Raw genomic sequence first — 72089 nt, 5'->3', positions numbered from 1 at the left:
CTTTTCGCCTGTCGATTCACCCGCTCCACAACCTTCTCCCTCAAACCCTCCGCTTTACACAGTCCATCCAAATACCTCCAATCCCCAACAAACTAACCAACAACAATCCACTTCCCAACAATCGAATCCACAACAGGCCATTCCACACCAGATCCACCCGCAACCCACCATCCCGCAACCAACTGTCCAACAGCAAACCATCCCGCAGCACGCCAACATACAACAAACTACTTCACAACCAAATGACCAGCAACAAGCCAACCTCCAGCAAATTAACTTCCAACAAACCAATTCACAACCTTTCGCTCCTCAACCTGCAGTTACCCAAATTAACCCACATACCCAAAACTACCAAGCAGTTCACCATACAGCGTTGGCGCATATTGCCAGCCATAACACACAGTATGCGGCAGAAGCTCATCCTTTCACTACCCAGGCACTGGCCTTGCAACATCCAGAAGTTGACCCCTATGAAGAGTTGGAAAGGGAAGCTAGAGCAAGAGCGGACGAAGATGTGGCAAAAGAGCTTCGCAGTCTGAGGGAAGCAGTCAGGAACATCCAAACCAACAGGGGATGTGAAGGACTTGAATATGAAGATCTGTGCATTCACCCGGACATTGAGTTACCTGCTGGATATAAGGTGCCGAAGTTTGACATGTTCGACGGGAAGGGAAACCCTCGGGCTCATTTGAGATCATATTGCGATAAGCTTGTCGGAGTGGGTAAAAATCAAGCTATCAGAATGAAACTGTTTATAAGGAGCTTAACTGGAGAGACACTCGATTGGTACACATACCAAGACCCGCAGAGGTGGCACAGTTGGGGAGATATGGCCCAGGAATTCATGGACAGATTCAGGTTCAACACTGAGACTATCCCGGATCGGTTTTATTTGATGAAGCTGGAGAGAAAATCAACAGAAACTTTCCGGGAATACGCTATGCGCTGGAGAGCAGAAGCGGCAAAAGTCCAGCCTCCAATGGCACAGAGTGAAATGACGATGCTTTTCGTACAATCTCTAAAGGACCCCACATATTATGAGAGAATGTTAAGTGTCATTGGGCAGAAGTTTGCTGAAGTCATCAGGATGGGGGACTTCATAGAAGAAGGGATAAAAACAGGAAGAGTTACAAATCTTGCGGCCTTGCAGGCCACAAGTAAGGCCATTCAGGCGGACCCTGCTAAGAATAAGAGAGACGGAGTATCCCCGGTCATGGCCATCCAAGATCAAAGACCCACCCCAAAATCAACCCGCCAATATTCTTCACCCCAGCCCTCGCACTACAGCCAGTACACCCAAATACCTCAGCCTTATTACCAACCCCCACCTACCCCCCTTCCGGTCTATCATACTCAACCAACATACTACTCACCCCGGTCACCTTCCTACCAAAACCCACCACAACACCGTCCAACCTACGCAACGCAACCCCAGTACCATTCACCAAACCGCCCACAAAACACCCTTAGACCACGCCCAAATGTCGAAAGAAGACCAACCAAAAATTACACACCATTAGCCGAACCTTTAGCCCAACTGTACGAGAGGCTGAAAATAGCAGGGATACTCCAACTGATTCAAGGAAGAACTCCTGATCCCATCCCGGGATGGTATGACGGGACTAAACATTGTGCATATCATTCAGGAATTGCAGGGCATGATACCAGAAGCTGCTTTGCTCTCAAGGATAGAGTTGAGACGTTGATCAAGGAAGGGGTCATACAACTTAAGGAAGCTCCCCCGAACATAAACAACAATCCGCTGCCGAATCACGGCGATGCAAATGTGCACATGATCACCCTTGATGAAGATTGCAATCTGGAGGGGACTACCGTGCCAATTAAAGAAAGGGAGGAGGTTGAATCGTCGGCTTGTGTTGTTCCAATAATCACGGTTCAAAAGAGGGCCCCATTCGAAGTGCTCACCCCAAGGCCCAGGATCACAGCTTTTGTTGCCCCAACACCTTCTCGCAACACCAAAGCAGTCCCCTGGGATTATCAATCTGGTGAAAGAGACAAAGGGAAAGGAAGAGTAGTCGTGGAAGCCGTTGCCACCGGAATGACTAGGTCTGGACGGTGCTATGCCCCCGAAGAGATAGCACGAGGGGCGTCAAGCAAGGAAAATGGTCCGAAGAAGGTCGTTACAGAAGCTGAAGTCGAAGAATTCTGGAGAAAAATGCCAACGAAGGAATATTCTGTTGTAGAACAATTGAAGAAAACGCCAGCTCATATTTCCTTATTCGCATTATTGATGAGTTCTGAAGCTCATAGGAGTGCTCTAGTGAAAATACTGAACGAAGCCTACGTTCCGGCCGAGACTTCCAGTGAGAAATTATCGGCTATGGTAGGGGAGATCCTTGAGGCCCACCGGGTCTCTTTTCATAACGACGAGTTGCCACCTGAAGGTTTGGGGCATAACAAAGCATTGAACATCACCATCAAATGCAGGGATAAGTTCATCTCCAAAGTATTGGTCGACGGAGGCTCTGCTGTGAATATATGTCATGTTGCCACTGTACGAGCATTAGGGATAGACGTCGAGAAACTCCGTGACAGTCAAGTCAGTGTCAAAGGATTTGACGGAGCCCAAAGAGATGTTGTTGGAGAGATCGATTTGTTTCTGAAGATTGGGCCTGTGGAGTTCATTGTGAAGTTCCAAGTGATGGACATATCTACTTGTTACAACCTGCTGATCGGGAGACCATGGATCCACATGGCTGGCGCGGTTCCTTCCACTTTGCATCAGAGCCTGAAGTTTGTGTGGAATCACCAAGAAATAGTGATCCATGGAGAAGGCAACAATTCTTTATACCCGGAATGTTCAATTCCTCCTATTCAAAGTGTGGAAAGGCTAGACGGATCGGTTTTTCATATTAAGGAGAATGTGTGCACTGCTCAAGCGAAGAGAATGGAATTGCCACAAGTACTTATGATGGTGGCGTGGGAGATGCTGAAGAATGGCTTCCGACCCGGTCAAGGCCTTGGTCCGAACTTGAATGGAATTGTGGAACCAATTCAACTGCCCGAGCACAAGCATACTTTCGGTCTCGGATATGAGCCCACCCCCGAAGAGATTGCTTCGGCTAGTCTCAAAAGAAGAAGTGACATTCCCTTGCCAAAGCCTGTTCCTTGCCTGAATCATTCATTTCTTAAGGCTTCCGCTGCCCAAGCACCAGAGGAAACGCTTGAAGACAACCTCCTGGAAAGTTTTAAACACTTATTCATCACCGAAGAAGAAACTGAATGCAGTATGGTTTCGGATGGGTATTCTGAAGACCCGACTATCCGGGATGCAGAGCCAGGATGTCGTTTGAACAATTGGATTTGTAACCCGCCCCCGTTCCTCCGGGAGTCTTGGTAGACTAATTGTATTCAGCATTTGATGAAACAGACACGATTTGAAATTGAGGCCTGAATCGTGTCTATGCTTTTGTTATTTTTGCCTCTAAACTTTGAAGTTCAAATGCAATTTTCAAGCCATGCTTTTATTTATATTTTTTCCGTCTTTGCTTAATTAATTTTCTTTTATTTTTCAGCAATCAAATTAACAAATCTGCCGATACTGTGAATGTGACACATAATGAAACAAGCAAGCCCGTAGGAAATGCCGAGCAAGATTCTGAAGAATATGAAAGAGATATGCAACCCGAGGGATTAACTAAGGATTTTGAATATTTTGAAAATAAGCCGAAACCAAATTTGGATGAAACGGAAATTATAAATTTGAGTAATTCAAAAATCATGATGGAAGTGAGAATCAGTGTCCATTTGACCCCGTCGCAGAGAGAAGAATTGATCAAACTCCTGAAGGAATATATAGATGTGTTCGCTTGGTCTTACGATGATATGCCCGGATTGAGCACTGACGTTGTTTCACATAAGTTGTCTCTTGATCCATCCTGTCCTCCGATAAAGCAAAAGAAAAGAAACATTAAATCAGACTTGAGCTTAAAAATCAAGGAAGAGATCTCCAAGCAGTTTGATGCCAAGGTCATTCGAACTACGATGTACCCCACTTGGCTAGCCAATATCGTTCCCGTGCCAAAGAAGGATGGCAAGGTTAGGGTATGCGTAGATTATCGGGATCTCAACAGAGCCAGTCCGAAAGATGACTTTCCCCTTCCAAATATCCATATGCTCATTGATAATTGTGCAAAGCATGAGTTGCAGTCTTTTGTTGACTGCTACGCGGGATATCACCAAATCCTGATGGACGAGGAAGATGCAGAGAAAACAGCATTCATCACACCTTGGGGGGTGTATTATTATCGGGTGATGCCTTTCGGGCTCAAAAACGCAGGGGCCACGTACATGAGAGCCATGACCACCATTTTTCATGATATGATCCATAAAGAGATTGAAGTCTATGTGGATGATATCATCATCAAGTCGCAAAAGAGCTCAGACCATCTGACGGATTTGAGAAAGTTCTTTGACAGGTTGAGGCGATACAATCTGAAGTTGAACCCCGCAAAATGTGCATTCGGTGTTCCTACAGGGAAGTTGTTGGGTTTTATTGTGAGCAGGAGAGGCATAGAGTTAGACCCCTCGAAGATAAAGGCCATTCAGGAGTTGCCTGCCCCAAAAAGTCGGAAAGATGTGATGAGTTTCCTCGGGCGTCTCAACTACATCAGTCGATTTATAGCGCAATCAACGGTGATATGCGAACCAATAATTAAGTTGTTGAGGAAGGACGCTCCTACCAAATGGACTGAAGATTGCCAAAGAGCCTTTGACAAAATCAAAGAATATTTGTCTAGCCCGCCTGTTTTGGTGCCTCCAGAAGCTGGAAGACCTTTGCTATTGTATTTGTCTGTATCGGAGAACGCGTTTGGATGTGTATTAGGTCAACATGACGAAACAAGAAGGAAAGAGCGAGCAATATATTACTTGAGCAAAAAGCTCACACCTTACGAGGCACGGTATACGTTATTGGAACGCACCTGTTGTGCTTTGACTTGGGTTGCACAGAAGTTGAGACATTATTTGTCTGCATATACTACTTACCTCATCTCAAGGATGGACCCACTCAAGTACATCTTCCAGAAGCCTATGCCTACGGGGAAGCTAGCTAAGTGGCAAATGTTGTTGAGCGAGTTTGATATTGTGTATGTTACTCAAAAGGCTGTCAAAGGGCAGGCGATAGCTGATCATCTTGCAGAAAATCCTGTGGGCGAGGAATACATACCCCTTAAAACCTATTTCCCGGATGAAGAAGTGTTGTTCATCGGGGGAGATATCGCAGAAGAGTACCCAGGGTGGAGACTGTTTTTCGATGGGGCGGCAAATGCTAAAGGGGTCGGCATTGGAGCAGTTTTGATTTCAGAGTCAGGCCAGCACTATCCCATTTCAGCCAAAATCAAGTTCCCGTGTACCAATAATATGGCAGAATATGAGGCTTGTATTCTTGGCCTCAGAATGGCCGCTGATATGCATATACAGGAACTTTTGGTTATAGGCGATTCAGACTTACTGGTTCATCAAGTACGAGGCGAATGGACCACTAAGAACGGGAAGATACTTCCGTACTTGCGCTGCGTGAAAGATTTGTGTAAGAGATTCATCAGGGTGGAATTCAAACACGTTCCAAGAACACAGAACGAGTTCGCTGATGCTTTGGCCACTCTGTCTTCTATGATTCAGCACCCGGACAAGAATCGCATAGATCCTATCAAGATAAATGTGCACGATCAACAGGCACATTGCTTCTATGTGGATGAGGAGCCTGATGGAGAACCTTGGTACTACGACATTAACAAATATCTTAAGACAGGAGACTATCCGGAAGGCATAACTAGTGTTCAGAAGAAAACACTTCGGAGATTAGCAAACCATTTTTTCCTAAGTGGAGAAATCCTGTATAGGAGGACTCCAGATTTAGGATTATTAAGATGTGTTGATGCTAAAGAAGCGGCTCGGTTGATTGAAGAAGTGCATGGCGGTACATGTGGGCCTCATATGAATGGCTTTACTCTGGCCAAGAAAATCCTTCGCGCAGGCTATTTCTGGATGACTATGGAATCAGATTGTATCCGTTTTGTGCAGAAATGTCATCGATGTCAGATTCATGGTGATTTGATTCGGGTTCCGCCAAATGAATTAAATGTGACAAGTTCTCCGTGGCCTTTCGCAGCTTGGGGTATGGATGTCATTGGTCCTATCGAGCCAGCCGCGTCTAATGGACACAGGTTCATTTTGGTAGCCATAGATTATTTCACAAAGTGGGTGGAAGCATCTTCGCACAAGTCGGTAACAAAGAAAGTGGTAGCAGATTTCGTTCGGAGCAACATTATTTGCCGATTCGGAATCCCAGAGTCAATTATAACAGATAATGGAGCTAATCTTAACAGTGATCTAATGCGGGAGATTTGCGAGACATTTAAGATTACTCATCGCAATTCCACTCCTTATCGCCCTCAGATGAATGGGGCAGTCGAAGCAGCCAACAAAAATATCAAAAGAATACTGAGGAAGATGATCGATAATTACAGGCATTGGCACGAAAAACTGCCGTTAGCTCTCCTCGGTTATCGCACTACTGTGAGAACTTCAACGGGGGCAGCACCTTATCTTTTGGTCTATGGGACAGAGGCGGTGTTACCTGCTGAGGTAGAAATACCATCTTTGAGAATCATCCAAGAAGCTGAGTTAAGTGACGCTAAGTGGATGCAGAATCGATACGAACAATTGATGCTCATTGACGGAAAGAGATTGAATGCCGTTTGTCATGGACAGCTTTATCAGAACAGAATGGCCAAAGCTTTCAACAAGAAGGTAAGACCGAGGCAATTCAAAACAGGGCAATTGGTACTGAAACGCATATTCCCATGTCAAGATGAAGCCAAAGAAAAATTTGCACCTAACTGGCAGGGACCTTATATGGTTCATCGGGTATTGACTGGAGGAGCATTAATCCTAGCAGAAATGGATGGCGAAATTTGGCCGAAAGCTATCAACGCAGATGCCGTCAAGAGATATTATATTTAGAAACCTTCTTTTATTTGCATGAAATATTCTTCAACACGTTTCCATGTAATAGCACTACTCTCCCGTAGCGGGACGCATGACAAACCTATATCGGGTTAGGTCTTTAAGATAGAATTTCTCTCAAATATTTTTTCCGCTTGTAATATGAACTACGCCTGACCTGATTCCCATGGGGGATACGTAGGCGGCCCGCATAGGCCTCGGTCACATTCTCACAAAACCTCAATATCCTTTTTGCAATATGAACTACGCCTGACCTGATTCCCATGGGGGATACGTAGGCGGGCCCGCACAGGCCTCGGTCACATCATTTTATTCTCTCCAATTGCATTTCCGCTTGTAATTTGAACTACGCTCGACCTGATTCCTCTAGTGCGATACGTAGGCAGCCTATGTAGGCTCGGTCTCACCATTTTGAAAAGATCAACATCCTTTGCACCAGAAACTGGGACAATTTTTTTAAAAAGGGATCGTCGCAAGATAACATCGACTAGACTCGGGAGAATATTGTTCAACAGAGTCGTCGGGCAGAAGAAAACTTCGGAAAAAGGGCATTCGCTTTGTTTCACAATGTGTCACAGTTCCGAGTTCAGCAGAAATTATTTATCACCATACGTACGTTTTACTATGTCTAGTTTCGAAATAATGCGATTCTAATCAGACTGTTTACTAGTCGGCCAAGACCCAGAATGAGCGGGGATTACAAGTTCAGACGGAGTTGAAGGCATAAAGCGCCAAGGGCCAGATCCCCAAGTCAACGCGAATCAACCCCCTCCCCAAACTTACAAAATTTTCTTTGGATGCAGGTTGCCAAGTTGCAGGAGCGAAATAGGCACGACCTTGTAATGATGGCGCGTCAAACGGTTTGAGCATTCTTCTATCAATTATGCCTTCAAATATCAATAACTTTCGGCGATCACAATAAGCTAATCTTGCAAATTATTTTCTTCGAATATATATCAACACAGAAATATTTTCTATTGCCTTCGAATACATTGCTTTATTTTTAAATGCCACTGCGTATGCTCGCGGCCGCATTGCACTGCACCTGCATTACTCACCGCCTTTCATATGATGCATGGGCTGCGCACCGCCCTTTGCATCGCTTTCATGTTGCCTGGGCCATGCACCGCCCTTTTAAATTTCTGCATAAGGCCATGCACTGCCTTTCGTATGATGCCTGAGCTGCGCACCGCTCTTCGCATCGCTTTCATATATTGCCTGGGCCATGCACCGCCCTTTTAAATTTCTGCATAAGGCCATGCACCGCCTTTCATATGATGCATGGGCTGCGCACCGCCCTTTGTATCGCTTTCATATTTACTGGGCCATGCACCGCCCTTTTAAATTTCTGCATAAGGCCATGCACCGCCTTTCATATGATGCATGAGCTGCGCACCGCTCTTCGCATCGCTTTCATATTGTCTGGGCCATGCACCGCCCTTTTAAATTTCTGCATAAGGCCATGCACCGCCTTTCATATGATGCATGAGCTGCGCACCGCTCTTCGCATCGCTTTCATATTGCCTGGGCCATGCACCGCCCTTTTAAATTTCTGCATAAGGCCATGCACCGCCTTTCATATGATGCATGAGCTGCGCACCGCTCTTCGTATCGCTTTCATATTGCCTGGGCCATGCACCGCCCTTTTAAATTTCTGCATAAGGCCATGCACCGCCTTTCATATGATGCATGGGTTGCGCACCGCCCTTTGCATCGCTTTCATATTTACTGGGCCATGCACCGCCCTTTTAAATTTCTGCATAAGGCCATGCACCGCCTTTCATATGATGCATGAGCTGCGCACCGCTCTTCGCATCGCTTTCATATTGCCTGGGCCATGCACCGCCCTTTTAAATTTCTACATAAGGCCATGCACCGCCTTTCATACATTACATGGGCCATGCACCGCCCTTTTAAATTTCCGCATGGGCTGTGCACCGCCCTTTGCATCGCTTTCATATATTACATGGGCCATGCACCGCCCTTTGTAAATTTCTGCATAAGGCTGAGCACCGCCTTTCATACATTACATGGGCCATGCACCGCCCTTTTAAATTTCAGCATGGGCTGCGCACCGCCCTTTGCATCGCTTTCATCTATTACATGGGCCACGCACCGCCCTTTGTAAATTTCTGCATGGGCTGCGCACCGCCCTTAGCACCGCCTTTCATACATTATATGGGCCATGCACCGCCCTTTTAAATTTCCGCATAAGGACATTGCACCGCATTTGCGTCGCTATATTTCAATATTTATTCTTACTGACTATTTTCATCTAGTTTTTAGTTTCGCAGGAGCTTTAGCGCAACGTGGAACTATTTCTTCGGCAGCGAACTGGGGCAATACGTCGGGAAGGACAAGCAGACTTCTCGACAAGGGTCAAAGATCTACCTCGAACACTCGGCTCCAAATTCAAATTTCCCGTTCACATTCCAGCACAATCAATTTTCAGGGTCCTATCACAATACCCAGTGTCATCATAATTCGACACTGGGACAATATTTTTGCGAAGATTCGCATCAAATCGTGAGTTGCCAATCATAGGTGTCGTAGTCTTCCCAGAACTACACACGGCCTGATTCTCGTGCAACCCGAGATATGTAAGCGATTCAAAGACCAGAGTTCAGCCGTAATTTTCTTTACCCTTAGTCCTCCACAATCCTTTAGCCGGGACAAAATAGGCTACTAAGTCAACGTCTTTGCCCGAAAATTCTTTCATCATTACCAGGCAAAGAGGGACAAGTTGTTGACACCCAATTTTGTCCCGCCTCTCCTCCGAAATACCTATTTATACTTCTGGTGTTTTGAGAAACTGAAAAAATATGCATTTAGGTTTTACTATTAACACCCCACGTTTTATTATCCGACTGCAATTATTATTATTATTATTATTATTATTATTAATTATTGTTACTATTCTTAAATTATTATTATTGCTAATTATCATTAATTATTTTTTATTCTGGTTATTTCCATTATTATTATTATTACTATTATTATTATTAATTAGTATTATCAGTGTTATTTTGTTATTAATTATTAATCATCATTATCATCGTTGTTTTATTATTGTCATTTTTTTTTATCAACAATCGTTATTTATTATTGTTGTTATCATTATTATCTTATTATTATTATTATCATTATTATTTTATCATTATTATTGATTATTACTATAATTATTAACTTATTATACTTTTGTTATCAATAATTGTTATCTTTGCTATTATTATTCTCATCAATTTATCGTCATTTTACTGTTATTTTTTTTATCGATAATTGTTATTTATTATTATTATCATTATTTTTTTTTATTTACTAATTATCATTATTATTATTATTATTAATTATAATTATTATTATTGTTATTTTGTTATTAATTATCAATATTTGTTATCTATTTTTTTTGCCATTATTATTATTATTATTATTATTATTATTATTATTATTATTATTATTATTATTGTTATTACCACCACAATCATTTATTGTGGGCATCAATATTCGTCGTCATTTATCATTATCATTGCTATTAATTATTAGTATTATTACCGCTAGTTATTCGTTACAGTTATTTAGTATTATTGAAACTTGCATTTCTCGCCATTTTATCAACTCCCGCATACGCATCACATTTTATTTTTCGCACATTTAAAATGATAGCTTTATTTATTTTTAAAATATTATTGTGCGGTCATTGCAACATGATATAACTTTATTATCCGGGTCTTTTACAATTACACATTTTTCGTACCAGGTGATATTCTGGCACCCTTAGCACATCGTTAATCAAAATGTGTCTCTTATTCAAATTTAGAAGCCAAACTATTTCTTGCACTCAGTCCGTATTTTTGACTTACCGGACCCCAAATCAAAGTCCGATTAACTCCTAATATTTTTCGAACTAGACCATGTTTTTATCTCAATTTTTTAGACCAGTACATGTTTTAATTCACTAGTCCATCCTTTTAGAACCCAGTCTAAAATTGACCCGGTCCACAAATGGACCGGGTCCGATATATATTTTCATCAAAATAAGGGAAACCCTAAAAAGGGTTCCCCTCATTTCTTCTTCCACTTCGTCCGCCGCCCCTGCTCCTTTCTCTCCCTTCTCTTCTCCTTTTCCCTCCTCTGTCTTCTCCACTGCTACCCCCATCGCCACCCCACTGCTTCTCTCTCCCACGTTACCTTTCTGACACCCCACTCCCCTCTGCCGCCTCCACTATGCCCTGTTCCCCCACGCCCACTGTCATCTCTCACGCCTTTGTTCCCCGCTTCTCTTCTCCCTCGATTCCCTTTATCATTTTCTTTTCAACCCAAAACCCCTATAAAATCGGGTTGAATCGTCTCAGAAGAGGAGGTCTTTTTCGATTCATGAAATTACCCCTAGAACCTGAGAGGATCTTTTGACTCAGAAAATCCCCTCAAAAACTGAAGCTTTCGAATCGGTGAAACCCCCAAAAGAACAGGACCCTTTTGATTCAGAAAACTCCCTCAAGAATCGAAGCTTGTTTTTTAATCGAAAGTCTCTCCCGAAAATACAAGTTCTTGAGCCACCCAAAATTCCCTCAAATATTAGTTTTTCCAGTGTTTGTGATAATTCAAAATATCGAATCGAAATATTTAAATCATATATTTTTTGTTTATTTCATCTGCTCTGTTGTTGTTGCAAATCCGAGCCTCGCAAGTTCGGATTCGATAATCTTCGAGGTTGACTGGAAACCCCGTGCCCCACTTCGTTGCACCAGAAAAAGGTCGGTAATCTTCCTTTAGTTGTTTCTCCTCCTGTTTTAGTCTTAATTGTTAATTTTCTGTCATGCCGTAGTTGTTGTATGTTTGGCTGCTGTTTGATTTAATTTCCAGTTAATAATAGTTTTAAGCATAATTAATGAGCATTAATTGTTATTTCTAGTTATCTTCTGTTAGCAACGATTTAGGTACGATTGACAGACACTAGTTATTGTCATTAATGGACTTATGAATGTTAGTAGTCCAGCATTAGCAAGTATTTTAGCTACTGGTTTCTTTTAGGGTTAGTTACTTGTTGATATTAATATCGTCCAGTTTGATATGTTGTTCATATAATTCCTAGCCTATTACCTGTCGCAGTTTGCTATATTAGACCTAAATTGGTTGTTGGTCGAGCATGTTAGATTAGCTTCATGTTTATTGTTGTTCTTTGGAAGCAGCCTCACATTCAGATAACGCTTTTGTCTTTGACTTACAAGAATGATTCCCCTGTGGTGTGTTCCTTGAGTCAAGTATTGTTCTCAAAATGTGTTATTGGTGGTAAAATGGAACCCTTATGTCTACTGGACTTGAAATAGTATCCATTGAAGCTAGAAATGACAGTTACTTGACTTAATAGAGGAATCAGACCATCTGTATGCTCACTTAATGAATTCTGTTCCAAATATGAGGTTTGTGTCATTTGGTTTGTCGTGTATCACAAGTCTAAAAATGTGTTTTAAAGGGATCAAAAGGATTTTAGATTTAACTTCAGCATCTGTGAACCTGTACCAATGCTCTATTGAGTCTTGTAACGATGTTTGAAGTCCCTTGTTGACAAAAACTTTCCAATTATATGCTATGTGATCATTTCTTATTAAATGTAAACCTGATTAGGCTCACTTAAGAAGATCCTAGATTTAGATGGGTACATGCCTTAGTATGATGTTTGCTGGGATTTGTAAGGATGTTGAGATTACTATGTCTAGCTAATATGTTAAAAAGGAAAATGCCGAAGGCCTGTTCACATGATCAAATTCTATGCTTGCTGTCTGTTTGGTTTACACTTATTGCTCCAAATGCTCATGTCTGTTAGCTAGGATACTGCATATTGTGTCCCCTCCATGTATGGTTTTCCATTGCAAGTACAATGTGTGATCATGTATATACTGTATATGACCAGTATATCTTAGCTAATACGTTTAGGGGGAGATTAGTGGGTCATTATGGATTAAGCTTGAACCCTCCCTGGGATTCATGAAATCCCTTGGAACTTGTGCAACATCGAGAAGACGAGGGCAAAAGTTTTTTCAAATATTAACCTTCTAAGTATCCTTATGAATGTTTATACACTGAATATACTCAAATATACATAGTATATACATAATCCACTTGTCTTCTTTGAATTTACATTATACATGTTTAGTCGTATTTATTGGTTACGTACTAATCCTTTTCTCTCGTTTTTTTATGCATGAACGTTGTATCCGGGTTTGAGGGGACTCACCTCCTTCCGCATTTAGCGTTAGGCCGAAATCCCAACGCATATTATCGAGTTTCCTTCATGTCCAGCCCATCCGCAACAATGCATAAAATCTCCGCTGGGTCGAGGCCCAACAGCAGCAAACAGATCCGCAGCAGCGCATAAATCTGCTGGGCTTCAGCCCAGCAGTGGCCCAATAGCAAACAGCAACAACACGAAAATGGGCCTGAGCCCATTTAAATCATTTTACTTTTTTTATGTGCATTTAATTTATAATTACCTGATTAACATTTTACTTGTTTTATTTGTGTAGATTAGGCGAACCTTAGTAAACTAGTGGGTTAGATTAGTGCAATGGGTAGTTAAATATAAAAAAAACTGATAATCAATTCCATAAGTCTCATTTTCTTTCTTTTATATTAACGTTATTTTATAATATCTATAATACTTATTTTTAGAATAATTATTTTTTCAATAGCTTAAATTCCTATTTTTGGGTTAAAGGAATCATGTTCTACTCTTATTATCTTGAAAATTTTAAACGCCACTAACATGCAAATAGCAATTAAAGAATATTTTGTAAACACCTTTAAGGTTATCTAAATTATACATACTTCTAGCCGAATTAATAAAAACATAATTTCGTTTATACTTCTAAAAAACGCAAAGTCAATTAATACCTCATCGTTTAGTTTGTTTCAAATATTTATTAAGACATTGCACTAACTCGCATTTTCTTCTATTCATATACCAATTATCATATTTCGTAAATCTAATCTTGCATAGCATTATTCTACTTCCATTTAAACTATTAGCAATGTTCATAAACTTTATCTCAAATAGTATTCTAAAATCTCTTTTATGCAGATTATTGATCTAATTTTAAATAGCATTATTATTTGAAGTCATTTATAAGTCTTATCATAAAATAGCATTTAAATTCTTCTTTTATGCAGATTATTATACTTTTTTTTACAAGTCTTATTTTAAAAATAGCATTATTATTCTCATTCAAATTTTAACAGCATTCATAAAATCATATTTTTCATCTCCTTATACAAAACGCTTTATTTCTCTACAAGTTAGTTCAAATAGTATTATTATATTTTCTTTAAAACTTTAACAATATGTACAAGCTATTTTCTTAAAATATAAGCACTTCATTTAATTTTGATTAATCAACCTAAGTTTGGTCGGATAACCGTAAGTTAACGGATTCTAAAGGATGCCTAATCCCTTCCTTTAGGATAATATAGAGCCCTTACCTGGAATCACACTGGTTAAGCAGACTATTAATTAAGGTTTAGTTTTAACTTTGCCTTAGCTAAACTCTAGGTGTCCTAATTCACCGTTAAACTAATTAGGTGGTGACTCCTTAAAACAAATAAACAGGAATTACCAATACGTCATACCCCCTAAATCAAACCCGGTTAAAATGAGGTGTGACACTGTGATAAGCTTGTTGGAGTGGGAAAAGATCAAGCTATCAGGATGAAGCTGTTTATAAGAAGTTTGACAGGAGAAGCCCTTGACTGGTACACATGCCAAGACCCACATAAATGGCACAGTTGGGGGGAAATGGCCCAAGAATTCATGGACAGGTTTAGGTTTAACACTGAGACTGTCCCAGATAGATTTTACTTGATGAAGCTGGAAAGGAAGTCAACAAAAACTTTACGAGAGTATGCTATGCGCTGGAGAGCGGAAGCAGCAAAAGTCCAGCCCCCGATAGCGGAGATTGAGATGACGACACTTTTTGTACAGTATTTAAAAGATGCCACATACTATGAAAGACTGTTAAGTGTCATCGGACAAAAGTTTTCTAAAGTCACCAGAATGGGAGATTTCATAGAAGAAGGAATCAAGACAGGAAGAGTTACGAATCTTGCAGCCTTGCAAGCAACAAGTAAGGCAATTCAGTCAGATTCAGCTAAGAAGAAGAGGAACGGAGAGTCCGCGGTCATGACCATCCAGGAACGAAGATCGAACCAAATATTAACCTATCAATACCCTTCATCTCAACCTTCATACTATAGCCAATACACCCAAGTCCCTCAGCCTTATTACCAACCTCCACCCACTCCTCATCCTGTCTACCATACCCAACCAGCATATCACTCAACGCGAGCACCTGCCCATCAAAGCCCATCACAATACCAGCCAACCTACTTACCTCAACCAAATACCAATCACCAAACCGTCCAAAAAATGCACCCATACCTCGCCCAAACTTCGAAAGAAATCCAACCAAAACCTACACACTGTTAGCCGAACCCTTAGCCCAATTGTATGAATGATTGAGAACCGCAGGGATACTCCAACCGATTCAGGGAAGAGTTCCTAATCCCCTTCCCAGATGGTATGGCGGGACTAAACGTTGTGCGTATCACTCAGGAGTTACTGGACATGATACCAAAAATTGCCTTACTCTCAAGGATAAAATCGAAGCATTGATCAAAGAAGGGGTCATCCAGCTCAAAGGATCACCCCCAAATATAAACAACAATCCGCTTCCCGATCATGGTGACGCAAATGTAAACATGATTACCATTGATGAGGACTGTGACTTGGAAGGGATTATTGTGCCAGTCAGAAAATAGGAAAAGGTTGAATCATCATCCTTTGTTGCTCCAATAATCACGGTCCAAATGAGGGCCCCATTTGAAGTAGAAGTGCTCACTCCAAGGCCTAGAATCACGGCCTTAGTTGCTCAAGCACCTTCTTGAAACACCAAAGCAGTTCCCTGGAATTATCAGTCTGATGAAAGGGACAAAGCGAAAGAAAAATTGGTTGTGAAAACTGTTGCGGCCGGAATGACTAGATATGGGCCGTGTTATGCCCCCGAAGAGGTAGCGCGAGGAGCGCCAAGCAAAGAAAATGGCCAAAAGAAAGCTGTGACTAAGGCTAAAGTTGAAGAATTCTGGAGAAAAATGCCAACCAAAGAATATTCTGTTGTAGAACAACTAAAGAAAACACCAGCCCAGATTTCTTTATTGGCATTGTTGATGAGTTCTGAAGCTCATAGGAACACTTTAGCAAAAGTACTGAATGAAGCTTATGTTCTGCTTGAGACTTCCAGTGAGAAAATTTCAGCCATGGTTGGAGAAGTCCTTGAAGCCCACAGAGTTTCTTTTCATAATGATGAATCGCCACCTGAAGGTTTGGGGCATAACAAAGCACTGAACATCACAGTCAAATGTAGGGACAAGTTTATTTCCAAGCTGTTGATTGATGGGGGTTCAGCTGTGAACATATGTCCTGTCACTACTCTTCGAGCCTTAGGAATTGATATCTAGAAACTTCGCGACAGTCAGGTGAGAGTCAAAGGTTTTGATGGAGCCCAGAGAGGTGTCGTGGGAGAGATTGACTTAGCCTTGGAAATCGGACCTGTGGAGTTTACGGTGGAATTCCAAGTAATGGATATATCCGCTAGCTACAATCTGCTGATATGAAGGCCATGAATCCACATGGCTGGTACAGTCCCCTCTACCCTGCATCAAAGTTTGAAATTTGTCTGGAACCAGCAAGAAATTGTAATCCATGGAGAAGGAAGGAATTCAATCTATCCCGAAAGCTATATTTCGGTTATCGAAAGTGTAGAAAGGCTGGATGTGTCTGTCTTCCATATCAAGGAAACTATGTATGCTGCTCAAACGGAAAGGGTAAAATTGTCACAGGTGCTTATGATGGTGGCATGGGAAATGTTGAAGAATGGTTTCCAACCTGGTAGAGGTCTCGGGTTGAACTTGGATGGCATCGTGGAACCGATTCAGTTACCCGGGCAGAAGGATACTTTCGGTCTTGGATACGAGCCGACTCCTGAAGAAATTTCACTCGCTAGTCTCAAAATAAGAAGTGACATTCCCTTGCCAAAGCCTGTTCCTCTCCTGAATCAGTCATTTCTCAAAGCATCCGCTACCCAAGCATCAGAAGAAGAACCTGAAGACAGCCTCGTGGAAGTTTCAAGAATTTATTCATTGCCGAGGAGGAAGCTGAATGCAACGTGGTTCTGGATGAATGCTCTGAAACCCCGACTATCTGGGATGCTGAGCCTGGATATATTTTGAACAATTGGACTTGTACCCCGCTCCCGGTTCTCCGGGAGTCTTGGTAGACAATTTGTATTAAGTATTTGATAAAACAACACGATTCAAAACTGAGGCCTAAATCGTGTTTATGCTTTTGTTGTTTTGCCTCCAAACTTTTGAAAGCTCAAATGCCAAATTCAAGCTATGCTTTTATATATTATGTCGTTTTTATTTAATTAATTTTTCTTTTATTTTTTCAGTAATCAAATTAATAAATCTGCCGATACTTTGAATGTGACACGTAATGAAACAAGCGAGCCCATAGCAAATGCCGAGCAAGACTCTGAAGAATATGAAGAGGATATGCAACCTGAAGAGTTAACTAAGGATTTTGAACATTTTGAGAATAAGTCGAAACCAAATTTGGATGAAACAGAAACCATAAATTTGGGAGATTCAGAAACCGTAAAGGAAACAAGAATTAGCGTCTATTTAACCCCGCCACAAAGGGAAGAATTGATCAACCTGTTGAGACAGTATATAGACGTGTTCGCATGGTCATATGATGATATGCCGGGTCTAAGCACACACATTGTGTCGCATAAGTTTCCTATTGATCCTTCTTGTTCTCCGGTAAAACAAAAGAAGAGAAACATTAAACCGAATTTGATTTTAAAAATCAAGGAAGAAGTCTCCAAACAATTTGATGCAAAGGTCATTCGAGCTGCAAGGTAACCCACTTGGCTAGCCAATATCGTGCCTGTACCAAAGAAGGATGGCAAAGTCAGGGTGTGCGTGGATTATCGGGATCTCAACAGGGCTAGTCCGAAAGATGACTTTCTCCTCCCGAAAATCCACATACTTATTGATAACTGCGCAAAACATGAGTTGCAGTCATCCATTGATTGCTACTCAGGATATCACCAAATTCTAATGGATGAAGAAGATGCTGAGAAAACGGCATTCATCACACCTTGGGGAGTATACTGTTATCGGGTGATGCCTTTTGGGCTCAAGAACGCAGGTGCCACCTATATGAGAGCCATGACCACTATTTTTCATGATATGATCCATAAGGAGATTGAAGTCTATGTGGACGATATCATCATCAAGTCACGGAAGAGTTCAGATCACCTGACGGATTTGAAGAAGTTCATCGACAAGTTGAGACGATACAATTTGAAGTTAAATCCCGCAAAGTGTGCATTTGGTGTTCCTGCTAGGAAGCTGTTGGGTTATATTGTGAGCAGGAGGGGCATAGAATTGGATCTTTCGAAGATAAAGGTCATTCAAGAATTGTCTGCCCCAAAGAGTCAAAAGGAAGTGATGAGTTGTTGAGGAAAGGTGATGCTACCAAATGGACAGAAGATTGCCAAAAGGCTTTCGATAGAATCAAAGAGTATCTGTCTAATCCGCATGTCCTGGTGCCGCCAGAAGCCGGAAGACCTTTGTTATTGTACTTGTCTGTATCAGCAAATGCATTTGGATGTGTGTTGGGACAACATGATGAAACGGGAAAGAAGGAGCAAGAAATATACTACTTGAGTAAGAAGTTCACGCCTTACAATGCCCGATATACACTGTTGGAACGCACCTGCTGTGTTGACACCCAATTTTGTCCCTCCTTCATTTCAATTTATTTACTCGGGCTTCAAAATTTATTGACGAGCTGAACACTTTATTTTCACTATTACTAATTTTCAATACTTTACTATCAACATTACGAGCATTACTTTATCACAATGACTCGTCATCATTTTATCTTCGGATTTTTGTGTTCGTTAAATTAATTAGACTTTGTCAAGTTTTTTATTTATTTATCATAGTAAATATATTGTACCAGTTATTAAATTAGAAGTCCAAGAATAATTAAATAGAGGAGGAAGGATCAACAATTTTCACCTCATAAACAATTGGTCGGAAGTATATCAATATTGGACTCATTTTGAAGCTCGTATTTTAAAACGACACGTTATAATTTTTATTTCGTCAAAATATTATTTTACAAGGGGCAAATTCTTGATAACAGCTATCTACCTCAAAAGAAGAAAGAAAGAAAACTTTGCACTCCTCTTTCATCATCTTGAGCCGCACTCTCTCTTCCTCTTTTTTCTACATTTTATTTTATATTTGCACCCTTTCCTATATTTTTCACCTTTTTTTTTACATGCTCCACACATCTTCCCACATTTGATTTCTTTTTCTTTTTCTTTTCTTTAACGGGTTCCACATGTTTGCTCTCTTTTTTACTATATCTCTTTCTTTTCATCATCATCTCTCACGCTCCCTTCTACTCCTCCCTTCCCCCCGCTCCTTCGTCCCTCTCTCATACGCTCCTCTCTCTCATATTTTTCTATAAGAGGTGAATTTTGACTCAAATAAAGGGGACTTTTCAGGGTTTTTTTAGAGGGATTTTCAGTGAACAGAATAAAAAAAAATCGATTTCTCCTTTCCGGTGAACTTTAGCCGGAAATTACTCAACATTTTCAGAGATCCAACTATATTCCAAGCTTGATTTTTCCTTTTTCCGGTGAACTTTAGCCTCGACCAGTGTAGTCGATTCACAACTCTAGCTTCGAATTTGTTCGGGTGTAAAAGAGTAGATCGAGACTCAAATCCCTTGTTCACTGCACCCACAAAAGGTAAATCTGACCCAGCTCCGTTCATTGTTTTTTTATTTTTTGTTAAAATACCGCGTTTTAGAAATCATGTTTTAGGATGTTTGTATTATGGAATATTTTTATGTTTACTAGTTGTTTTCTGGTGTAAATTTTGAATAGCATGTCACAAAATATATATGTTGCATACTTCTATTTTTTTTTTCTTTCTTTCTTTTGTTCACTTCCTTCTTACCTTTTGAAATCTGGATGAATCCAGGCTTTGGTATGTTCATCAGCCGTACTATTGGCTGTCACAAAGCATGCTTTGTTTATGGTTTCTCTCAACATGTCCTTGTACATTTATATTGAATTTTGTTTAAATCCTTATGCTGTTAAGATTGTGTTCCATATGTCGGGTATGTTATCTTCCTTTATGATTTCATTTTTTTTACAAAGATAGGTGTTTAGGATCAAAATGACATTTGTTCTCAAGTGTTGTATACACCTAGCATTTTAATCCTTTTTCCTCTTCGGTTTTCCATTTGTTTGAATTTAGTACGAATTAGGAGTTTAATTCTATTTCGTATAAGTTTCAATCTGCTCAAAAATTAATGGGATCGGCTTCTTTTAGTTCTTCATCCTTTTAACAAAAAGCCATGTTTGATATCTGTTGCTACTTATCTTTGCTCAACGTTATGGTATTTTGGTTGATGCCTTATTTATGTGTAGTGTGTGGTGGCTGAATTGTGTATGCATAAGGTACATTTAAAATATACATTGAATATACTCAAATATACCTAGCATACATAATCCACTGGTCTGTTTTAAATCTACATTTCATATCTTTAAACCTTATCTATTGGTCACATACTAATCCTTTTTCTTTCGTTTTTATGCATGACTATCTTATATGAGTCCCTCGGATTCATCATCTTTCACATTCAGTGTTGGGCTAAAGGCCCAACACAACTTCTCTCGAGTCAGCCCTCATACAGTAGCGGCTAATCTGCACCAATATATGAAGAAATTTGTTGGGCCGAAGCCCAACAGTCAACAGACCACAGCAGTCCAAGAAAATGGGCTGAGCCCATTTACATTATATCTAATCCTCTATTTTATTTTTGTGTGCATTTAATGTATGACTAACATTTTTGTTTGTTAATTTAGATAAACCTTAGTGACCTTAAGGGTTTTAGTTTAGTAATGGGTAGTTAATTCCACAAATTGCATTCACTTCTATTTTTTAAACTATTTATAGTATCTATAACATTTATTCGAGTAATTGATTTTCAAATAATATGACTACATATTTTGGGTTAAAGGAATCATTTTTCATTCTTACTATCTCATAATTCCAAAACGTCACTAACATACAAAATAAGAATCCGATTAGACTTTATAAACATTTGCAAGATTTATTCAATTACACATTTTTTTAGTTGAATATGGTTAAGTAAGAATTAATAAAAAGAGAAAGAAATTCACTCCTTTTATTTTACATCCCATTTTACAAAAAAAAAAAAAAACAAGTCTAGATTTTTATATCACACTACTCATGCAATATCATCTTTACTTAAAATTCGTGTTTGTTGAATCTCCTCTACAAGTATTATTTTAAACAATACTATTATACTTTCATTTAAAGCTTTAATAACATGTATAAGTCATATTTTTAAATGGCATCGGAAATACTTTTTTATATAAATTTATTACCTTCTACAAATCCTGTTTTTCAAACAATAATCCTATATATCTATCTATAACTTTAGTCATATTTATAAAACTATTTTCTTTTTATAATACTATATTTACACTTAGCCTAATCAATTGCAAGTCCGGTCGGTTAACCATTGTTAATGAGTCTTAAAGGGTGCCTAATACCTTCCCTTTAGACTAATTGAACCCTTACCTAGAATCTTAAGTTTCGCAGACCTTAAACAGAGTTAACTTTAAAATAACTTTAATAAATTTAGGTGTCCTAATTCACCATAAATAATTAGGTGGCGACTCCTTAAAACAAACACAAACAAAAAATAGGAATCCCCAATATGCCGTACTTCTAATTTAACCCGGGTTAAAAAGGGGTATGACATGCTGTGCCCTGACTTGGGTTGCACAAAAGTTGAGACATTATCTGTCTGCATATACTACTTATCTCATTTCAAGGATGGATCCACTCAAGTATATCTTCCAGAAGCCTATGCCTACGGGGAAGCTGGCCAAATGGAAAATTTTGCGAAGTGAGTTTGATATTGTATATGTTACCCAAAAGGCTGTCAAAGGGTAGGCAATAGCCGATCATCTTGCTGAAAATCCCGTAGATAAATAATACATGCCCCTTAAGACTTATTTCCCTGACGAAGAAGTGTTTGTCGGAGAAGATATCGCAGAAGAATATCCAGGGTGGAGAATGTTCTTTGATGGGGCTGTAAACTCCAAAGGAGTTGGCGTTGGAGCAGTCTTAATTTCGGAGTCAGGCTAGCATTATCCAATTTCAGCAAAGCTTAGGTTTCCATGCACCAACAATATGACAGAGTATAAGACTTGTATTCTTGGACTCAGAATGGCCGTCGATATGAACATACAAGAATTATTGGTTATTGGTGATTTTGATTTATTGGTTCATCAAGTACAAGGCGAATGGACCACTAAAAACATGAAGATACTTCCGTACCAACATTGCGTGCAAGATTTATCAAGGTAGAATTCAAACATGTCCCAAGGGCTCAGAATGAGTTCGGCGATACTTTGGCAACTTTGTCCTCTATGATTCAGCACCCGGACAAGAATTACATAGATCCTGTCAAGGTGAATGTGCACAACCAGCAGGCTTATTGTTTCTATGTAGATGAAGAGCCTGATGGAGAACCTTGGTATTATGATATTAAGAAGTATCTCAAGGCAAGAGACTATCCAGAAGGCATAACCAGTGTTCAGAAGAAAACGCTTCGAAGGTAAGCAAACCATTTTTTCCTAAGTGGAGAAGTCCTGTATAGAAGGACTCCAGATTTAGGACTGCTAAGGTGTGTTGATGCCGAAGAAGCGGCTAAGTTGATTGAAGAAGTGCATGGCGATACATGTGGGCCTCATATGAATGGTTTTACTCTGGCTAAGAAAATTCTACGAGCTGGCTATTTCTGGATGACAATGGAATCAGACTGCATCCGTTTTGTGCAAAAGTGTCATCGATGTCAGATTCATGGCGATTTGATTCGAGTCCCGCCAAATGAGTTAAATGTGACGAGTTCTCCGTGGCCATTCGCAGCTTGGGGCATGGATGTCATTGGCCCTATCGAGCCTGCCGCGTCAAATGGACACAGGTTCATTTTGGTAGCCATCGATTACTTCACAAAATGGGTAAAATCATCTTCGCACAAGTCAGTAACGAAGAAGGTGGTGGCAGATTTTGTTCGCAATAACATCATTTGTCGATTCGGAATCCCGGAGTCGATTATAACAGATAATGGAGCTAATCTTAATAGTGATCTGATGCGGGAGGTTTGCGAAACATTTAAGATCACTCACCGCAATTCCACTCCTTATCTACCTCGGATGAATGGAGCAGTTGAAGCAGCCAACAAAAACATCAAGAGGATACTGCGGAAGATGATTGATAATTACAGGCATTGGCACGAAAAATTGCCATTAGCCCTTCTCGGTTATCGCACCACTGTAAGGACTTCAACCGGGGCAACGCCTTATCTTTTGGTCTATGGGACAAAGGTTGTGTTACCTGCAGAAGTAGAGATACCCTCTTTGAGAATCATCCAAGAAGCTGAGTTGAATGATGCTAAGTGGGTACAGAATCGATATGAACAATTGATGCTCATTGATGAAAAGAGGATAAATGCAGTTTGTCATGGGCAACTTTATCATAACAGAATGGCCAAAGCTTTCAACAAGAAAGTAAGACCGAGACAATTCAAACCGGGGCAATTGGTATTGAAGCGCATATTCCCGTGCCAAGATGAAGCTAAGGGAAAATTTGCACCTAACTGGCAAGGGCCTTACATGGTTCATCGAGTACTGACTGGAGGAGCATTAATTCTAGCAGAAATGGATGGCGAAGTTTGGCCGAAAGCTATCAACGCAGATGCCGTCAAGAGATACTATGTCTAGGAGCTTTCATTTATTTTGTATGTAATATCTTGTAATGCCTTTCTATGTAATGAAGCTACGTTCCCTTAGCGGGATACGTAAGAAACCTATATCAGGTTTGGTCTTTTTAAGAGAGAAATTTACAAAAAATTCATTTGTTTGTAACACGAACTACGCCTAACCTGATTCCCGCGGTGGGATACGTAGGAGGCCTACATAGGCCTCAGTCACATTATTAGAAAACCCCAATTTTATTTTGCTTGTAAGTTTGAACTACGCTTGACCTGATTCCCTTAGTGGAATACGTAGGCAACCCATATAAGGCTCGGTCTCGTCATGTAAAAGCTCAACATCCTCCTGTGCCAGAAACTGGGACAAATTTTTAAGGGGCATCATCGCAAGCGACATCGAGAGATATGAAGAGTTGTGGTCAACAGAGTCATCAGACAGAGGAAAACTTCGGAGAAGGGGCATTCGCTTTGTTTCACAATGTGTCACAGTTCCAAATTCAGTAGAAATTATTTATCGCTATATACATATTTTTATGCATACTCCTTTTTGAAATAATATGACTTTTAATCAGATAGTTTTATTAGTTAGCCAAGGCTTAGAAATGAGCGGAGGTTACAAGTCTAGACAAAGTTGGAAGCATGAAGCGTCAAGAGCCAGATCTTCAAAGTCAACGCGAATCAACACCCCCCCCCCCCCCAAAAAAAAAAAAAAAACTTACAAATTTTCTTTGGATGCACATTTCCAAGTTGCGGAAGCTGAAATATGTAATGTTTACAGCCTTGCAAGGATCGTGTGTCGAACGGTTTGAGCTTTCTTATAACAATTAAGCCTCTCAAGTATCAATAATTTTCGAGATTTGCAATAAATTAATGCTTGAGTCTTGCAAATGATTTTTCAAATGTATCGACGCACAAATATTTTCTATTACTTTCAAATGTCTTGCATAAATGCTCCCAAATGCACTGCGTGTGCACTATTGCTTTCAAATGCCCCGCACTGCACATGCACTATTACTTTCAAATACCCCGCAAACGCACTGCATCATTGCTCGCAAACGCACCGCACATGCATTGCATTATTACTTTCAAATGCCCTGCAAACGCACTGCATCATTGCTCGCAAACGCACCGCATATGCGCATTGCATCAATGCTCTCAAGCGCACCGCACATGCATTGCATTATTACTTTCAAATGCCCTGCAAACGCACTGCATCAATGCTCGCAAACGCACCGCACATGCATTTCCCTGCAAACGCACTGCATCAAAGCTCGCAAACGCACCGCACATGCATTGCACATTTACTTTCAAATGCCCTGCAAGCGCATCGCATTATGCCGGCTTAGAAAGCCTCATTTCTCATAAATCATTCGGCTTAAATAGCCCATATTCATGTCCGGTTTAAGGCCTCATTTTCATTAATCATCGCCAAAAGGCATCATTCACATGAATCATCGGCCTAGAACCTCATTTGCATTAGCCTCAGCTAAGGCTATCATTTTATTAAATCATTGCAGTTTTTTCATGGGTTTATTTTACATCGCTTTACTTTCGATATTTATTTTTACTGACTATGTTATCTAGTTTAAGTTTCGCAGGAGCTTTAGCGCAACGTGGAACTATTTCTTCAGCAGCGAACTGGGGCAATTTGTTGGGAAGGATAATCAGACTTCTCGACAAGGGTCAAGGATCTACCTCGAACACTCGTCTCCAACCCCAAATATTCCGCTTGCATTCCAGCACATTCAATTTTCAGAATTCTCGAGTTCTATCATAATACCCAGTGTCATCATAATTCGACACTGGGACAATATTTTGCAAAGATTCGCGCCAATCGGGATTCTTCATTCATAGGTGTCGTGGTTATCCCAGAACTACACACGGCCTGATTCTCGTGCAGCCCGAGATATGTAGGCAACTCGGAGACCGGGGTTCGGTCGTAATCCTCTCAAATTTTCTTTACCCTTAGTCCTCTAAAGTCCTTTAGTCGGGACAAAATAGGCTACTAAGTCAACATCTTTGCCCGAAAATTCTTTCATCATTATCGGTCAAAGAGGGACAAGTTGTTGACACCCAATTTTGTCCCACCTTCCTCCAAAATATCTATTTACGCTTCTAGTATTTTTGGGCAATTTTAAAATAATTATTTATACTTTACTACAATTATTAGCTTTTATTAATACCGGTGTTTCATCATCCTATTGTAGTCACTGCTGTTATTATTTTACTACCGTTACTACTACCACTACTATTATCATTATTATTATTATTATTATCATTATTACCAGTATTATTATAATTTGCATTATGACCATTTCAACATTTTTACCATCTTATGCACATGCATCACATTTATTTTTGCACAGTTAAATAATAGCGTTTATTTACTGTTAAGCTTTTAAAATATTATCACACGACTGTTACGACGTCATATAATTTTATCCGAGCACTAAAAATACATACTTTTATATTAAATAATATTTAGGAGCCCAAATTTATTTCTTGCATTCAGCCCATATTTTTAATTCATCAACCCAAATCCGAGCCCAATCAACTCATACTATTTTCGGACCAATTCATAAAATCAGCCCACATTTTTAATTCACCCAGCCCACTATTCATCTACCCGACCCAGCCACCTATTCATCTACCCGACCAGCCCACGTTTAATTCATCAACCCAGTCCATTAACCCAACGACTCAGCCCAATTCTTTTTCAAGAAATGAAGCGGCTAGGGTTACACTCCCTCTTTTCATCCGCCGCATCCTCTCTCCTCCTCCCTCTCTCTCTCTTCTTCTTCTTCAACAAAAACAGCAAAATCACAGTCGCCTTTCACCTCCCATAGGCCATGCATGGCCAAATTCGGGAATGAAATTAATGCCCTGTACCCCCCATCCGGATTCAACCATGGAAAGAGGTTAAATTTTTGTTTTCTTCTTCTTTCTTTTCTGTTTGCTTCTGAAGAAACCTTAATGAGTTTTGTTTGTTCATGAATCCAAAATCGTTTTTTTTATCCGTTCCTTTGATTTCGAGTACAATTTTTTTATGAATGTTGTCCTCTTCTTCTGGGTTTTCTGATCGACGACAGAACCCTAACGTTTGATTTGAAACGAATTTCAACTTAAAATCCCACCAATTTTCTTTTTAGAACGGGAGAAAACCCTAGAAATGGTGCCATTCGATTTTCCTTTCCCCTCTACCTTATTTTTATTGTGTGTATTTTTTATTTGCCTTGTATGACTAACACTTTATCTTATTTTTGTCTCTTAGCTTAGATGAATTATAGGAGAATTAGTGTGGATAGTTTTGATAGTAATGGGTAGTTAATTTAAGGGAAAATTAATAGTTAATTCTACCGGTTTTGTTCTCTTCTTTTTTTTAATTGGTTTATAGTACTTATAATATTTACTTTTGTTAAAACAATTGATTTTCAAAATAGCATGACTACATATTTTGAGCTAAAGGAATCATGATTTATTCTTACTATCTTAGAAATTTAAAACGTCACTAATATGCAAATATGAACTCAAGTATATTTTATAAACAATTTTTCAAGATTTATCCAATTATACATATTTTTAGCCGAATATAGTTAAATAAAGTTAATAATAAAAAGGAGAAAGAAACTCACGTCCTTTTGCATCATATTTTATAAAAATAAAACTAGATTTTGTTTGCATCGTCATATTCACATAAGATAATTTTATCCAAAGTTCAAATTTGCTAAAAGCTATTACTTATATGCAAACTATTATATTTTCTGCAAGTCTCATTTCAAATCGCATTATTATATTTTTATTTAAGGCCTTGGCAACATTTATAAGTCTTATTTTAAATAGCATTTAAAGTCTTCTTTTATACAAATCATTATATTCTTCTACAAAATCCTATTTTAAATAGCATTATTGTATTTCTATTTAAAGCCTTAACAACATTTATAAGTATTATTTTAAATAGCATTATTATATTTTCCTTCAAAACCTTAGAAACATTTACAAACCATTTTCTTAAAATTTAAATGCCATATTTTGCATCTTTAGCCTTAATTAATTAACCTAAGTTTGACCGATTAACTGTAGTTAACGGATTCTACAGGATGTCTAACCCCTTCCCTTTAGGATAATCTAGAACCCTTACCTAGAATCACGCTAATTAAGCAGACCATTAACGGAGGTTTAGTTAGGCTTTACCTTAGTTAATAAATTAGGTGCCCTAATTCACCGTTAAATTAATTAGGTGACGACTCCTTAAAATAAAACAAATAGGGATCACCAATATGTTGTACTCCTATTTTAACCCGTTTAAATAGGGTATAACACCCCCACTAATGGGTTGATACGCATGTGCCAATAAATCCACTATTCTTGACTTAATGGGGATATTTTGGGAATTACATGAATATTGTTTGATTTTTTAATATGGGGTGCACATTTTTTTTTTACATGAGTTTGGAGGTGGTGGGGTCTACTTTTTTTTTTTTTTGTACATGAGTTGGAGGATGGATGAAGATGCTCCTCCAAACTCATATATATATATATATATATATATATATACTAGTTACATCAAGTTCATGATAATTCCGGGCGCAAACTCAAGATAAAAGCAATGGAGTAATTTTTATTAAAGGAGTATAATTTATATTATATTTTTTATTTTATAACTAATACTATCTAATGACACGTTAAACGTGTCTTGTTGATTAGTCTTTATAATTATTGAAGTTCTTAATTACATAATTGGATAGTTTTATATAAAAAAATTTAGGATGGAAATTTGGTTGAAGAATTAGAAAAGATGACATAAGTGATTCGATATTGTAAAAATCAGTGAGGTTTACTCTTCCTTTTCGATACCCGTGGAACTACGATCAATGATTTACTCAATTACTTCTTGGGAATGGTAAAAAAAAGATTACTATGTGATTATTTTGCCTATATCTATCTTTTCCTTCATTGATTTGATTCTTTCAATAGATACCGAGATTCATATTGGACATCAAAAATATAGTAATTCAAAGTCCAAACTATAAGACATAAGAGTAATTCAGATTGATCAGAACAAATAGATATAGCAAATAAATGGAATTGGATAAAGTAACATGATTTAAAATATGTAAAATAATTACAATTTGACGAAGATCATAAATCATAAAATATTGACATTTTTATGAATTTATGAGAATATAATTTCTTAGTTATAGATATGAACAATTTTATTTTGATATTTATTAAGTTTTAGTTTCACTTATAATTTCACGTGGCAAGAGTTTTTGCGAAACTCATTTGTTCATCTTATAAAATCATCTGATACAACAAAAAAATTCAGTGATCTTACAAGATATTAACTGATAACAATTAAAGTACTCCCCTTTTACACTGAGTAATTTTTATTAAAGAAGTATAAGTTATATCATATTTTTGCCTCATCTCCGATCTTCCCTCCTCAGGTTTTGAGTTCGCCATTTCTCAATTGATTAGAATATCTATAGAGTTAAAAATGGGGTGTTTTAACGACACGTGCATCCTTGCTAGGAGAGCGAGTCCTTTTGTGGGGTTTACTAGTTTTGTAGGGCTTCATTTGTTTTCATTAAGATTAAGACCTCTGAATCTGAATACACATATGAATAATTAAAATGTTGTCTCTCAGTCTGAACACTAAATGATTAAGACTGTTTATTTTTCAATATTTGAATGTGCATAATATATTTATTTAAACATAATAAATATACAATTCAAATTAAAAAGTAACTAAATAGTAGAAAATAAATACAAATTTAATAAAATAAAATATTATTTGATTAAAAAATGAAACATTTATGTTCACTAGTAATGGTGGAGACATTTTGTAGTCGTGATGGGTGGTGGGTGGGGGTGAATGGGTGGTGGGTGGTGGGTGGTGGGTGGTTGGGGTGAGGGGTGGGAGGTAGTGGGGATGGGGTTGGTGGTGAGGGTAGTGGGAAGTGGGTGGTATGGGGTAGGGGTTGGTGGTGGGGAGTGGGGTGGGTGGTGTTGGGTTGGATTGGGGTTGGTAGTGGGGTAGGGGTGGTGGAGAGTGGGGAGTTGGAGTGGAAGGTGCGTGGGTGGTGGGTGGTGTTGTGGTGGATGGGTGGGGTTGTGGTAGATGGGTGGGGTTGGAGTGGAGAGTGTGTGGGGGTGGGGTTGAGGTGGAGGGTTGGGGTTGGAGCTGGTAATAAAAAAGTTCCATACAAAAATACCTCTTAATGATATTAAGACTTGGTTCAAAATCTTAATGATTAAGACCTATTTAGACCCAATAAGTGCTTAAATCTTAATGCAAATAAATGCACTTAATGGCTTAAGGTCGGAACCATTCAGATTCAGACCTCCAATAAGTGCAAACAAATGAGGCCTAGGACTATTATTGTTCCGTGTTGAAAAGTAAGAAATATTTAACTCAAAGTCCAAACTTAATGGACTACTTTGGCCTTATGTATTTCATTTTTAAGACAAATATATAAACTTGAATAGCTTTTTTGGAATAAAAAAAAAGACATATAATTTTACTAAGTAATTTGTTTAAGTTGAGTGACCATATGAGGAATTGACTCGTATAAAATCATCCCATTAAAAATTAAATTTTATCCAAATAAATAAATATTTCATTTTTGGAATGAACTAAAAATATAGCGTCACATAAAATGAAATGAATATAATTTTATTGTAAAATACTGAACACCAGTACAATCATATCTCCCTAAAATAACATTTCACTATAGTGACCAAATTTTCTTTGAAACCAGTTTTTCCCATTATGTTATCTTACATATTTTCTATAACAGTATTATACTCAAAATATATCTCGACAAACGATAATGTTACAGACATTACTAAAAAAACGGGAAAAAACGACGGACTGCGTCGGTTTTTTTAATGAAACCGACCCTTTACAGTCCGTCGGTTTACATAGCCTCGCTTTTTGGAAACCGACGGACCACGTCGGTTTTTTCCGACGGACTGCGTCGGTTATGTGGTCCGTCGGGTTTTATCCAATAATTTTAAAAAATAAAAAAAATTGACGGACTGAGTCGGTTTTTTTAATTTCTGATTTTTGATCTTATATTAAAACAATATATATTTTATGAAAAAACCGACGCAGTCGTCGGTTTTTTATTTAAATATTTTTATTTTAAATAAAAAACCGACACAGTGCGTCGGTTTTTTATAAAATTTAAGAATTAATTTCCAGAAAACCGACGGACTGCGTCGGTTTTCTGGAAAATTTCCTGCATGCAATTCATGCATTTTCTACAGCCACACCTGCACAGAAACCAGTATCAAAAGCTGCTCAAAAATAGCATTAAAATGCTCCAAATCAATTCTAAAAGAGCTACAACACATAAAATCACCCTAAGTAACAATCAAACACATCAAACACTATCTAAACACATTAAATACGATCTAAATAGACCTTCAAAGTTCAAAAATATTTAAATGTCCAACCAAAAGTACCATTAACTAGTTCCATAAAGCATAAAACATAAGTCCATTATGAAATCCAAACTAAAACATAAGTCCCGACTATATAAATGAACCCTAACCGCTTTCGATTTCAAATACTTCTTACACTGACAACGAGAACAAGCACACCTAATTACCCCTTCATTTTGAAAAGGGTGAAGTGACATTACATGTGTGTAAACTTGTCAACAAATTCATCGTGTACACCCAGACGATCACTATTATTTATATTATACATCCACATACGATTCATCTACAAAAATATACCCACAAATTATTGAGGTTATAGAAATATATTTTAACTTAAGAATTCTAACTTAAAATATAACTTAAGAAAACACAATCCCAACCAATTCTAACTTTGAAATCTCAATAACAATTCTAACTTTAATAACTTATGGATTCTAACTTTAATATAACTTTTAAAAGCACAATCCCAACCAATTCTAACTTTGAATTCTCAATCACAAATCTAACTTTAATAACTTATGGATTCTAACTTTAATATAACTTTTAAAAGCACAATCCCAACCAATTCTAACTTTCAATTCTCAATAACAATTCTAACTTTAATAACTTATGGATTCTAACTTTAACAACTTATGGATTATAACTTCAATATAACTTTGAAAAGCACAATCCCAACCAATTCTAAAAATTGAAAAGTAAATCTAGCCAAATAAAGTCTACATTTTAGTTTTGAGGTTATAGAAATATTATAACTTAACATTCTAACTTTGAAAAGTACAATCACAACCAATTCTAACTTTAATAACTTATGGATTCTAACTTTAATATAACTTGGAAAAGCACAATCTCAACCAATTCTAACTAAGCTAACACAAATACATTGACAATGAACATAAAAATTAGCACAATCTCAAGCAAATATATATATATATATATATATATATATATATATGAAAAGTAAACTAGTCAAATAAAGTTTACATTTTTTCACAAATTTAACAATAATTTAAGAAAGCACAACACCAACCAATTCTAACTTTCAATTCTCAATAACAATTCTAACTTTAATAACTTATGGATTCTAACTTTAACAACTTATGGATTATAACTTCAATATAACTTTGAAAAGCACAATCCCAACCAATTCTAAAAATTGAAAAGTAAATCTAGCCAAATAAAGTCTACATTTTAGTTTTGAGGTTATAGAATTATTATAACTTAACATTCTAACCTTGAAAAGCACAATCCTAACCAATTCTAACTTTGAATTCTCAATAACAATTCTAACTTTAATAACTTATGGATTCTAACTTTAATATAACTTTGACAAACACAATCCCAACCAATTCCAAAAATTGAAAAGTAAATCTAGTCAAATAAAGTCTACACTTTAGTTTTGAGGTTATAGAAATACTATAAGTTAACAATTCTACTTTGAAAAGCACAATCTCAATCAATTCTAATTTTGAATGCTCAATAAAAATTCTACTAACTTATGGATTCTAACAAAAAGTACAATCCAAAAAAAAAAACTAGTCAAATAAAGTATACATTTTTGCACGAATTCAACATCAATAATATTACAAACAATGATAACTAAGCTAACACAAATACATTGACAATGAACATAAAATATAACACAATCTCAAGCAAAAAAAAAAAAAAAGAAAAGTAAACTAGTCAAATAAAGTTTACATTTTTTCACAAATTCAACATTAATAACATTACAAATGATGTTTAACAAAGCTAAATAGACTAACATTAGGTCTAAAATCTACAAATAAAACTAAAATTGAAAGAATTTTAAAAGCCCTAATTTAAAAGAAACTACATCAAATTACAAGTTAAAAATGGGGCTGGGGTAGGTGGGGTTGGATTGCGTAGGTAGCGACGGGTGGGGGGCGGGTAGCAGCAGGTGGCGGGCGTGGGCAGAGGGGGGTGGGCGGCGGGTTAGGGTTTTTTATTTTAGAGAGAAGTGGGGGTTTTTTTTGGGGAAGATAGCAAATGATATGCCAAACCCGTTTCTATCATATTGTTAAAAAAAAAAAAAAACCGACGGAAAAACCGACGCGGTCCGTTGGTTTTTTTAAAATGTTGACCAGCCTTTGACCAAAAAAATAATAATTAAAAACCGACGTAGTCCATCGGTTTCTTTAAAAAAAATTCGTTTATTAATATTTTACGAAAAAAAATGAATTATAAATTATTTAATATATTTTTAAAAAATTAATTAATTTTTTTTTAATAAAACCGACGTGGGACGTCGGTTTTTGTAAAAAACAAAATTGGCGGAAACATAATTTCAAAATTTTGCGAAAAAAACCGTCGTTGTCCGTCGGTTTTTTAATTAAAAAAATAAAAAAAATTAGAAATACACAAAACCGACGCACTGAGTCGGTTTTCCGTCGGATTTTCAAAGCGATGCAGTCCGTCGATTTTTTGTCCGTCTAATTTTGCCAGTTTTTTAGTAGTGAGAGAAATTTTACGGTACTTGCAAATAATAAAATATTATTGCCTGAAGCAGTGTTGTGTAGCTATTACTCCTTCCATCTCAATTTATGTGGCACCATTTGACTTGGTACAGAGTTTAAGAAAGAAAGGAATACTTTTGAAATGTATGATCCAAAATAAGTCTTATATAAATGTGTGGTTGTAAATCATTCCATAAATTTAAATTGTTTCCAAATATAGAAATGTTACTTTTTTTTAAAGACTAAAAAGGAAATGGTGCCACATAAATTGGGACAGAGGGAGTATTATTATGTCACTGCCCTTTCAATTACAGAGGTCAACCCAAGAGTCAATACTGAGACAAACTTTATCTTAAAAGTTCAGAAAACACACACGCACAAAAAAAAAAAAAACTTTATCTTAAAATGTCGAAAAGTGCATGTCGGATCCTCGAGAAGGAGTATTTTTTTAAGAATCCGACATGAGTGCAACAGTATTTTTGAAGAGACCAAGCAACATAATGTATGATGTTTTTCTTGTTTCATATGGAAAGCTTAGAGATTATTTATGTTCTTTTTGTCCTTTTTCTATGTTGTTGTAGTTAGATTTTGTGGCTCTATAACTATATATCTTGTTTCCCCCTGTATCTTATGATAGTTGTTGTTCCTATTTTTTTAAAATGTCGACGGGTGCATGTCGGATTTTGGAAAAGTTTTTTTTTTTAAGGATTCGACATGGGTGTAGCATTATTTTTGGAGAGTCAAAGCAACATCATCTTATGATAGCTAAGGGGAGAGGAAAAGGAAAAAGTTTGGCACGTGACAAAAAGTGCCCTTGAACTTGTGATTTTAAATATGTCGCGATAGTAGAGCATGTCATTAAGTGTAAATAGGAAGTTAAAGAAATTGTGATATTTCCACACCCAATATTTTTAGTCATATTTTATAAGTAACCCTTGTGAGGTAAATGAAATAATATCTATATATAATATAAAACTAGGCATAGACAACGTGATGTGGCACCTCTCTATGGCCAGCAATGACATTTATCTTTTTTCTCATTTTTTTAATTTTCTTTTATACATAATCTGTTAACTAAATGGCTTAAAAAGCCTCACAAAATAAATGTACAACTAAACCCACGTACATATTCAGTCAACAAAGGCATTTACTCATATCAGTTTCATGTGTTTTTTTGTTTTACAAAATTAATTAGTATCATTCAATTAATTAACCGTTTTGGCTTTGGTAAGGAAACATCCGGAAAACATAAGAACCATGCATTTTGGTAATTCCAGCATTTTCCTTCTTCTTGACTCAATAGTTCACCTTTCAAGAATTGTAGAAAAAATACTGAGAATTCATCGTTTTGGAGAAGAGCTGCAGATGGGAGAGTGGCTATAGGAAGTCATTTTGCATACTAAAAATTGGTATCGTGTGAGTTCTTCCCAAATTATCCGTGATAGTTCTATCTTTGTTCTTGATTGTGTTTTCATCGTTTTGTTTCACTGTATTTTTATTTTTTTCCTTTTGATTTGATTATTTCTTTGTTTTCTTTTAGGTTTGCACTTGATTGCATAAGAAGGTTTTTAATTTGGTAAAATCACATTTGAGATTTATTCTTTTGGGGGATATTTTTCAGAGTCAGGTTTATTAACAAGGGATTTGCATCATGAAGCAAAGAGAGATAAATTCTATTGTGATTATAACACATTAGTACCATTTTATTTATCTATGTATATGGTGAGTTTTTAATGATATTTGAATATTCATTTTAGTAGCAATGGTGTGTTGTATATGTTTTTGTTAGTCGTAGTTCGACAACGTTATAACCCTTTTAGCATGACATGTTCAATTTGTTGTGGCCGTTATTATAAATCGTAGAAATTTTGCAGAGAGCAAACTATTTTCCTATTTATGTTTCAAATTATTGGAGATAATTTGTTATCTATTTTGCATTAATATTGAAGAATCAATTTTGAAGCATGATGAGTATTTGTCTAAAACGCGTCATGTATGTATTTAAATATTATTATTTGTACTTTGTGTGAATAAGTACTCTTTTTTTCTTTCCTTCAAATGCTTGGACACTTTTCTATAATAAAGAAACAATTGATTTATCTTCTTGAATTTGTTTTGATTGGTAATTGTAAGTCCAAATTTTTGAAAATTATCGGTTGGAACATATTTCGTGCTAAGTGCATAGAATAATTTTTTGTCCAAGAATTCATCTTTTTTCTCTCTTTTCAATTTGATCACTTCTTCAAAATAAATGGAGTAACTAATTCTCTATCGCGTCTTGCAAACATTATGCGACCTTTTTTTTTTTTTTCCTTCTTGTATTTACTTTCCCAAATTAACAACAAGCAGATCAAATTATTAGCACAGACATTATAATCTCTAACTTTTTCAAGTCTTTTTAATGATTATTATATTACTAAGATTATATATAAGGAGCATTTTATTTCTATTTCAGTTGTATAACTGGTGAACAGAGAAACTCAAATATATAAAAGTAGTAATTTGCAATATATATAACAAATTTTCTGAATAAAATATATATGAAATAATAACGTATGAATTGTCAAACGATTTTATCCTTTTTGTCAAGCCATTGTTTTCTTTTTGAATGGATACATAATATGCGATTGTCATGTCTTCTTTTCGGTGATGTCATTTAATTAATCTTGGGTGTTGTTGGTCTTATGAATAACTTCTCTCTCTTTTTTTTGCCTCTTATACTTCTCATTTTCAAAGATTCTTGGTACTATATATGTTTTGAAATAAGTTTTAAACTAATAAAAAATCATGAGGAACTTTATAATGAAATTCCATTCTTGTGTTTATATCTGTGTTAATGTTCGCCAAGGAAATGAAGTCGTAGCTTAATTTTTAGTTCTTTCCTTAATTTTATTTTTATTTTAGGCTTATGAGTGGTAATTTTGTATACACATAGCAAATGTGACATTATAGTTATGTACACTGATGAATAGTTGAATTTTACGGACCGGACGAAAGATGCAATTATAAGCAGAAAAGAGAATACAAGCATTTTTTTTTTCCAGAATAAACGTCATTGTCATTCACACACCCAACGATGAGACAATAGGATGGCACGACCAGATTGATTTATGGTTGGAACTAAGTATGCATCTATGCTCAAGTGACCACAAATAACAGAAGTCAAGTAAGAAGGAAATTATATAGTGTTAAATAGTGTGCTTTGTATTCAAGGTAAGACTTTCAAAATTTTCAATTAGGAAGATTCGGAAGATTGTGTTGGACTTCAAACAATTATTTTTTTCCAAGTATGTGGACAAACCAAACAAAAGCAAGAATTCGAATGACAATTCCTTTTTATTTTCCTTTTCTCTTATTTTTGTTCCTTTTCTAATGAAGCTTTTATCTTTATTATCATGTTAGTTTTACTTTTTGCGTATTTATATTATCAAATTCTATTTTATTTGTAGGAGAAAAAAATATTTTAACGCCGCGCGAGGCGCGGTCAAATTCATAGTTGATATATAATGTTTATTTACACTATTAAAAGCTGTTATATTTACCTGTTTGGCCATAAGAATTTTTCACTATTTTCCGGAAAATGTTTTCACTTTATTTGAATCAACGTTTGGCCATGAAATTCCAAATACAATTTCAAGTTGTATTTGAAATTTGAAAAACACCAAAAAACTTAGTAGGCGTTTGGCCTGACAACTAAATATTTCACTTTATTTGGTATTTTGGAGTTGGAGATAGAGTGTGTTTGGTTATAGTTTTTGCAAAGAATATTTGGTTGTTTTGAATGTATTGAAAGTGAAAAAAGGGAAAAAAAAAAGTGAAAACAAGTTTTTTGATGTTTTTCAAATTCCAAAATACAAATTTGGAATTTCCATTGTCAAACGTTAATTTCCAAATAAAGTGAAAATGTTTTCCGGGAAAAGTGAATATTTTTCATGGCCAAACAGGCCCTTATTTTCATTTTTTTTCCACTTTTTTCACTTTCGGTACATTCAAACAACTAAATATTCTTTGCCAAAATTATAACCATACGCAACTCCATCTTCAACTCTAATTTCAAAATTCCAAATAAAGTGAAAAATATTTGGTTTTCATGGCCCAACACCTACTTATAATAGGCATAAGAGTACAAATTTAAACGAGAAAAGGACCAAAATCATCCATAATGTTTGGGTTTGGATCAAAATCATACATATTCTTTCACATGGTGCACTAATAGTACATTATGTTTGCATAAGTGGTGCACTTTTAGTCACAATCCCAAATAAATTTAACGGAAAAGAACAAAAATGCCCCTGAACTTTTAGAAAAGGTATAAAAATACCATTTATTCATCTATTTTGCTAAAACTACCCCTCAATTCAACTTTTTGAGAATTTATTCCCCTTGACTAACGGACAACACTAATTTTTTTTTAAAATAAATAAATAAATTGCACATGACATTTTATTACTGAAAAATTGATTTATTCTTTTAAAAAGAAATTTGAAACCTTGGAATTTTTTTTAAATTTGGAAAACTTTTTTTTAACGAGTAAAACCTTGACTAACGGACAACACTAATTTTTTTTCTTTTCAAAATGTGAAAAATTGGATTTTTATAAAAATCTGAAAAAATTAAATTTTTTATGGAAAAACTGTGTTTAAAAAAAAAAACCAGAAAACTATCTTTTTTTAAATCTAGAAGAAAATTATGGAGTATTAGTTTTGCACATTTTACTTAAAAAAACAATCAGTTTTTCAGATTTAAAAATTGAATTTTCTAAAAAAGAAATGGGGTTTCCACCCGTTAATTTTTTTTTTCCAAACTTAAAAAAATTCCACATGTTTTAATGAAAATCCAATTCTGTTTTTTTTTTTTTTATATATATATATATATATATATATATATATAAGGCTTACTACATTTGTTTTTTTAAAGAAATGGATGTTGAAAAATTATTTTTCCTTATTCTACAAATAACGATTTTTCAGATTTCTTTTTAAAAGAATAAATCAAATTTTCAGTAATAAAATGTCATGTGCAATTTTTTTTTTTTTTTTTTTAAAAAATTAGTGTTGTCCGTTAGTCAAGGGGAATAAATTCTCAAAAAGTTGAATTGAGGGGTAGTTTTAGCAAAATAGATGAATAAAGGGTATTTTTATACCTTTTCTAAAAGTTCAGGGGCATTTTTGTTTTTTTTCGTTAAATTTATTTGGGATTGTGACTAAAAGTGCACCACTTATGCAAACATAATGTACTATTAGTGCACCATGTGAAAGAATATGTATGATTTTGATCCAAACCCAAACATTATGGATGATTTTGGTCCTTTCTCAATTTAAACCTTGTGACTAAATATATTAAGATTGCAAGAATCTAAATGCCCAAATCTAACCATATTTCTAAATAGGTTAAGATTTTATTAGGAGCTCAATTGTATTTTTATGGCAAGTATTAATGTTGTGATTTTTGCTAAGAGTCCCCGACCAACCTATATGAATGCCTGTGACCTCCATCAATTTGGCAGATTGACGGTACATCAAAGGACACTTTCAACACTTACTAGAGCAATAATGCCTAAAGGTACGTTACTATTTTATTTTTGCTCAATAGTTGTGTATGACTTATTTTCAACATTTGCAAGTAGACTAGTCACATAGATTTAGAATGGTTGGAAATTTTTGCAATCAATTAAATTTATCACGGAATCACATTCGGTTCGTTACATGAACGGAAGGGTAATAGTCTATTAATTATCCCTCTCAATTCATTTTAGTTGATTTACATCCACCCTTCTTTTCGAGTATGGCCGCAATCATAAGCAAATGACCTTTTGGGTGGGCCTCCCCAAAGCACGTATCAATTGGTGTCGTTATTTGTAACTGTTTTTCGAGAATCTATAGAATCAGTTGTAAACAAGAATGAAATTAAATGTCATGGAATAGAGATTTTTTACATGTCATATAATTCCCGTTTTTCAGATCCATAAACAAAATTGAGGGGAAAAAGGATACAAAAGTTGAAGCAATAATATAGAAACAAGAGTTAGACTGAATACACGATTTTGATCAAATCTAATACATAAAACTTGATCTAGGATCAAAATCTTGAAATGATAATTCTACTTTTCCCGTTTAGCAAACTACTAATAAACACCATTTCTAAAAACTTGAAAAGATCAGTTTAAAATTAAGGTATGTTGGGAATAATTGTATCCAATTTAAAGTAAAAGAATTAATGTTTAGTGATTATCAAGATTTACTTAAATTTCTTACCAAGGAAAGCTACTACTAATAAATTGACTGATATATCATATGTTTTAATCTATGTGTTCATTGGTGCATTGGTGTTCCACTCACGCGTTTTGTCTAATAAGCTTTAATTTTATTACAAAAATCTAAAGACTAAAAATCTAGTAACTCCATAAATTTGGCATAATTAGTAAGTTAGTCACTCCATAAATTTGACATAATTAGACACCTTCATTTTGTTTTGTATTTTGCTTACTCGGAACTAAACAACAAACATTACCCTTGCAATAATTTTATTGGTGATACTGTCATGTAAATGACGTGTGACATTAAGTACTCAAGATTCATATGTTTTAAAAGACTCAATCAACACGAGAATACGTGACGAGGTATCTCTATAGTCACTAGTTAAGTTGGGTTAATCACACTTTTGATCCCTCAATTATTGATAAATTCTAATTTTAGTTCTTATGATATCTGACTAAGTACATTTAACCTTCAGTTAATTAAAATGTGTGTTTTTGATCCCTTTGCTTATAAATTTTCAGAATTATTAATTTTTCCCTCGTTTAGATGTGCTATGTTATACTTGTATTGTTATGTTACTCCACATTTAAGGTTAATATGCTTCTAAAAAACAACTTAAATAACATATTCTCTACATAAAGGATAAAAATCACACATTTTAATTAATTGAAGGTCAAATATGCTGTTGAATCATATACCACAAGGGCCAAAATTAAACTTTACTAATAATTGGGAGAGCAAAAAAGACTATTCTCCTAGTTAAGTTTGAATGACTAACTTACATGTCCAATTTACGGGACATTCGAGCACTGGGTACAGAAAAATCCTTGATGGGAGCGCTTCCCCCCAAACACGCTCTACATGGTACAAATCCGAATATAGTCGGGCTCCAATGCGTATACCGGACACCGGCTGAGAAACCAAAAAATTAATAAATTTACCGTGCGTTCAAGCCCTGAGTATGGAAAAAACCTAGGGTAGGGAGCACTTCCCACCGAATGGGCCCTATTCAGCTCGAATCCAGTTATAGTTGGGCTCCAATGTGAATACCGAACACCGAGTGAGAAACCAAAAATAAATAAATTTACGGGGCTATTTAGGTATTTAACCCAAATCTAAGTCAAACCCTAGGTGATGTTTGTCTATGGTCTTAAAATATTTTTTAAAATCTTAAAAAATAGAGTCAACTTCCATAAAAAAGTTGACTATTAGAGACAAAGTCCCAACATTCCCCAATTATTGGTCCGTAGTGTTGTTGCGATTGCTTAATTGGTAAAGCAAAAACGTCACACTCCATAGCTGAAGCAGCGGCGACTTTCCAAATTATTCATACAACCAATCGAAAACTCTCTTTTTTTTAGCTTAAAATTTATGCACATGAGTTGTTCGACAGTTTGCCAAGCTGTTGCAACCTGCATGAATATACGAAATAGTACTAGTAAAAGTCCGTATCTTGTACAGAAACCCTTGGTATTCTCAAATACGAAGAAATTCTATGGTACATTGGTGTTTCGTTCACATGTTTCGTATAATCTTGTAAATGTATTTTCGTGTGGTTGTGCTGCTACTACATCAGTTCCTCATGGAGAGGATGTGTTTTCAGTTGTCACTTCTTCGACAAAATCTGAAGTGGATTACCTTGGCGAAAGCACGAAAGGCGATTTGAATGTCAATTTTGGTACATTATACTTCCAATTTTGAGTCCATAATGTTTCCTTTTCTCTTGATAGGAGTAAGGTCTGCGTACACTCTACCCTCCTCAGACCCCACGTTGTGGGATTTCACTGGGTGGGTGTTGTTGTTGTTGTAATGTTTCCTTTTCTCTTGGCTTTGGCATATTTTTAATGGAGTGGACTAGAAATAGTGGTGCTTGTTTGTTTTGTTTCGACGAACTAAATATGAATTAGAGTTTGTTGTTTTTGGGACTAACCAATTGAAAAAGAAAGGATTTTGGCTTGTTTTGGTTGAGCTTTTGAATTGGTTCTGATTTGTTAATTAAGTGTTGCTAATCGCTTAAATTAAAAAAAGAAGAAGAAGAAGAAGAAGAAGAAGAAGAAGAAGAAGAGTGGTGCTCGTTATGTTGGACAAACCAAATATGATTTGGAGTTTGCCATTCTCGGAACGATTTTGCTCTGTTTGGTTGAGATTTTGAATTGATTTTGATTAGTTAGGAGTAAGGTCTGCGTACACTCTACCCTCCCCAGACCCCACGTTGTGGGATTTAACTGGGTTGTTGTTGTTGTTGTTGTTGTAAGTATTGCTCTTTCTAGTTTATGTGATGTTCTTTCCTATTGGTTCCACTAATAATATTATTGTAGGTAACCTTCAAGAATTCAAATTCATTTAAGTATTTAAAATTTTATATTTTGATTTTGGTTTTCTTGATCAAACTAATATTTCGACCACTATTTCATAATTTGTGTCCAAGTTAATCACCGTCATAAAATGGAAGAAAGGGTGTATGTTTAGTATTGGAAAAGTGAAAAAGTTTTATTGATCACTTGCATTTGAAAAAACTGAAAGGTGGCTTTTTTATGATAGCTGATGTTTTGGTTGTAATTAATGAAATTGATTATCTAAATTAAACAGACCATTAGATAGAAGAATAAAATTTTACCTACAAATGATGCAGGAATTGATGGCCAGGCATTGCAAGGCCCTGTTGAGGAGGTGGCGAAGGTGGAAGCTCAAGAGGCAGAGAACTTGCTTCAACACTTGGGCATTCCGGTGTGTTAATATTGACCTTGTCTTTGTATTGCAGTTATCAAGTTGGCGTTTTGATGTGTGTATCACTTGCTGAAATTTCTTACATTGGCTAAATGCTTTTGCTCTGTGTTGCGGGCGTACTGTTTCATATGAACAGTACAGTTATCTTTTTGGATGTATTTGGATGCAACATTGCAACTAGAAAATGATCCATCTAACTGAGCTTCATATTGCGATAATCATATAACTCTGTGATCATATATTTACTTGAAGTTTTGTTGAGTAAATTACCAATTTATTCTCTTAATTGAATGAAACCGTAGTAGTAGATTCTTATGTTTCTTATCTTATCATTAAAAATGAGCTTTGGCTTTCCCCTCTCAACTGGGGCAAACTTAAGCTCATACTATATATTTTTAGATGGGTCAAATGGGAATAAAGTATAACCCAATAGTAGTTAGAAGATATTGAGCCAGTATAAAAAAATTGAACCTTGCTTATTGAAAAAAAAATAGAACATGCTTCCTCTGGCCTCTCTTTGCTTCTCTTTCCCCGTCCTTCACCCCCCCCCCCCCCCCCCCCACACACACACACACAAAGCCTGTACCAGAAAGTACCATGTTGCTCCAAAATAGTGTCAATTATCTGCCCCTCACATTATATCCCTTTCAGCCTTGAGTGATGGAGAATAAGTCTGTCCTTGCATGTCCATTCACTTTTACTTTTCTCATATTTTCTCCCTTTGGGCTATTTTTCGCTGTCGACACTTCAGCATTTTGAAAGGATAAGAGCTTATCTCTTCTATTATACTCAACTTATACTTGAGTATAATAGTAATAAAAATAGGAATATAAAAGAAAAAAGAAGAGGTTGTATGTTTTTTTATCAGTTAATGTGTAAGCAAAAATGTGGGTTGCTCTTCTTTAAAAGGTTTCAAAAGGCCCAAATTTAGCTGGCAAGATAAATAAGGGATTTCTGCACTCTATACTCATTGAAATGCTTTTACAGCATGAAGTGAGAAAAATCATGGAATCTTAGCATCTTATTATGGCTAACTGCTTACGTTACATCTCTGATGCTTAAACTCACTGAAGATGTGTAACCTTAATTTCAGAAGAAGATGCAGCATTGGCATGTAAATCTTAGCAAATTTCTGACTCACATAATGTGCAGGTTCCATATAATGCTCGACATTCGACGCGTGGCATATTTTGCAGCCGCACATTAAATCTACGATCAATCAGTGCAATTGGATATGATATGGACTATACACTGATGCACTATAACGTGATGGTACCTCTTAATTCTTGTTTCCTGTGATGTCAACTATTAGGTCATGGTTTATTTTTTACAAATTGAGCTAATGTTCGTTGCTTACACATTTATTTCTTTCATTTGCCAACGACATCTATTGTTTGCTTGATTTCTGACTTGCATATGACAATGCTGTTCCCATAGCAGGGAACTAAAAGTATAAGGCAGCGTAGGCAGTTTTTATCCATATCTCTGTTCTATCTGTTACTAATCCTTTTATCTTGGTGCCTGATGAAATTCTTACTTCATTTAGGTGTTAAGAGGATTGAATTCTGATGATAAGAAAAGGTGCTTTATATGCGTTATCAAAAAAGAAAAGTGCTCTAGTTGCCCCAATTTCGTTTATCTTGCTCTTTTGAGTTGCAATTTTTTCAGTTTTATTCTCGTAGGTTGTGGTTGGAAGTGCCATGAACGATTAGCGTTAGATGTTAAAATCAAAAATAAATTTCTGAGGGCCATTGGACTGGGGTAAAACCCTGAATTACCCGTGGTGCACTTGCGGGAAACTCCTTGCCGAGGGCCTGTGCACCCCCGGGATTAGTCGGGGCTCAAAGAGACCCGGACACCCGGTGCTTAATCAAAAAAAAAAAAATCAAAAATAAATTGCTGTGTTGTATATTTCTTTTGTTGTCCCTTGAGAAGCTTTAAATTGTTTTTGTTTTTGGCATACGTTACTGGTGTAGTATGATTAAGTCCATAAATTACAGGCCTGGGAAGGAAGGGCTTATGATTACTGCATGGAGAATCTGAGAAATGTGGGTTTCCCTGTGGATGGGCTTGCATTTGACCCTGAACTGGTATAGTCTGGCCATGTGATAGTGCTAATGGTTTGTGTCAATACGCATTTGAGGACATTTTATTGTAAAACAGGTGATTAGAGGTCTTGTCATAGACAAAGAGAAAGGTAACCTGGTTAAAGCTGATAGATTTGGATATATTAAGAGGGCAATGCATGGAACAAGAATGCTGTCAACTCGAGAAGTGAGGTATATCTTGGGTTTTTGTTTCTACTTGTCGGTTCAAAATATTGAATTATATATCCATACTTTTTGGAAAGATAGTCCAAAAACATTGCTTTGCAAATTGGGAAAATGAAGCTTCAAATCTATTTGCTCCATGTGAATCTTTGGATAATGGGTGCAGACTGCACTACACAGCCAATTTTTTTATTTCTCCACGAAAATCTGAATGAATGTTCTGCATTTTTATGTGCTCTGTGAAAAATTGGATAATGTTTTGGGTGGCGTCTCATATTTTCTATGTTTGGAAGTGAGATTTACGGGAGAGAACTGGTTGATCTGCGTAAGGAGAGTAGATGGGAGTTCCTCAACACACTATTCTCAGTTTCAGAGGCAGTGGCTTATATGCAGGTAGATCACTTGGCTCCTCAAATATACCATGCCATGACTCGATACTGAAAGACTTTATTTCTTCGTGTTTGTCATGTACATTTGTTGGATTTTTTTCTTGTGAAAGTATTTGTATGGCTCCTATCTGTTCTTAATGCAGTTTCTTTCCTTTAAAAAAAGATTTTTGTAGGTTGAGGGTTTTCATTATTTTATTGAACATCAGGGGTTTCAACAAAAAAGAATGTAGTATTGATTCTTCAGAACTTGAGCCCTATGTCCTAGTCGTGTCTCTTTTGCAGATGGTAGATAGGCTGGATGAAGGCATTATAGGACCAGATCTCTGTCCATTTGAGTATAAAGGGCTTTACAAGGTATGGTTGGATGCTTTGCGTGAATGGTTGTGATGTGAACCTTGAGTTTTCCAACCTTTTTGTATTTTATTTAGGCTGTCGGTAAGGCACTCTTCAGGGCACATGTAGAAGGCCAGCTGAAGGTATGTGTTTCATGATCCAGAGCTTCACATGTCGGGAGCTGCAAAGATCACTCTTAATCTATTTCACCCATGCAGAGCGAGATAATGTCTAATCCTGAACTATTTGTGGAACCTGATCCTGAGCTACCTTTGGCATTATTGGATCAAAAAGAGGTATTTTATTCTATCCATTTGAAGTGAGTATCACAGTTCTATTTAGAGCCTTGCAATAAATTTAGCATAGCAAGTGTAAAGGTCCTATAAGACAATCAACTTATTAAGATTTACTTAAGCCCCTAGCAAAAAAGATGGTTGATTTAATATCTAACATTTCATGTTTTATCAGGCTGGGAAGAGGCTCTTGCTGATTACAAATTCAGATTATCATTATACAGACAAAATGATGCAGCATTCATTCAATCGGTACCTTCCCAATGATATGAGTTGGCGAGATCTGTTTGAGATGGTGAGCAAGCAGGACAGGATTATGATAAATTGATAATAGCTAATTTTCTTTATTTCTAATAATCTTCACTGAAGTCTTGATCTCATAGCGTTAATGCTTTTGAAGAGAAGATTATATAACAGATAATCGTGTCAATGCTAATGTCTTGCCAGAATTTGAGGGCTAACTATTTCGACTCTTTATTGCGTTTCTACAAAATTAAATCTCTTTTCCTTTGTCCTATTCTGCTCATAATGAGTTCTGGACAATCAATACATAGGTTCTCCTTGCTGACTGCTGTTGAGCTCCTCTTATGGTGTTAATGTTAAAGAAAAATTTTGGGCCTGAATCAACTCAAAGTTAGCTCATGAGATGAGGATTTACCAAATACCATATAAGAAAACGATAACCCATTCCTTCAACCAATGTAGGACACTCCAATACCCCACATGCCGTTGGACATCGGGAGCGTGGACAAGATGAAATAGGGGCCCAACATTGCATAAACCAATAATAAGGTTGCGCCCGACTCTGACACCAGTTAAGAAAATGGACCTTGGGCTTTGATACATGAAACAAAGAGATGTAATAAGTGGGTATACTCGATAAAATGCTCTTAATAAGCACTTCCTTCCCACCTTTGGTCAAATATCTTTTCTGTCTCCCTGCAAGTCTCTTCTAAACCCTCTGAAGAACTGTATTCCAAGCCCTCAGATCCTTGTACGATGCACCTAAAGGTAAACCAAGATAGGTAATAGGAAGAGTCCCCACCCTGCCATTCAAAACCTGAGCAAGCATGTCCATATCAACCACCTCCCCAACAAGTATAATCTTACACTTCCATAGATTAATTTTAAGATCTGACGCTACCTGAAACAAAGTGAAAACTTAGCCTAAATTATTAGATGGATTGTTTTCAATGAAAAGAAACTTTGGAAGAGGAAAAATGCCGAAAGTTGTGCGGTGTTGGAGCTACTCTTTATTTGAAGTCCTTATATTAGTGAGAATTTTTTGTAGTTTGGTAATGCTGCATTTATAAGATCTTATTTTCTCTCCCGTGATTAATTTTATCAAAGCGTTAAATGTTTCCTTAACCAAATCTACTTTCCTTCTCTAACCATGGCAGGTTATAGTGTCAGCTAGGAAGCCAGAATTCTTCCAAATGTCCCACCCAATGTATGAAGTGGTGACTGATGAAGGTCTAATGCGTCCTTGTTTTAAGGCTCGCCCAGGTGATTAAATTTTCTAAACTAATGACATGAAGACCATCCCTTTTCTGGATAAGTAATGAAAATCATCTTCTCCTATGCCACATTACAACATAATTTCTTTTTTCAACATTTTTCGCCATCTTTGTATATGGTTGGCTAAATGTGTAATTTTTTTTTTTTTTTTTTTTTTTTAATTTCTTCTTTTAATTTAGGATCAGAATTCTGCAGTTGGTTAGGCTTTTGAATTTTCATTTTTGAGGAGTTTTCTCCAGCGACATCATCACATTTGGCCATTAATGATTTTTAATCTTTGTTTTGGAAAGGACTTGTCCATTCTATGAGCAGCAGCTAATAATTTTCTTATAGGTGGAGTGTATTCTGGAGGAAGCGCTCAGATGGTTGAGAGTTCGCTCAACGTTCATGGAGATGAAATCTTATATGTCGGTGATCATATATATACAGATGTAAGCCAATCCAAAGTCCATCTCCGGTGGAGAACTGCTTTGATTTGTCGAGAACTAGAGGAGGAGGTTAGTAATCTTCATCAGATCTCTGGGATTGGATCACAATTTTTTCTTTGCTTCCATTTTGGCTTCATTAGTTGGATTTGGGGTTCCATTCAGTCGAGACCTTTGGAGTTTAGTGTCTTACTTCTTCGGATATCGTTATGATCTAGTTCTTCTTTCATCTCCGTGCCTAAGAGCCATTCTAGAAGAATCATTGCTTGGTTCCTTCTTTGACTGCTCTGCACCCCCCACCCCCACCACCACACACACAAAACCAAAAAAAGAGAGAGAGTCATTTGTTGCACCATACCCCTATGAATAGTGAAGAAGTATAGAGCACTTTAGTTCTCTGTTGACCAATGGAAAGCATGGTTTAGAAAAAAATTAAACATTTATGGTATTTCTTTTAAGAAAGAGATGACAATTCAAACCCAGTGTAATCCCACAAGTGGGGTCTGGGGAGGGTAGGATGTATGCAAACCTTACCCCTACCTTTGTGAGGTAGAAGGCTGTTTCCGGTTGACCCTTGGCTCAGAAAATATACCTGGCACAGTAATGTCAGAAAAGAGAAAGCAAAATAACAAGATACGAAATACTAGTGGCAATAGATGGTAATAGTCTTTTAATTCTTATTCTGCAGTATAATGCCTTAATTGATAGTCAGCAACAGAGAGCTACTTTGATAGATCTTATCAATCAAAAAGAGGTTTTAGGTGATCTTTTTAACCAACTTCGGCTTGCTCTTCAGAGGAGAACCATGGGACGTCCTGCACAGGCAAGTTTACTATCTCCATATACAGAGTCTTGTTTTTCTGCAGATTAACCTTAAACTTAATCATTCGGCCTCCTGTTTCAGGGTTGCAAGTAGTATCTTCAATCTAATATTCGCTGAGTACTGTAATAAGTATTTATTGACATGTTGCCTGGAATCGTGGAAATTAAATACTAAGTATCACCCATTAACTCTTGATATGGTATAACATATCTCATTGAAGGTGTTTAACTGCAATGGCATGATGAACCTACAGGTGATAACAAGTCGGTAGAAAGAGTTAATCTTTATGTTACCTTCTGAAAAAAAAAAAGAGTTAATCTTCTTTCTTTCCTGGAAAACCATTGAAAGGAACAATGGATGTCTGCAAATTGAATTACAGTGTTGCTTTGAAACAGAGTAAAGCAGTCTGTTAGATCATAAGCAGTTTGTGCGAGAATTTCCCTTTTTCTCACTTTCCTTGTGGAGTGTGGGGGTGGGCTGGGGAAATATTAAACTGGATGTAGTTTCTTGAGATGTAGGTTGTTTGTTTGGGAAATTAGTTATGTTCCGCTATATTCTTTTACCGGTTTCTGGAAAAAGATAGAAAATGAAGAAAAAATCTGGCTTTCTAACAAGCCTCATTGAAATGTCTTTAATGACTTGTATGGGTTACTTTGTGCTGTCAATTTTGTTACTTGATCTAACCAGTTTAAAGTTGTATTTTTTTAATATGCATCAGACCCTTGCTGCCACACATATGGACGATAATGAACTCACAGAAAGCATGCAAAAGCTACTTCTTGTTATGCAGAGGCTAGATCAGGAAATTGGTCCAATGTTGGATGAGGACGGAGAGCTTTTCAACAAAAGGTGATCTGAAGATTTTTCTTTTAGTTACCTGTCTCTTCAATTTAGCCTCAGATTTGTTATATAAAAGAATCTAGATTGCTTTATTTATGGTTTCATTAGTTCTTAGTTAACATTTTAATGCTCAGAGTGAGTCAACATCACCTCGATCAAGTTTAACCTATAATGGTTGCTAGGAATATTTACTTGCATATCTGCATGTTTTCTCAGATGAGCTCACAACAGGCATGGTTTCTTTTCTAATTGACGAATTTGGACTTGAGGTTAATCAATCTGCCTTATTTTCCCTTTCAGGTGGGGTTATCTTTCTCGTGCAGGTCTGTGGGATAAAAGCCACTTGATGCGTCAAATTGAGAAGTATGTCAATGTGTTGTGACAATTTATTTCACTTTGTTAATACCTATTAATTGATTGTAAAAATTTTCTTTAAGCACCTTGACTGTTTTAAATCTCTTTCTCTTGAAACTGCAGATATGCTGATATTTATACCTCCAGAGTCTCAAATTTTCTCCACTATACACCTTTCATGTATTTCCGCGCCCAAGAACAGGTAAGCAAGGTCGCTGGTAGCTGTACAGGAAATTATGAGTGCTCTCTAATAAATGACACAAACAAGATTGATTTATTTTGACACTTATTACTTGCTCCGCCCCAAATGAATTACTCTTTTCGTTTTGGGATGTTCATGAATATTTGAAACCATTCCATCTCTGGGAATAATGAAGGCCAGTGTTGGCCAAATTTTACTACTAAAATTGGACTTGAGGTGAATTTATTTTCGCATTGACGCGGCAAATTCAAGGTGAGGTGCCATGGTGTATGTTATTTGCGGATGACATAGTCCTGATTGACGAGTCTCGCAGCGGGGTTAACGCTAAGCTGGAGGTTTGGAGACAAACTCTGGAGTCTAAAGGGTTCAAGTTGAGTAGGACCAAGACAGAGTACTTGGAGTGCAAGTTTAGTGATATAGTACATGAGGCTGACGTGGAAGTGAAGCTTGGCACCCAGGTCATACAGAAGAAAGATAGTTTCAAGTATCTTGGGTCTATTATACAAGGAAATGGGGAGATTGATGATGACGTCACACATCGTATTGGTGCAGGATGGATGAAATGGAGGCTTGCTTCCGGAGTGTTGTGTGACAAGAAGGTGCCACCGAAACTTAAAGGCAAGTTCTACAAAGTGGTGGTTAGACCAGCTATGTTGTATGGGGCGGAGTGTTGGCCAGTCAAGAAATCTCATGTTCAGAAGATGAAAGTGGCGGAAATGAGAATGCTGCGATGGATGTGTGGGCACGCTAGGAGTGATAGGATTAGGAATGAAGTCATTTGAGACAAGGTTGGAATAGCCTCAGTGGAAGACAAGATGCGGGAAGCGAGGCTGAGATGGCTTGGGCATGTGATGCGGACAGGGGCGGATGCAGTAAGAGGCCAGGGTGTTCACCCGAACACCCTGGACAAAAAATTACAGTGTATATTTAGGATAAATTTTTTGTGTTCATGTACATATATTAACTTTTGAACACCCTGAACATATATCACAATGTATATTTAGGTCCAATTATTTTTCCGAACATCCTGAGTGAAAATCCTGGATCCGCCACTGGATGCGGAGAGATGAAGATGCCCCGGTGCGGAGGTGCGAGAGGTTGGCCAGCGACGGTTTCAAAAGAGGTAGAGGTAGGCCGAAGAAGTATTGGGGGGAAGTGATTAGACAGGAAATGGCGCATTTCCTGCTTACGGAGGACATGACCTTAGATAGGAGGGTATGGAGGACTCATATTAGGGTAGAAGGATAGTTGGTAGTCGCGTCTATCCTCCCTTAAGAGTAGTTATGTTGTTCTATAGTTTCTTGTCTCTTGATTTCTGCGAGTATCTGTTGGTTTATAATGACTTATTTATTTTCATTGTTTTCATTTTCATAGTTATCTATAGCAGTTAATTCTCCTTTTACCATGACTTTCTTGCTTTGTTATTTCTTGCTTTCATATTGTTTTCGATACGCTTGATCATATCTAACCTTTTGTCTTTTCCTCTCTCTGTCTCCTCTCTTGAGCCGAGGGTCTTTCGGAAACAGCCGCCCTACCTTTCAAGGTGGGGGTTAGGTCTGCGTACACTCTACCCTCCCCAGACCCCACATAGTGGGATTATACTGGGCTTGTTGTTGTTGTTTCCTGGAGCACATGTCTCATTCATGCTAGAAATCTGGATTTTAAATAATAAGTGGTTGCCCCTTAAAACAAGCCCTGGTTTCCTTTCAAAATGCTTACAATTTGTTTATTGGTTATGTTCATGTATTTCCATATCCTTGGTCGTGGCTCTGAATATCTGAACCATGTTACGGTCCAATGTTGTCCAATGAAAACCTTGGCCTTCTAGTGGTTTGTGGACTGTAGTAAAGGCTCACTTGTATTTAAAATTTGCATTTCCTGTAGCTCTTGTCACTAGAAAGTTTGGACTGTAATTACTTTCTGAGATGTGTTTTCTCTTCTTTCATATGACGATAAACACACCATTAAGCTGCAGAATTTATTTTTGAAGGATAAAAAATACTCTTTTTGGAGGTAAGCTTTTCACTTACTAATAAAAAAAATAGAAAAATCCTTTTAAGTTAGGGTGTAGGAGTGTATCTTATGCCCACAACATTTGCTAGTTCCATCAAATTGAAGGAGTAAACCGATCCCTTGGGATAATGGTTGGAGTATTTCTTTGAGCTGCACTGATAAAGGGCAGCCCGGTGCACTAAGCTCCCGTTATGCGCGGGGTTCGGGGAAGGGCCGGACCACAAGGGTCTATTGTACGCAACCTTACCTTGCATTTCTGCAAGAGGTTGTTTTCACGGCTCGAACCCGTGACCTTCTGGTCACATGGCAGCAACTTTACCAGTTACGCCAAGGCTCCCCTTCTTGAGCTGCACTGATACTGTTCTTTAAATTGAAATGCCTTTCTCTTCCATTTCTGGCACCTCTAGCTTCATTTTTATAGCTTATTCTTTTCAATCTTTTCTTGCTTGTTGGACAGTGAGCTTGTGGTTACAACTTGGATTAATAGTCTGTGCTAATTGCTGTAGTCTCTCTCCGTTTAGACGGACATTTACTCTTTTCCTAATGTAATTCATTCTTCATGCAGAATCTTGCTCATGATTCATACACATTTGACCATCTACGACGTGATAATTAGCTGATAACAGGAGTGGCAGAATCTCATTATAACTCTATGGCCTATCCTCATTGTTGTATATTAGATGCTGAATTTGGCGTCCACTCTTGCACTCCAACCCCACAGCCCTGTTTCAACTTGCTGTTGCAGGAATCGGGGATAAGCTATCGAAGGGCGTAGCTATGTTATTGTACAAGTAAACACTTGAGAAAGTTCATAATAATCACTAGAAAAACCTAATTTATCAAATTGACTTATGTTTAGTGAAATTTAGCTCTTTGATGCTCCCCTTGCATTTGTTTTTGCTCCTCAGATTACTGATTGGAGTTGGGAACCTGCCTGATTTTGTATTAATATACATGGCGACATTGGTGGATGTTGTACTGTAGCATGGGATCCCGCTTCCCTTACAATCAAACCACACACAAACCACCCCCCCCCCCTCCCCCCCACAATTTTTCTTTCTTAAAAGTCATGGAGTGATCGTCATTGATGTGTGGTTATACCACAAATTTGCTCATCCTTGGCATAAATATGTGATTATGGTTTTGTGTGCTAACCTTCAATCTTTGAGGGGTATGTTTTCGTATGTCGTCTGAACTTGGCTTAATTCAGATGCAATGGATATGATAAGGAACAGTTCATTCTATTTCGACTCTTCCTCAGAGAAAGACGATCAAAACAATTCCCAATCATGGTCCTTGCGGATCGGATCATCCATATAATAAACAAAAAGAAACTCCTAATATTAGTTCCTATACTACTACATTAGTATGAAACTGAATCGCCTTGAAATGTTTTTTATTTCTTATCGATTCCTGTCAAAAAGGAACAATTGGAATAGAGGAAAGAAAAAAACCACACTCTGTATTTGGAGTAATCGGGTTGTTTTGAATACTAAATGCATAAAAGAGAGCCAGCGAGAGACACGAGGCTTAATCTCTTAGAACGATCATCCACGATGAAGACATTGCGCTAAATGACATTGGGCAACCCCTTTTTTTACCATAGGGCCAACATGCCATTGTCAACTGAGACGTGATTCAAACAAATCCGAGTGCATGCAACAATGACGAGGACTATGGGTGAGACGTTGTGGACATGTCATTGTAATGACTTGGGTGCCAGATATAATTGCAGCTCTTCTACGACCAAATTTCAGCTATTACTATAAGCCTCAGGCAATAACTCAGATATAGGTGAGGCATGATAATATATTTACCTTATGCACCACAAATAATTGGGGGTCAAGTTGAATCAATATAGCTTTTATTAATACATGTAATGACAACTGAGTAACTCTGCCCCCCAACAAAGATGATCTGATATTTTTCAATGCAACCCTCTTTTTCAATGCTAAGCTGCGAACCCGAATCTCCAAGATTTGTACATGAAAGACTACATCATTAATGATGCAATGAACGTTATATATCACCTATATCACGTTATTGCCTGAGACTTTTAGTGATGCGGTATTTGTACATGAAAGAATACATCATTAATGATGCAATGACCGCCACATATCACCTATATCCCGTTATTGCCTGAGGTTTTCAGTGATGCGGTAGTGCAGACAACTACTTAAAAACTGTTAAAGTCAATGAAAAGAGCCAGCGACAGCAAAGTGAAGTCTTCTCAAAACCGATACTTATCAATCGTAAATATTGATCAAAACAAGTAGCAAAACAGATGCCCTTATCAGTTGACAAGAAAAACAAAAATAGCAACACAAGGAGAAGTAACAAAGAACTACTGATTGCTGTTCTTCAGTAAGAGTAGCCACCCATTTCCATCAAAACTTCAGAGTGTATCAGAAATCCTGTCACAAGCAGAGAAACAGATGATCAACAGAAGGCCCAAAAATAACATGACATGTATGATATGTGAAATGTAACTTAATACTTACATATTTTGTTGAAAGCAACAATATCACAGCTCTGAACATACTCATTGATAGGTTCAACCGTGAGATAATTCTCAATGAGATCATCCACAGAGACCAAGTCATCCACAATGGTAAGCATAATTTGCAACTTCTTAATACCATATCCAACAGGAACAAGTTTGGCTGCAAATGAAACATGGTTATGCTTGTCAACAAACACCAACAATCTAACAACTAATCAATACAACCTCCTATTCAGGTTAGATCAAGTGGACTGATGGAGTAATAAGACACGAGCATCCAAGTAAGAAATGCTAGAAGGCATTGGAATGATGAACAAGCAATTGTCTCCCAGCACTTACCGGTAAAAATAAAATTCAACTCAATAGAGCAAAGATAATTCCAGTAAAAACAAAATTCAAATTAATAGAACAAAGAACAGAAGCTTACATGCTCCATAAGTCAATCCTTCCAACTGAACACTTCGAACAGCTTCTTCAAGCTTTTTCATATCAGTCTCATCATCCCAAGGCTTGACATCCAAGAGAACTGAGGACTTTCCAGCTGAAGTCAAATGAGATCAAAAGCAATGTCAGTACATGCTTAGTATGAACTTCAAAGTTTCCGCAAGCTTCTCCTCTGTGTTTGACTTAGTTAGTGATGAGAAGGTAAGAAGTCATCACCGAAATGACACCACTAACTAATATCACATGTTTTTCCAAGTTTTTAAGTCAAAAAAGTTCTTGAAACTCTTAGTCGGGACATTCAAACTTACATTCCTTCTTCTTCCCTGAAGCCTTCACTGCTGCAGCACGTTCTTCAGCAGCCTTCTTTTCCTCTTCAGTTTCCTCACCAAATAGGTCAACGTCATCATCATCTTCTTCTTCAGCAGCTGACGCCTAGAGTCCAGATAAACAAAGGAGAGAAGATTATTTAACTTGCCACAGTCAATTCAAAGTTTTCACGTGGCATTGCTGTACTAGAAGCTATAAGGGGACTGATGATCACAAAAAGAAAATTCACTCTGTGATGCAATCCAAACAGCAGCAAAAAGAATCAGAAGGCCACATAAACTAAATATCAATTCAGAACAGATAGGAAAGAATATCACACCTTAGCATCAGCAGCAGGGGGAGTAGCCACAGCCTCCTCAGTGATTGGTGCAGACCCCTCTACAGTAACACCAATGCCTTCACCAGATACACCACTGCAAGATTATGATATTCAGTCAAATCAGGTATCACAAGGAAATTCAAGCAATTCGCCAATCACAAGGCAAAAAAACTGAGGGTCATTTGGTTCGCAGACCAAGTTATCCTGGGATTGTAATCCTTGGACTAATTTATCCCACCTGAGAGGTGAAATAACATAACACCAAGTTTGATGGGATATCCAGGACTAAGTTTGGGATTAAATTTATACTTTGTTTGGTTGAAGGTATAATCCCAAACTTAATCCTAGGATATCCCAACTTATCACATGAACCAAAGAACCCCTAAAAATACAATTGATATAGTCAACATGTTACAGGAAAATACAAAGTTAATAAGCTCTTGAACTTACGAGATTCTCAGAAGTGCATCAATGTGCTTATACCACCTAGATGCATTAACATATTCAGCTGATGGGGCCTTTGCCAGAGATGAATACACAGTGATATCATCCTTTGAGGCTTGGTACCTGACACATGGATTACACAATAAATATCAGCATTTGAATTAAAACACCTTCAGAGGGTACATCTTCTTAGCAATAAAAGTCACAAGAGTAACTCACCCAGAGATGTAACTGCGAGTCAAGAGGTACTCATCAAGCTTCTTGAGCCCAGAAGCAGAGTTAAGGTTGTGGAATGCAACAGCCATTGCTTGATTATAATGCAACTCTTACTGCAATAGTAAAAGAATACAGCATCACATCAACACGTCTCAACAAATTGATATCATGTTGCATATTTCAGCAACTACAATTGGGTGTCTAAAATTTATACTTGGATCACTGATTAGCCAACTAAAACTCACTAAACATGGATTAACAACGAGGGAAATTAAGGTAAACTCTCCATCTATGTTATCCTTCTTCATTTGTGTTGGTTTTAAAAGATGATGCAACAAAAAAAGGTTGAAAGAATGATTTAAATTTTCTCTTAATTAACGGTGGTTTCCAATTTTTCTCTCTTAAATTTTATTATTCTGTAACCATTTAGGTCTATTCAGCCCCAAATTAGACGAAGAACATATGTTTTAACTTGTAAAAGACACAAGAAACAATAATATAGCAAAAAATTGGGTACTTTGAAACTACTCATTTCTATCTGAGCAAAACCAATGACTATACAAAACCTCTATATACATTTCGCTCTATTAACGCCAAATCAAACAAAGAACAAATATTTCATCAATAAATCAACTAGGCCTCTGTGTTTCAATGAAGAAAACTGTAGTTCCTCTGTAGCTACATCTGTCTATTATAGTGCAAATTAAACGAAAAAACATATATTAAATCAGCAGAAACAACTAAATGTGAAAATGGGTGTCAGCTATATGTTCTTTGTAGCTACTCCATACCACTTGAGCCCAAAATCAAACAAAAACACACATATTTAACTAGCTAAAATCACAAGGAACAGTGGATAATCAGAAATATTAGCAAACACAGTATTGACGATCCAAGTAACAATATTTTTTTTTTTGTGTTTTACTGAATAAACCTTATGTACTCATTTTGCTCTTTCACTTCGTTATCTTATTATTTTGCTACTATTACTGCTTATTATTAATGTTTATTACCACTGATGCTTTTTCATCTCTCCTTGAAAAAGCCGGGGGGTCTATCAGAAACAGCTTCCCTACCCGTCACAAGGTAGGGGTAAAGTCTACGTACACTCAGAGGCGTATGTAGCCTATAAGGTTGGGGCTCAACTGAACCCCAAACTTCGAACGCGGAGCCTAAATTTATGTGTAAAAAATTATTAAAATTGCAATAAACAGTAAATATGAACCCCTAACTTTAAAAATATAATGGGTTCAATGCTAAAAATCTATAGATTGAACCCATAAAATTTAAATACTGGATCCGCCTCTGCGTACACTCTAACCCCACCACCTAGTGGGTATGTTGTTGCTCTATTTGGGTCAAATCAAACAAAGAACAAATCTTTCATCAATCTTTCAACTAGGGGTCTTTGTTCCAATGAAGAAAATTGGAGTTTCTTAGGTCCATTGGGTCTAGCTCAAATTAAACAAGAGAAACGTATACATTAACATGTAAAAAAATCACAAGAAAACAACAATGATATATGTGAGAAATGAGTTCAACTATTCATTTCTATCTGACCCAAACCAATGACTATGTAAAACAATGTTAAAGCGAGAGAGAACTCACCAAGATCTGAAGCCCGACAGTGAATGAGAGAAGAAACTAAATTGCTAAGGTTGTTGACACTATATATATATATATATATATATAATGGGGTAACTGTTGTATACTGTTTATTAGGCCCGTTAAGAATCAGAGCCCAAGTCACAACCCGGTACGTTTTGGTACATGGCATAAGGTGTGATATTGTATCCTTAAAGATTGTGCTTCATTTTATACTTTATTTGGTAGAACGTATAAAGTTATCTCCTTCTATCAAATATGATATAAAATTAATATCAAAGTTAGTGTTAGAATATCCCAACTTATACTATGTACCAAACGACCCCCAATTTTGGTATAAGTTGGGATATCCCAATACTAATTTTGGTATTAATTTTGTCTCATATTTGATAAAAGGTATAAATTTAAATCTTCTACCAAACAAAGTATAAAACGAAGCACAATCTTAAGGATGGGATATCCCACCTTATCCCACTAACCTTGGGAATATTTTATTCCATCTCCCAGATGGGATAAATTAGTCCCGAAATTATAATTCTGGGATTATAAGCCTAGGATAATTTAATCTGTATACCAAATGACCCCTAAATTCCGATCTTTGATAATATTCCATCTGTCCTAATATATATGATACACTTTTTTTTTAGTCAGTCTAAAAAAGAATGATACGTTTTCTGATTTATAACGACACAAGTATCTTTGACTTGTTTTAAACCATAAGATTTAAAAAATTTCCTTTATTTCTTAAACTCCGTGCCCAATTAAACTACATCACATGAGTCTAGAGTAGCACTTTTGGTCTTTTAAGTTTATTGATAAATTTTGCTTTTGTTCTTTGTGTAATCTATAATTAATAAAAATATTCATTTTTTGCCTCTTTATGTAGAAAATGTTTTATATTTGATTATTTATAAAATTATATTACCGTCAAATACGAAGTAATAGTAAAAATATCACATGAGTATTGAATGGTCCTAGCTAGAGCCTGTATTGAAGAAAAGTATGTTCGAAGTTATTGCATAAGAGGCGGAAAAAACAAATTGATAACGGCAAAAGAAGTCCACGATTTGAGAAGTTTGATCAATTTGGTCAAAACACTCTTAGACTTTTATTATTATTCTAACTTGGCATGAATTCTTGTGTTACAAAACATCCAATGCTTTGGCTTCAACGTAAATATAGAACTGGGTTGAGAATATAAGGAAGCCTGTCTACGAAGTAATAATTTTCGATATTTAGCCCTTAATTTTTTATTTTTTATTTAGTTTTATGAACCTTTTACAAGAGATTTCATTTTTACACGTAACAGATTTGAAAAACTCACATAAGAGATTTGAAAAAGTCATTTTCTTCTATTCAAATTATAAAAGGTCAAGAGATTTCATTTTCCCGTAAAAAATCCGTAGATGATACTCAAATAGTACTACAGTTTATAGTGGTAAAAGAAAAAAACTCTACCATTGAGGCAGTGTCCACATCACACATGCCTCGGCTTTTTTGGACATAGGATTGTGGAAATAGAATCTCTTGCCTTCTTACAATTTAAATAGAAGAAAATGCCTTTTTCAAATCTCTTATGTATTTTTTTCAGGTCTCTTATGTGTAAAAAATAAAATTCTCCTGTAAAAATATCATAAAAACTAAAAAATTCCTTCAGGGATCTTCTTTGTTATAAAGTTCCCGGATTCTAGGATTCATAAACGGGATTTTGATATTTATTTCTTCTTGGAAGAAACCTATATAAAATAATAGATCTCTTTTTTGAAAATAGAATTTCCATTTAAAATTATTATAATATTTTATTCTGTTAAAACCTTTAAGGTTTTGTTCTTGAGGATTTAAAAGGAGTATTTCTTCAAATAATTCTCCGAATAAATTTTCCATATTTATGAAAGTAATATCCTTTTTCTCAGAAAGAGTATTTGTTTAAGTGCTACTATCCTATAGGGGTATGTCTACTTTCTTTGTTATCCGTTTTGTTCTACTATTGTAATTAGCATAGAGTTACTATTTATCTTTCTTAGATCTGTATAACTTGTTTCTCCAATGTCACAACTGTATAAACCTTTTTCTATCTTATGTGGTCTTGGGGACGGGAACACCAAATGCCTATGGCCTCTGCGACACTCCTAGTCTTGTGGGCACTATGGCTGTTTCAGGCTTGCCAACGTCTTAGCCGGAGATTAATCGGCGACCTCACACTAAAGACTCGAAAATGGTTTTAACTGTATCTAGACCAAGAGAATAAAGTTATCAAAGCTCTAAGGAAGATGAACAGTAAAACTGATCTTTTAACAATATGAGAACATACTAGATTATAACAGGATTTCGATAGAACCCTAGGAATGTATGAGACTTTTAGCCACTCATACTTGGCTCTGATACCATTTTTAATCAAAAATTGTATTCCTAAATAACAGTACATGATATCTTTTGATGACAATAAATACATGATATCTTTGGTCAGGGAAATTACCCAGAATAGTATGTTTGAAAAGTTGTTTTTCTTCTTGGTTTGTACCAGTTGCACAAATTGGGAAAGAGGAGAGAGATCAGAAATCCGAGAAACTATAAACACACCATAAAACTGGATTCCCTTTAATATAAAGGAAAAATTGAACTAAAAAAAATCCTTTGAACTAAAAAAAATCCAAGTCTAAAACACATGTTTTGGGCAGAATCTCAATCAAACACTTTAAACAGAAATTTAAGAAATAAGCTGTCAAACTCACAACTTCAAAACAAACACCACCCAGATCTGGATGCAAAACTTCGAAGCAACATTTTGGATTCCTCCCACTTCCAGATGGCCTAACTGTGCCACCAGGTAAAGTTTTTCAGCTTCTCTACCGTGGATTTAAGAATGGACCAAAAGGCGCTAAGATTAGAATAGTCTTATGAATTAGGTCTTTGGGCTAAAATAAACTAAAAAAAAAAAAAAAAACGGCATAGGCTCATTTGGCCGAATTGGTTGGTCTTTTCCCCTTCAAATTGATTTCCGATGAGCTTCTTTGTATTAATAAAATACTACACATCTGTAATAATAATAATAATAATAATAATAATAATAACTTTTTAGTAGTTAGTATTAATAAGGTGTAATTTAATACAATAATCTTATTATTAGTAGATAAAATATAAGTTAGGGATTCTAAAAATTTGTAAATAACCAAAAATTCATTTCTCCCGTTTCTTTGCTCTTTGACTCCCCTAACAAGTCACTTGAAGCGCTGCCCTTTACCACTAAATTACTTTGTCAATGTTCTAGTTATCCATCTACATTTTGTGTTCCTCTAAAAAACAAATTCACCTATTAGATTTATTTATCTCCCAAAAATCAGGTGCAACAAAAGGAATGATGAAGTGCCAAATTTGAGGTCCAATCTGTTTAATATAAATCATAAATATAATACAACAACATTAAGTACAAATATAATGAACAAATTGATAGGACAGACCCCAGGTGTTCTTTTAGAGAAAAATTATAGACACCCCTCAGTTCTCAGGGAAATCCTCAACAATCTCACCATGTAAGTTAAGCAATCAACCCTACACACCAGTTTCAAATATGGGGAAAATTTTGAAGTCTTGTTTTTGTTTCTATCAACAAATGAAATCTTGGCATGATATACCACAAAACAGTGCAAATTAGTAGTAGAAATTCCAAAACAAGCAAGCGAAAATAGGCTCCCTATATTTCTGGAGCAGGTGCAGCAGGAACTTTCAGCAGTGGTTGAAGAGCTTTGACAACTATACTCATATTTGGACGGAATTCAGCCTCGTATTGCACGCATAGTGCTGCCACGGCTGCCATCTGAATTTGAGCAAAATAGACAATCACCAACCCGAAATTAAAAGAAATTTTGTTGCGATTATCTAGCAGCTACTGGATGAAGGTGTTAAAGGGGGACAAACTAGATATCACATGGAATGAAGCTTGTCGTGAAGGACCTAAAATATCTTAGAATACATGCAAACCTAGCGAGATATAGGGCACAATGGAAGAAAGAGATCTATATAGGCAATATCAATTAACTGGGATCATGTTTTAGTCACGTTAGTACATATAATGGTCCTGTGTTTACTAGGAAGCTTTTAGTCATGTCAAGGATTTATAAACCAGTGGAAATACAGAACTTCGAGTGCTTATCTATTTCATTTGTAACAAAATTGGCTTGAAATTTATGTTGTTGGGACTCTCCAAAAATGTTGTCGAACCCTTGTCGGCTACTCCAAAAGTAGTGTATTTTGGAGGATCCGACACACATCTGACGGCATTATTGAAGAGTTCAAGCAACATTTGAGATGAGTTTAAGTGGAGTGACATATTAAGTGAGAATTTATATAACTACAACTTGCTTAGGATTGAGGCATTATTGTTGTTGTGTTGCGACTGAGGAGCTGGGAAACTGGGAAGATAGACAAAGCAATATAGGAGAAGGAGAGAAGAGACCTTAGCCACTGCTTTTGGAGGACATCCTTTCAGCTTTGGATCGACACATTGCTGGACTTTATCTTCACTCAGTCTCGGGGTAGCCTACAACAAATTTAAGTAAATATACATCAATGAATAGAATATAAATGTGTAACAGAGCAAATGGAGGAGGAGAAGGGCATAAAAGGAAAGAAAAAAAAATGAAAAGAATGTTTCTGGTAAGTTGAGTAGGAAGCAGTGCTCACCCAAGTAACCAGGCTCTGCTGCCCTCGAGGCATTGTATGATCAACAGGTTTTCTTCCAGTCAAAAGTTCAAGCAAGACCACTCCAAAGCTATACACATCACTCTTCTGTGTAAGTTGTCCAGTCATAGCGTATCTGTAATTAATTTCAGGATACTTGGGTTAGATTCTTGAAGCATTTTTTACAACAATAAAGGACTAAGGCGGGAGACAGAGATGCCAACAGGTTAAACAGAAAATGGCACAACCGGCTAAAAGTACAACTCCAGTAATTGAGATTCTCACAACTTTGTTATCTAACTTTGTAAAAAGAGCTTAAAGACATAATTAATCGTCAACTAGAATCACCCATAGAAAATAAAACTACCTTTATTCAAAAGCTTCGACATTTGGTCATTTGCGAGAACACAAAGCCTTGAGTAGAGAACTGGTAGTTACGATAATTTATAGCAGTAAATAGAAGTAGCATGTAAAGGAACATCATATGGCTAACCCGCGTACATTTTATAAAAAAGCCCCATATACTATAACGGTTAGTAGCATTGCCGGAAAAGCATAAGCAATATCCCCATTGACTCAAGTAGTAGTTATTTTTGCCATCCAACAGATCCATTACTAAAGATATGGCCCTTAAAAACCAAGCTCCCTTACCATAGCAAGCTAACTTTAGTGGCAAATTATCTCTTGGAAGACGTCAACTAAACAATCCAATCCACAATGAATAAGGGAAAACAAAGTACAGTGATAGCAAAGATGGGCTTTTCAAACTTCCAAGAAAGGCTCTCCGCCTTATACTTAATAGTCAAAACTTAATTCCAAAGTAGCTTTGGCCCTTTTGAGTCGTATTTAGCTTTTTACCCAGAAGGGAAGAAGCACCTTTAATCATTTAAATCTTTGCTTCCCCGACTCTTAGGTCACAAAAAGTGGAGAAACCCTGAAAATCTGATGCATATACTACAGTGTCATTAGCAACTACATATATCGTTTCGGTGGCTAAAACCTTCATTTTTCTTGCTGATTCTTCATCTCATCAGGCCCTTATTCTAGAAAACTTTCAGCAGCATTCATCAATAATTTCCAGCAAATATGCTTTACATCAGGAGCTCCCTTACATAAAAATATACTTTTTTCAGCCTAGAAAATTGTCCTACAGCACTACACATTCTGAACTTCAGTTAGATGCATCAGAGACTCATTGTTACTACATTATTTTAAAATGGTAACAAGATTCAAGGTATGTTTAGCAAAGTAGGAAAACATTTTCCAGAAAATGTTTCCAATTTTCCCATGTTTGGTTGGTCAAAATCTACGGGAAGTAGGGTCCACATCCACCCACCCACCCAATAGTGTTTGCCTAGATTATATAAAATGATTTTGGGACAATATTTTCTGCTTACTTACCAAACAGCAGAAAATGTTTAACCCACTTATTTTCTAGGAAAACATTTTCCTTCATACCAATCACACCCTCAATGTTACTATATAATCATTTAGATAACCTATCATCAACATTCACCCATTCCTAGTAGCTTCATTTTCCTCACTTCTATACTTGAATTCTTTCCGAGTTCAAAATGTATCAGACCAAAAGGAAGTTAATCTAGCAGCTAGATAGAAAATCAGATTCAGCAATATGTTTGAAGCAAGGAGTTCAGAATAACTCAAAAAGCACACAACCAAGTGTAAAATATTTGAGGAGAAACAGAATAACAGATTGAACAAAACAAAGCTTAGTCGAAGAAGAGAAAGGTGAGAGACACTACTCTGGTGCATGATAGCCAAATGTTCCTAAAACTCGAGTAGAATGAAGACGAGCAGCCATGTCAGGAGCCTGATTTGATAGGTTAAAATCTGCAATCTTTGCTTTGTAGTCTTCAAAGAGGAGGACATTGCTTGATCTGATATCCCTGTGTATTATTGAAGGTTGGACCTTCTCATGCAAATACTCGAGGCCCCTTGCAGCATCAACAGCAATCTTTACCCGTTGCACCCATTCAAGTGTTGGGCCAGGCTGTGCCCCTTGTACTCCTTTCCTTCCTGTAAACACATACACAATACAGAAAGAACATATTATATATCAAGCTAGAGGTGCAAAATTAGCCGGTGAAAACATGACCCGCCCAACTTGCCCAAGTTTGGGTTAGTCAGTGACCTGCCCATTTATTAGCTCAACCCGTTTCAGCGCATCAAAAAATGGGCTGATATCTAGCTCAAAATTGACCCATGAGAAATCTCGTCAAAATATTTTCAAAAAGTCATTTTCTATCTGATATGTTATATACAACAACAACAACAACAACCCAGTGAAATCCCACATCGTGGGGTCTGGGGAGGGTACGCAGACTATCTGATATGTTATATATAGCAATAATAAAGGAAAAAGTAGTTTTATCAAACAAAGAAATTAAAACTTAGTAAGAATTGAATGGGGGTTGGGTTATGACTGGCTTTTAAGCCCATTTTTCTCAACCCATTTCATCCCAAGTAATCCGCTCAGGTATTAACTCAGCCCATTTTGATCCGCCCAAACCCCCATTGAAACCCCTGTATCAAGCTAATAATTTTCCATCTCATTCGACGACTTAAAAAGTTTCCATACCATGCAAAATATCATGCAAGGACCCCATCGTTGCAAACTCATAAGCTAGTACACGAATGTTTCCTTCGACGCAGTAACCAAGCAACTCGACAAGATTGTCATGCTTCAATCTTGAAACTCTAGCAACCTTAAGATGAAACAGGAAACATATATCAGAGGGATATAATTACAAGTATCACAGCAATAGATGGAGCAGCCAAAAAGAATTACATAAGAAAGACACCTACCTGAGTCAAGAAGTCAACATTTGTCTCAGGCTCAGATGAAACATCAAGCTTTTTCACGGCAACAGCTTTGCCACTGCTTAGATTAGCATAGTAAACTCTCCCGTAAGATCCTTCGCCAATTAATGCTTTTGATCCAAAATTTTCAGTTTCCTCTTTCAGTTCATCCAAAGACAGCGCTGGGACCTCTATAGTTGGTACTGCTTCAGCCTTGACGGGATCTGATACTCTTGACCCTTTCTGATATCCTGGTACCAGATACCAAAGAAGAAGATTAGTTAACTGAGACTTGTTTAAGAAGCACGAGAAAGTTAGCACTGTCAAAGATGACATAAATTTAGATCCGAATCAATAGATTCAATGTGGCATGCAGATAAATGTACACAACTGAAGGAAAATTATCATACTTATTTTCTTTTCGATTGGTCTAAATGAATATTTGAGAGTTCATTGCCGAAAGTTTAAAAGTGAAAAAGAAAAAGCTTCTAGTTAGTTATGTAGCAAAAATGTTAGGAATATTCATTGAGCTTTTTCCTTCCTCTTCTATTAAATTGGTAACGTTGAGCCTTTTTTTCTTTACTTTTCATAATCACAAGTTTCATCTAAGACACTGTGTCAGTCATAAACTAGAAAGTTAAAATAGAGCCACTGGGAGATGTTCCTGCAAGGTTACAACACAATTTCTGCTTTTAATACCTTATAGAGAGAGCCCAAACAGATATTACTCAGAGAAACTCAGTGCTTTTAATACCTTAAAGGCTATGCTCACAAAATGACAACATTGGATAATTATTTAACTTCAAAGCATCACAAAATTTGTACACTAGTATGTGATGGGGATGCAATGACAAATTATCACTTCAATCAGCTAGCATGGATGAGCCAAAGACTCATCTACAGAAAAAAAGGAGGAGATAAACAATTTGGTTTTCACAGCATAAAAATGCAATAGTGTACCATCAGCATGACTCGGAGGGTTCTTAAGGTGCTCCGTTTCATTTGATGGGTAGGACTCCTCTACTTGACAGGTGCAACACAACCACCTTCTCATCCTCACTCTCTTTCTCAAATAAAGGTCGTCTTCAGCCCTTCTGTTCTCCAAGCGTGAAAAGTAACCAGGAGGAGGAGCATGTGCCTGTGCAGTAAGTCAAATGTAAGAATGATTCATAATGAAAAAAAATCCATTACACCATGCAAACTTTATTTCCAAAATAAATGGATTGAAAGTGGCATACTGTTCTCCCCATGTTCGGAGGGTAATTTGCGAGGTGCTTGCAATAGTTTGAAACGTAAATGACAAAAATTTATTAGACAAACGAAACACAATCTGCTGCATTCCTTGAAGAGTGCATCACCCCAGAGATTTCAAACCCAAAAATCGATTTCAACAGAAATAAAGAAAGAAGAGCTCCATTCCAACGTTATGGATATATCATTCTTGATATAAGATGTCTAACCTTAATACGTATGAAAAAGGGGAAAATGTCCAGACTTGCCAACAAAACATATCTTAAGTAAAAGCTCATCGTTAAACATATATTCATTTTAAAAGGAAGAGGAGAAAAGAGAAACAATGTAAGAACAGATATGCCAGAAATATTACTTTTCTCGGCCAATAAACTATGAAATTAATAGCAAAAGATACCGAAATTAATACCAAAAGATACAAATCTTAATGCTTCCAATTTCATTTTCTTCTATAGAGGCCCCTAAAATGGTACATTCCTCCACACTAGGCAAAAGGGAACAGACCCCCCCCCCCCCCCCCCCCCCCCAAAAAAAAAAAAAAAAAACCATCAAGGAATCAAAGCACTAAAAATACAATTCTGCAATTAATTCCATTTCAAACAAAACCAAATTTCCAATCCACGCTTCAAATCAAACTCACATGCAGCTAGAGATCAATCAATCAATTACGCCTTGATTCAAGTACAAAATAATCCTCTTTTACAATTGATCACATAAGAAAATAGAAGTCCAAGAAACCCCTAAAAGGGAAGATCTAATCTTACCACTAGCCCGTGCCTGTGATAATTGTCATCCATAGCCATCAAATTCAATCAAATACAGTTATAACAATTCTTGAAAACCAAATAAACAAAAAAACATAATCTTGGAATATCTAATCTTACCACTAGCCCTTGTCTGTGATAATTGTCATCCATAGCAATCAAATTCAATCAACTAAAATTACAATTCTTGAAAACCAAACAAACAAACAAAAACATAATCTTGGAATATCTAATCTTACCACTAGCCCTTGCCTGTGATATTGCAATCAAATTCAATCAACTACAATTATAACAATTCTTGAAAACCAAATAAACAAAGCAAAGAAGTCAAAATCTTGGACATTCCTCCACATTGGGCAAATGGGATCAACACTAAAAATAGAATTCTGCCACTCATTCCATTTCCAACAAAACCACATATAGCTAAAGATCAATCAAGCAATCAATCAATCAACTACGCCTCGATTCCATTCCAATACAAAATAACTCCTCTTTGTTACTTGAGACATAAGAAAATAGAAGTCCAAGAAACCCCTAAAAGGGAATATCTAATCTTACCACTAGCCCTTGCCTGTGATAATTGCCATCCATAGCCACCAAATTTAATCAACTACAGTAATATCAATTCGCGAAAACCAAATAAACAAAAAGGAAAAAAAAGCCAAAATCTTGGAAATTTCCAGACTTTATTAGGGAACAAAACAAAAAACTAGACAAAACCATCAAGGAATCACAACATTAATATTGAATAATGCAATTAATTCCATTTCCATCAAACCAAATTCCCAATCCACATTTCAAAGCAAAGTCATACATAGCTAGAGATCAATCAATCAATCAACTACGCCTCGATTCTAATACAAAATAATTCATCTTTTGTAGAAAATAAATGTCCAAGAAACCCAAAAAGGAAATATTTAATCTTACCACTAGCAATTGCCTTTGATAATTGTCATCCATCACCATCAAATTAAACAACTAAAATTATAATAATTCTTGAAAACCAAATAAACATTAAAAGAAAAAAAAAACTTGGAATATCTAATCTTACCACTAGCCCTTGCCTGTGATAATTGTCATCCATAGCCATCAAATTCAATCAAATACAATTACAATTCTTAAAAACCAAACAAACAAAAACAAAATCTTGGAATGTCTAATCTTACCACTAGCCCTTGCCTGTGACAATTGCCATCCATCGAAATCAAATTCAATCAACTACAATTAAAATTCTTGAAAACCAACCAAACAAACAAATAAAACAAAAACATAATCTTGGAATATCTAATCTTACCACTAGCCCTTGCCTGTGACAATTGCCATCCATAGCAATCAACTACAATTAAAATTCTTGAAAACCAACCAAACAAACAAATAAAACAAAAACATAATCTTGGAATATCTAATCTTACTACTAGCCCTTGCCTGTGACAATTGTCATCCATAGCCATCAAATTCAATTAACTACAATTACAATTCTTGAAAACCAACCAAACAAACAAAGCAACAAAAACAAAATCTTGGAATATCTAATCTTACCACTAGCCCTTGCCTGTGATAATTGTCATCCATAGCAATCAAATTCAATCAACTACAATTATAACAATTCTTGAAAACCACCCACACAAACAATATAAAAAAAAACAAAATCTTGGAAATTTTCAAGACAAGGGGTAGATCCAGAGGGTTCAAAAATGAATTGGGAAAAGTTTGAAAATGAAGAGAAAGAGAGAAAAGAAATGAATTTTATCAAATTCAAATTAATCCCTGAAAAAAAAAAAAACAAATGAAACCCTGAGAAATGAAAAGGGGTCATTGCTAAGATACTAAACAACACATTAAAATTAATTATAGCCATACAAACAAACCGAAATTTAAGGGGTTGTTTTAATTTACATTCTTTTTTCATTCTTGTTTTTTTTTTATTTTTTATTACCTGATAAAATAAATCTTCTTGTTGTTCTTCTTTGTTTGGTTGATGAAAGAAATATATAAAGTGAGTGGAACAGGTAAGCAAAGCAAAGACAGGCAAATGACAGAGAACTAAGACAAAGAGAGAGTGAGGAAAAAGGTTTTGTGTTTTGTGTGAATTTTGGTTTGTCTGTATATGTTAAGGTTGAGAAATTGAGGGTTATGATTGACTATTTGAGAAAATATATCAGTATATTTAGCTGTCAGTAAAGGTGTCCTTTACATAATTAATTTTTAAAGTTTTTATATACACTGTCAGAAAATATTATAATATCAGATTATTTTAGAGGTTTCGGTTCGGTTTCGTATGAGTAGGAGTCGTTTTTGTTAAGAAATTTTACTCCACTTTTCGGCATGAATCTGAATACAGTCGAACCTCAATGCAGGTACCCTGGATGAAAACCAAAAAAAAAATAGATAAATAGGTAACATGTCTTATTTTTAGATTATAAATTTCACATTTTAAAATAATTTAACAGTGAATATTCTTTAGGCTATCTAATAGTAAAGCAAATTATTTATTCTAGCAGTGTATATTACACTAACTTTTATTTTCTTATTACTCTTTATGTTTCATTTTGTGATGTAATTTGATAGTACACAAAGTTAAATATAAGGGAGACTTTTGAGTTTTTCAAGATGGTTTGGTCACGTCCTGCTTCAACTTATTGATGTATTAGTTTGTAAGTATAAAACTATGGTGAGTGAAAATGCTAAAAGAGAATGAAGTAACCTCAAACCACATTAAAAGGAGTTGTGACTTCTAATATTGTTGTCATTGTTTATTTTTACTTTATTTATTATGATAATAACGTGAATTAAGTTAAATGAAGAAATGAGAATTCATACAATTGTCCCTGTGTGTTAGTGATTGAAATTTATAGTTGTTGTTATTGTTGTATTCATGTTATTCAAACTAAAAAGAATATTGCATCTGAAGAAGATTTTTGAATCGTTTGATCTTAAATTGATTATTTTTAAAATGAGTAAAGGGTAAAAAACATACCTAAACTATCACGTTTTTTTGTGTTTCATACCTGAACTATCCAAAATAAGCAAAACACACCTAAACTATCATTATACAGTTAGCAAAACACACCTGAACTTATATACTACGGTGTGTGTACTACACCCTCTTTTTTTGTTTAAAAATAGTGTCACGTGGCACTCCACGTGGATAAATAATTCCACTCTGGCAGAAGTTTATTCCACATGGATAAATAAAAGGTTTAAAGTTAAAGGGGTAATATGTTTGGTTAAAATTAGAAATCACCGGTCATTGTAAAAAAGTTGTAAAATTCACACCGCATATTCTCTTCTTCTCCGACATTGGTCTCATCTCTGTTGTGGATGGTGTCTTGCATTCCCCCATTAAGCTTCAATTTTATCATGGATTCCATATTAATTGCTGATTTTCTTTAAAAAAAAGTTAGGGTTCTTCATGTCATAAAATATTGGGGATTTTGTATAAAAATTTAGGGTTTTAAATATAAAGAAGAAGAAATAAATGAAAAAAATCTGCACAGGAGAAGAAGAAATGAAGAAAAATGGTTGAGAAATGATGAAGAAGAAAGGGTAGGGTTTTAAAGAATTAATTGGAAAATTTTAAAAAATAAAAATAATAATGAGTCAGCAAAATATAGCTGTTACCTATGTCAAATGGACCAAATTTTTTTGATAAAATTTTGTTTCACGCGCTTTTAGGTGAGTGAGGTCAAACATTTAGTCTAGTCAGCGTCTAGGTGCGTTTTGCTAACTGTATAGTGATAGTTTAGGTGTGTTTTGCTCACTTCGGATAGTTCAGGTATGAAACACAAAAAAAGGTGATAGTTTAGGTGTGTTTTTAACCTTTTACTCTTTTAAAATCTTAATCATATATTGTTTTTTCTAAACCGACATGAACAAATCTGTCAGGTAAATATCTCACTATTCACCACATGGCATGACCAAGATATTTTAAAACGTCTTGCTAAAAAATAATAAGAGTAACAAAGATGAAAATGTCGATGAAAAGATAGTTGAAACATTTGAAGAAAACTAAAAGAGTACAAGAAAACGTAAAGAAGAAAAATTCATACAGAGTGGAAGGAACGTCTTGATGATCTTTTTAATTGTCTTAACTTGGTAAAGAAAGGGACATACGTAAGTTATTGTCAACTGCTTCCCACCTCTAAAATAATCTTTCTTTCCTTTTTTTATGATTGAGAAATATCTGATGATAGTAACTTACGTTTTGAAATTGAGTTGGTAATAAACTTGTTATTTTACTTTTTTCTACTTAAATTAAATATCAAATTTTTGTCTGTGATAGAATTTGAGCTCGTGAAATGTGCATAAGTGATACACGGCTATAAATTCAGAGGGCAAACGTTGCTTGGCTCTAATTAAATACAAAGCTTATGACTGCATCAGGATTCAAGCTCGTAATGTGTGCCATTCGTGACAT

General features: G+C 36.3%; 4 protein-coding genes across 5 annotated transcripts; 2 read left to right on the top strand and 2 right to left on the bottom strand.

Moving 5' to 3' along the window:
* Positions 1-41281: 41281 nt before the first annotated feature.
* On the top strand, positions 41282-53273 carry LOC132604454 (uncharacterized). Its single transcript, XM_060317969.1, has 17 exons — positions 41282-41793; positions 42748-42842; positions 43995-44114; positions 44843-44932; positions 45006-45121; positions 45406-45505; positions 45784-45855; positions 45930-45977; positions 46053-46130; positions 46303-46422; positions 47528-47633; positions 47979-48142; positions 48759-48893; positions 49612-49742; positions 50034-50096; positions 50211-50289; positions 52868-53273. The coding sequence occupies exons 1-17, from the start codon at positions 41487-41489 to the stop codon at positions 52916-52918; spliced, it is 1875 nt and encodes a 624-aa protein (XP_060173952.1). The 5' UTR covers positions 41282-41486; the 3' UTR covers positions 52919-53273.
* LOC132604455 (uncharacterized) lies at positions 50304-51693 on the top strand. The gene has a single exon (XM_060317970.1). It carries the CDS (start codon positions 50559-50561, stop codon positions 51069-51071), a length of 513 nt encoding a protein of 170 aa, XP_060173953.1. The 5' UTR covers positions 50304-50558; the 3' UTR covers positions 51072-51693.
* A 1249-nt stretch (positions 53274-54522) lies between the features above and the next one.
* On the bottom strand, positions 54523-58304 carry LOC132604453 (elongation factor 1-delta 1-like). Its single transcript, XM_060317967.1, has 8 exons — positions 58164-58304; positions 56559-56668; positions 56346-56462; positions 55896-55989; positions 55558-55681; positions 55233-55346; positions 54804-54965; positions 54523-54716 (listed from the first exon to the last, which is right to left on the bottom strand). Coding segments are annotated over exons 2-8 (699 nt in total). The 5' UTR covers positions 56645-56668; positions 58164-58304; the 3' UTR covers positions 54523-54714.
* Positions 58305-61531: 3227 nt separating this feature from the next.
* On the bottom strand, positions 61532-69780 carry LOC132604452 (PTI1-like tyrosine-protein kinase 3). 2 transcript variants are annotated; one of them, XM_060317966.1, is made up of 8 exons: positions 69609-69780; positions 66618-66795; positions 65664-65908; positions 65437-65563; positions 64601-64874; positions 62841-62973; positions 62614-62697; positions 61532-61974 (listed from the first exon to the last, which is right to left on the bottom strand). In XM_060317966.1, the coding sequence occupies exons 2-8, from the start codon at positions 66709-66711 to the stop codon at positions 61852-61854; spliced, it is 1080 nt and encodes a 359-aa protein (XP_060173949.1). In that variant the 5' UTR covers positions 66712-66795; positions 69609-69780; the 3' UTR covers positions 61532-61851. The 2 variants fall into 2 exon arrangements, with proteins under 2 accessions (XP_060173949.1, XP_060173948.1); XM_060317965.1 differs by lacking the exon at positions 69609-69780 and adding an exon at positions 69212-69502.
* Positions 69781-72089: the final 2309 nt, after the last annotated feature.

Source organism: Lycium barbarum, chromosome 7, assembly GCF_019175385.1.
Source record: "Lycium barbarum isolate Lr01 chromosome 7, ASM1917538v2, whole genome shotgun sequence".
Taxonomy (NCBI): domain Eukaryota; kingdom Viridiplantae; phylum Streptophyta; class Magnoliopsida; order Solanales; family Solanaceae; genus Lycium; species Lycium barbarum.
The sequence above is the reverse complement of the archived record's forward strand: the minus strand, read 5'-3'. Positions and strand labels throughout refer to the sequence as shown.

Bases quoted from the DNA above. Each gene is read 5' to 3' on its own strand.
- LOC132604454 (XM_060317969.1), top strand. From the start codon at position 41,487: ATGCACATGAGTTGTTCGACAGTTTGCCAAGCTGTTGCAACCTGCATG. The intron at 42,843-43,994 runs GTGTGTTAATAT...CATAATGTGCAG, and splicing joins TTCAACACTTGGGCATTCCG to GTTCCATATAATGCTCGACA. The intron at 45,122-45,405 runs GTATATCTTGGG...TATGTTTGGAAG, and splicing joins CTGTCAACTCGAGAAGTGAG to TGAGATTTACGGGAGAGAAC.
- LOC132604455 (XM_060317970.1), top strand. From the start codon at position 50,559: ATGTTATTTGCGGATGACATAGTCCTGATTGACGAGTCTCGCAGCGGG.
- LOC132604453 (XM_060317967.1), bottom strand. From the start codon at position 56,644: ATGGCTGTTGCATTCCACAACCTTAACTCTGCTTCTGGGCTCAAGAAG. The intron at 55,682-55,895 runs GTGTGATATTCT...TCTGGACTCTAG, and splicing joins CCCCTGCTGCTGATGCTAAG to GCGTCAGCTGCTGAAGAAGA. The intron at 54,966-55,232 runs GTAAGCTTCTGT...TTTCATTTGCAG, and splicing joins AGGATTGACTTATGGAGCAT to CCAAACTTGTTCCTGTTGGA.
- LOC132604452 (XM_060317965.1), bottom strand. From the start codon at position 69,244: ATGGATGACAATTATCACAGGCAAGGGCTAGTG. The intron at 66,796-69,211 runs GTAAGATTAGAT...CTTACTGCACAG, and splicing joins ATCACAGGCAAGGGCTAGTG to GCACATGCTCCTCCTCCTGG. The intron at 62,698-62,840 runs GTGAGCACTGCT...AATTTGTTGTAG, and splicing joins AGCAGAGCCTGGTTACTTGG to GCTACCCCGAGACTGAGTGA.